The sequence below is a fragment of the Nycticebus coucang genome, chromosome 1 (genome assembly GCF_027406575.1).
Source record: "Nycticebus coucang isolate mNycCou1 chromosome 1, mNycCou1.pri, whole genome shotgun sequence".
Lineage (NCBI taxonomy): Eukaryota > Metazoa > Chordata > Mammalia > Primates > Lorisidae > Nycticebus > Nycticebus coucang.
The window spans coordinates 174453549-174525637 of NC_069780.1; the positions used below are offsets into that span (position 1 = coordinate 174453549).

The following is a 72089-nucleotide window of genomic DNA, read 5'->3' on the forward strand; positions in this document are numbered from 1 at the left end:
CTTAAAATGAAAATCTACCAGTCAGAATGAGAATATGTTTGTTACAGGCATGCCCTAATTCACTGAATAATGACTTTGCTTTTGCAGCAGAATTTTAAGTCAGAAGAGGGACTGAAAGAGTGCTCAGTAGGAAGTAAATGCACCTCCCTGGAGCTGATGAACTTCTGAACTGAAATAAGTTAGGGCAAAAATGGAAATCCGGCATCCTTCTGTATCTGTAGCAAGCAAGCACACACTGATAATGTAACAGGTATCGATGCCTGCCCACTGAGATGAATGGATGAAGAAAAAAAAGAAACGTTTTCCAACTCTTGATTCTTTCTTATTATTCTCATAACTGGGGCTTGAAAGCTCGTAAAAGGATTCGAGAGTACCATTACTTACGGAATGTATCTAATTGGATAAATGGTGGCAGGATATAGTTCCCACTGATGGAGAGTTACTTCATATTTTTGTTTAAGGGAGTTTTATGCTCAATGAATTTTGTTATTTTGGAAAAACTATGATAATAATGCTTTTATCCTTATTTCTTTAGACACGTATTGGTACTTCTAACAGTGCATCCAGCCTTATCATATTCCATTATCAGTGACAAACAACAGGATGATACTAGCATAACACCTACCTTCCAATAAAAAGGAAAACAAAGGCTTTATTCTGCTATAACATTTATTTAGTACTAAATTATTCTTCAGTAAACAAAATTTAACTTTAATAAAAAAAAACTCATTTTAGTCATGGGTCCATGACACCACATTTCTACATATTTAATGGTTTTCTTTATGTGAAATGACTTGTCAAAAAAGTTGGAGATAAGAAGTGAACAATGGAACAAACTGAAGAATAAACTACTCTTCTTTTATCAGGATAACCCACGACCTCCAAAGTAGTAGAGACAAGTCGGATACAGAGAATCATAACTTACCCACGGAGAAATTCATGAGCAGAAATTTTGATTAATAAAACGATTGAAAAACCTGAAATGTAATTAATAAATTGCTGGCAGCTCAGTGTGGACAAGTCAATGAGATATTTAAGTGTTTCTAAGGGGACCCAGAGATAGGAGCATTTTCACACTGTGTAAGATTTATCTTGAGTAGCTTCCTTAGATCCTCCTAGTGAATATACGACCAAAATTATTTCATGTTTCCCATACAGGAAGTAGACAGGCAACTATTTCAAAATATACCGGCTGTGCTTAACATTTGCAGCCCTCAGGAGAAACTATTGTATTTATTTTATTTATATATTTCATTTGTTATATATTTCAGTTTTAATTATTATGGGTACATAATAGTTGTATATCTTTATAGGGTATGCATGGTATTTTGATACAGGATTTAATGTGAATTAATCAAATCAGGGAATTACATCACCTCAGACATTTAGCATTTCTTTATGTTAGAAACATTATAATTTTTTTTTTTTGCAGATTTTGGCTAGGGTCGGGTTTGAACCTGCCACCTCCAGAATATGAGGCCGGCGCCCTACTCCTTTGAGCCACAGGTGTTGCCCTGAAACATCATAATTTTATTCTTTTAGTTCTTTTAAAGTATACCCTAATTTACTGTTGATTATAGATACTTTGTTGTGCTATCAAATATTTTCCATTCTATCTAAATAGCTAACTATATCTATATACCCGTGAACCATCGCCAATTTATATCCGACTCCCTGCTACCCCTCCCAGACTTTAGTAACAGTCATTCCACTTTCTTCATGAGATCAATTGTTTGTAATGTTTAACTCCCACTTATGAGAAAAAACGTGAGATTTTTCTTACTGTGCTTGGTTTGTTTCACTTTAAACATGTTCTCCAGTTTATCCATGTTGTTGCCAATGGCAGTATTTTATTTTTTTGTGAATATAGAATATTTCATTTTGGTTAAGTACCACAATTTCTTAATGCATTCAGCCACCGGTGGACCGTAGATTGATTCCATGTCTTGATTACTGTGAATAGTTGTGCAGTAAAATGATAGTGCGGCTATGTTTCGATATAAATATCCTTCCTTTGGATGTGCAGCCAGAAGTGGGCTTGCTAGGCCATAATGCTATTTCTATTTTTAGTTTCTTGAGGAACCCTCATGATGATCTGCATAGTGCTTGCACTAATTCACATCCCCACTAACAGTGTGCAAGTTTTCCCTTTTCTCCACATCCTCTCCGGTGTTAGTAATTGCCTTTTTTAAAAATAAAAGCCATTTTAACTGGTGTGAAATGATACCTCCTTGTAGTTTTTATTTGCATTTCTCTGATGACTAACGATGTGAGGTATTTTGTCATTAACCTGTTGGCCTTTTGTATGTCTTCTTTTGAGAAATGTCTACTTTTAGCATTTCCTCAATTTTAATCAGATTTGTTTTTTTTCTATTGAATTGCTGGAGCTCCTTATATCCTGGTAGTTAATCAATCCATTTTCAGTAGTTAAAATACTACTGGAAGTTAAACTGCTACTGGTAGTTTGCAGACATTTTCTCCCATTCTGTGGGTTGTCTTTTCACTTTTTGTTGTTTCCTTTGTTGTGCAGAAGCTTTTGAGCTTCATATGATTCCATATCCAATTTTGCTTTGCTTAGCTATGTTTTGGGGGGATATTACCCAAGAAGTTCTTGCCCAAACCAATGGCTTCAACAACTTCTCAAAAGTTTTCTATTAGTAGTTGTAAAATGTCAGGTCTTAGACTTAAATCTTTAATCTATTCTGCAATGATTTTTATATATGTTGAGAGATAAGGGTCTAATTTCATTCTTTTGTACAGGATTTCAGTTTTCCCAGCACCATTTATTGAGGAGATTATTTTTTTTCACTGTATGTTCTTGACAACTTTGCCAGAGATAAATTCACTTATATGTGTTTGAATTTTTTTCTTTATCAGCTAATCTGTTCCATTATTTTATGTGTCTGTTTTTATTCCAATACTATATTGTTTTGGTTAATATAGTTCTGAATTATAATTTGAAGTCAGGTAATGCAATTATTCCAGTTTTCATTTTTTCCTTAGGATAGCTTTGTCTATTCTGGGTCTTTTTTGACTCATATCAATTTTAGGACTTTTTTCAATTTATTTGAATAATATAATTGGTGTTTTCATGGGGACTGTGTGGAATCTATAAATTTCTTTGAGTAGTATGGACATTTTAATAATATTGAATCTTCCAACTCATGAGAATAAAATAACATATTTTTTAATGTGCTCCTCATTTTCTTTCATAAATGCTTTATAGATTTCTTTATAGAAGTATTTCCCATCTTTGATTAGGTGTATTCCTAGGTATTTCATTTTATTTTTAGCTACTGTAAATAAGATTACTTTCTTGATTTACTTTCCAGATTATTTACTGCTAGTACACAGAAATGCGACAAGGTTTTGTTGATTTTTTTATCATAACATTGTATTTAATTTGTTTTTCAGTTCTGATATTTGGATGATATCTTCAGTTTTCTCTAGATATAAGATAATATCATCTGCAAAAAAGGAATAATTTAACTTCCTCCCTTCCTATTTGTATGCTCGTTATTTCTTCTCTTGTCTGATTCCTGTAGATAGAATTTCCAGTATTATGCTGAGCAATAGTAATGAACATGAGTATCCTTGTCTTATTCCTGATCTTAGGGAAAAGGCTTTCAGCTTTCCTCCACTCAGTATGATACAAGCTGTGGATCTCTCATATATGGCTTTTAAATGTTGAGATTAAATAGATTAACCTTCTATAGCCAGTTTATTGACAGTCTTTATCATGAAGGGATGTTGAATTTTCTCAGTTGCATTTTCAGCATCAATGGAAATGATCATATGGTTTTGGTCCTTTGTTCTGTTGATATGATGTATCATACTGATGAATTCACCCATTTCTGGATGAATCCCATATGATCATAATGAATACATTTTAATGTGCTATTGAATTCATTTTGATGGTATTCTGTCAAAGCTATTTGCATCTGTGTTCATCAGATCACTGAATTACAGTTTTGTTGTTTTCTTGTATCTTCGGCTTTGGTATCAGGGTGATAGAGGCATTGTAGAACAACTTTTGGTGTATCCGCCTACCCCTCTTTTTTGACTAGAGTAAGTAGGATTGGTACTAGTCTTCAATAATTCAGGGGTCCTCAAACTTTTTAAACAGGGAGCCTGTTCACTATCCCTCAGACCGTTGGAGGGCCGGAGTATAGTTTAAAAAAAAAAAACTATGAACAAATTCCTATGCACACTGCACATATCTTATTTTGAAGTAAAAAAACAAAGTGGGAATAAATACAATCACACCGCCTCATGGGCTGTGGGCCACAGTTTGAGGACCCCTGCAGGCCAGTTGGTCATAGCATTTTCCAACAGTCCTTTGGATTTCTACAGGATCAGTTATGGTGTCTCTTTTTTCATTGCTGATTACATTTGAGTCTTCTATCTTTTCCTATTAATTTGGCTACTGGTGTGTCTATTTTATTTATATTTTTTTAAAATTACATATTTTTAATTGATTTTTTTATTTTTTGTTTCAATTTTAACCTTTTCTAACCCATCTTTATTGTTTCTTTTATTTCTGTTAATTTGGGGTTTCGTTTGCTTTAGTTTTTACACTTTTTAAAAGATGCTCCATTATATTGTTTATTTGAAGTTTTTCTACTTTTTTGATATAGGTGCTATATATGTTCCTTTTATTACTGCTTTTACTGTACCCCATAGGTTTTGATATGGTATGTTTTCATTCTTATTTGTTTTGAAAAAATTTCTGATTTCCTTCTTAATCTCTTCATTGTCCCACTGGTCATTCAAGAGGATATTGTATAAATCCATGTTCTTTTTTATTGTCCAATGTTCCTCTTCTTTTTGATTTTTAGTTTCAAACTATTTGGTTTTATTTCAAATAGTTGGATATTCTGAAATTTGTTTTGTAGGCTAACTTATGATCTATTATTTGGAATAATCCATAAGCTAAGAAGAAAAACATGTATTCTGCAATTATTGTATGAAATCACTTTCTGTTGTAAGCCCATTTGGCCCATCATAAAAATTAAGTCTAATAGCTCATGGCTGATTTTATATCTGGACAATCTGTCCAATGCTGAAGTGAAGGGTGCGGTCTCCATTGATTATGAATGTCTATATTTCTCTCTTTAGCGCTAACAATATTGGCTTTATTCATGTATCTCTGGGGGCTTCAGTGTTGATATGTATATTTTTAGAATTATTGTACCTTCTTTTTGAGTTAACCCTTTTGTCACTGTACCATAATCTTATGTGGGTCTTTTTCCAGATGTATCCCTAAATCTATTTTACCTGACAGATGTATAACTACTTTTGCTTTTCTTTCTCTTTCCTTCTTTTGGTTCCATTTACATGAAGTATCTTTTTTTTTAATCCCTTTCTTTTCAGTCTATGTGTCTATGGTGAAGTGGGGTTCTTGCAGAAAACATAGAGTTGGCCTTTGATTTTTAATCCATCAGCCACTCTATGTCCTTTGAATAGAGAGTTCAGTCCACTCACATTCCATGTTATTATTGATAGGAAAGGACTTTCCACTGCCATATTGTGTTTTGGGGTCCTCTTCTTCATTCTCAATTCCTTCCTTTCTTACTGTTTTAAAAATTATTTTTTTTCTAATAGTATATTTGAGTTTCTTGCTTATTTTCTGTGCATATGCTGCAGGTTCTTTGATTTGAGGTTACCATGGGATTGCAAAAACCATTTTATAACCAATTTTCTTAAACTAACGAAAATCGTGTTTATAAGCAAACAACAAAATAAAAAATCAAAGAGAAATCTAACACATTATATAATTTAACTCCATCAATCTTGCTTTTTAATTATTATTGTTTCCATCCAAATCTTTGATACTGTCTATCTTGCACAAAGATGTCTTTTATTTTCTGTTTGTCTTTTAGTCTTCCAATTCAACATATAATCATTTATACACAGTCTCCACAGTAATAGAGCATGCTGTGTTTGTGTTCATACTGTTACAGTGAGTTGTAAACCTTCAGATGATTTGTTTATTATAAACTAATTTCCTTTTCTATCAGATAGAAATTTTTTCAGCAATTCTTTTGGGACAGGTCTCATTTCAATGAAGTCACCCAGTTTTTTGTTTTGAAAATCTTCATTTCTACAACATGTCTGAAGAATAGTTTCACATAATATAATATTTTAAGGTTTTTTTTTTTTTCAGCACTTTGAATATGTCATGCCACTCTTTCCTGGCCTGTGACATTTCTACTAAGAAGCTTCCTGTCAGACTTATTTGAGCTCCTTTATATGTTATTTTTCCTTTTTCTTTCTTCCTTTATGACCTTTATGGGACTGCATATTATTCATTTTAAACAGCACAACTTACAGACTAGAATTTTGCATCCTGCAAAAATAACTTGCACAAATAAAAAAGAAATAAAATCTTTTCCAGGAAACAAAACATTGAGAAAATTTGTCAATACCAGACTTGTCTTATGAGTGAAAGAAAATCATTTCAATCTTAATTATGAGGTATTGTTCTTACAAGGATCACTATAACAGGTGATTCTTTAACACTCCCCTGGAGAAGCTATGTATCTATGACAGTGCCTAGTCAACTCCTCAGAGCACTCTTTCTTTTTTTTTGCAGTTTTTGGCCGAGGCTGGGTTTGAACCCACCACCTCCAGCATATGGGGCTGGTGCCCTACTCCTTTGAACCACAGGCGCCACCCAGAGCACTGTTTCTTTTGATGGGATGTATTTGTGAACTTAATTGTCAGACCTCATACCACAAAAGGTCTTATGACCTTTCCAGAAAAAGAGCTCCAAAATTGCTTTGAAAAGTGGACCAAGACAGGCATTGGTGTTCAGCTTCCCAAAGAGAATAATTGGAAGCCAACCATAGTGATACTCCACAATGACACATGTAGCAATTTTTCTAGGAAGAGTTTGTACACTTAACTGTCCAATCTTGTATGTTCACATGAAAATCTCTAAAACAGTCTTTACAATTGTGTTGTTGATAATTCCTCACTGAAAAAGAAAATGCAAAGCTGTACATATACAGATTGAGCACTCATCATTCAACATCCGAAATCCAGCATTCTCCAAAACCCCAAACCTGATGACATAAGTGGAAAATTCCAACTCTGACCATGTGAGATGAGTCACAGTCAAAATGCAGGTTGCACAGCACATTGGATGAACCAATATCCAAGGAATAAGGATATTCCTTATCCCAGAGGGCAAAAATACTCTCCAAGTACTTTCAACAGCAATATGTCTTTTCCACACACACACCAAGATTCCTAAACATGAGTATATCCACAAGAGTATTAAAATGGCATAGTGCAATGAAATGTACAACAGTAGTTTCCCATATGACGCTAAGGCCTATGTGGATTAGTCACTCTTTTTTGAGGGGGGTGATTATTCTCCACCTTGTGGTAGAAAGATGTTTTTGTAATGTTAAAAGTGCCTGCAGCTACTCCTGTTATTAACAGTGATAAGAAAGGAAGAAGTATTTATGTTTATCTATAGTGCAGAAAGTCAAGGTGTTAAAAAATCTATACAGCAATGTAAGTGTGACACATCTTACAGAATAGTATGATGTTTGAATGACCATCGTATATGACCTGAAGAAGCAGAATGATACACTGCTCAAGTTCTTTGCGATAAATGGTAAAAAGTATACACCTAGAAGATTGCAGGCTCAAATGACAGGTCTACATTTAGATCCCTGAGTGGACCAAAAATCATTTGGCAATAAAGATATTTGCACCAGATTGTTCATTGCAGCTCAATTCATAATTGCCAAGTCATGGAAGAAGCCAAAGTGCCCGTCGACCCATGAATGGATTAATAAATTGTGGTATATGTATACAATGGAATATCATGCAGCAGTAAAAAAAAAAATGGAGACTTTACCTCCTTTATGTTTATATGGATGGAGCTGGAAAATAGTCTTCTTAGCAAAGTATCTCAGGAATGGAAAAAAAAGTATCCAATGTACTCAGTACTACTGTGAAACCAATTTATAATAACTCACACTTGCATATGAAAAATGAAACACAACTTTAGGCTATGGTGAAGGAGGGAAAGGGAGGGGGGATGGGTGGGGAGGGGGTGGGAGGGATAGTAGGGGATAGTAGGGGGACCACAACTATGGAGCACATTGCAAGTACAAGTTGGTTCTATCATGTGTAGAACACAAATGTCCTATTGCTATAATTGGGTAAATGAGATGAAAGCTATGCTGATTAGTATGATGAAAGCACTCCAATTTGTACAAATATTCAACTCACTGAAATGGGCATAAATGTATTTATGATCTATGTACAAAAGACTTAATAAAAAAATAATAAATAAATAAATAAAGTTAATAAGAATTTTTACAAAACCGCATAGGCTAACAATGACTATCTTAAGCATGTATTGGAAGAGCAGATCTGCCAGCATCACAGTGAGCACATGCCACTTAATGGTATGTTGCTCAAGAAATAAGCAGTCATAATTCGACAAACTGTAAATTGAAGGGATCTATAAATATTTAACAGACTGGTTGAATTTAAGAAAAGACACAACTTTAAATTTTTAAAGGTTTGTAGTGATAAAGCAGCTGCAGCTTGTGAATCAGCGAAAAAATTCATTGATGACTGCCAAGGTCATCACTAATAAAAATCTGATATCAGAATAAGTCTATAATACTGACGAAACATAGCTATGTCAGTGTCCCAGAAAGACAAGGACTACAGTGGATGAGAAGCCACTACAGGAATTAAGGACACCAGTGGCCGAATAACTGTTACCAGGCTGTGCTAAAGCAGCAGGCACACTTAAGTATAAATTTGCTATGATAGGAAAAAGTCTGCATCCTTGCTCCTTTCAAACATCCTTGCTACTGTTACTCTAACAAAAAGTCATGGATCACAAGAAGCATCTTTTCTGATTGTTTTCACAAACATTTTGTACCAGTAGCTCCTGCTTACTGTAAGGAAGTTGGAATAGGTGAGAACTGTGAGATTTTCTTATTCTTTTTCAGCTGCTCTGCTCATTCACCAGCTGAAATTTTAATCAAAACGTTGTTTATTCGAAGTACTTTCTCCCAAATGTGACTTCATTGTTTCAGTTATATAACTAGGATATTCTTAGAATTATGAAGAATAAAATAAAAATACTTTCTTGAACAGCGTGGTAGCAGAAGTGAACAGAAACATGAATGTGGAAGGTTTTTAAAGGGGATTTAGTATGAAAAATATCATATTTGCAGTTATCACTGCTTGGAACACAGTGAATAAGGACCTAATTGTGTGTGCCTAGTACAACTTCTGACCCATGTCTGTGTTCAGTGATTATGATGTTCAAGGTAATGACGTTAAAGGAGTCTATATATCAAGTGAGAAGAAAAATTATGTCTGACCTCATTACAAATGCAAAAAGTATACCTGTAGAGTCCATCAGTAAGTTGGACAAAGTAGATATAGAAACATTTTTAACATCAATAATAAGCATCCAGATATTCATTCATCACCTTGATAGTGAAATAACTAAAATTGTTCTGAACCAAAGTGACTGTGAGAATAGTGAATATGAAGATGATATTAATACTGTGAAAAGGTGTCTACAGACCACGTGATCAAAATGGTGATGGGTTTATTTTAGTACTAGTCCAGAGTGTACTCATTATGAAACAAGAAATCATGTTAGTTTATAAAATTAAAGAGATCTAAGGGCAAATCCATTGTAAATAAAGTAGATCATTATTAAGGAAAAATTTTAAAAAGCCATCCAGCAGAATGCTAGAGGACCCACCTCCTACTCCCTCAACAACATTTGATATTTTTTCACCTAAAAACATAAAATACAGTGTACAAGTAACTTTAATCAAAACAAAGCATCATAGCTGGAGACTGAAAACCTGCTGTTGTTTATTGTTGCTGTTGTTTAACAGTTGATAGAGCTACTCTGGGGATGCTACTGTAATGCTTAGTTACCTGAATACAGTATTTTTTCACTATAGTAATACTATATCATATTTTTTTTACCATTAAATATTTATATAAGTTGCAGGAAATGAGTAACCACAGATTATCCACATGGGTGGCCAAGATAGTGACACTTGCTTTCTGTTGGTTCAATGTACACAAACTTTGTTTCAAGCACAAAAGTTATTAAAAGTATTTTATACAATTGTTTTCAGGCTATGTATAAAATATGTATATAAACTAAAACAATTGCATATTTAGACTTAGGTCTTATCTTCAAGACATCTCATTATAGGTATACATTCTAGAAGTCCAAAAATTCCAAAATCTGAAACATTTCCTGTTCCAAGTGTTTAAGATAAGGGTTATTCAACCTGTACTATATCCTCTGTCCCTTACGATTAAAATGTAAAGTAAAAAATATAAAGCAGAAAAAAAGATCTGTTCTATTTCTGACAATGGAAACATAAATATTTGAGGTATTTGGTTGTCCATTAAAATATTGCCTATCATAAATTTCTAAACTATGCATTCCAGTAATGTCAGTAGATTTCTGATGTATGTAGAAAAGTGTACAAAGGTGTCCATTCTTCCATTGTTTTTATATCAGATAAACATAAAAAGAAATGATAAAATAAAAAATGGAGCATCTATCAAGTAGAAATATCACATTGCTGTTAAAAATCTTTATATGCAGTTACCTGATATGGCAAAAGTACTACTCTTTAAGGTATATTGTTAAACCAAAGAAGTATATAACAATGGTATTATCACAGCTAATAGTTATTGCTATTTTCTTCATGTGAAATATTGTTCTAACCATCAGATAGTCCCCAAGTTATAAACATTCAACTTACATACAACTTGCACTGGCAAATGGATAATATAGTAACTTCCTGAATTAAAACATCTAACTCTCTGGGGGGTGGGGCCTTGGTGTGTGCCACACCTTCTGGGGGCAAGACATGATTGCAAGAGAGACTTTACCTAACAAATGCAATCAGTGTAACCTGGCTTATTGTACCCTCAATGAATCCCCAACAATAAAAAAAAAATAATAAAAAAAAAAACATCTAACTGACATACGACTCACACTTACAAATGGAAACTTTTATAGGGAATTAGTAAATGTGCCTGTAAATTCCACTTAAGAACAAACTCATGGAACCTATTTTGTTTGTAAACTAGGGATTAGTTCTATATATAAATTCAAATTATAACTCCATGATGTAGGTATAGACATTTATTACAGATGAGAAAACTGAATCATGGAGAAATTTATGGGATTTTCTCAATATTGCAGAGCTAATAAGTGGGGAAATATGGAAACAAATCTAGGCAGTTTTTTCTTGAGCCTCTGTTATTTATACTGAGCTACATAGGACATATTAAATATATATACGTATATACACACACATAGAGAAATTGCCAATAAATGTATAAATATAAAATGATTGTAAAAAGAATGAAAGAGGAAATATCATAATTTTACCTGTCAAACCAGAACTTGGACTTCATAAAATCTGTTATTGTATCTGCTTTATGTAATAATTTCTGTCTGGTAACAGTGCCTTGTTGATATTAAACAATAAATATTTGCTACTGATTTACTAATTCATTTATTACCTGAATGTTCAGTATTTACTTTTATATACAGAAATGTATTTAGGAGAAGCACAGTGTAATTATTTTAAACTTTGGTATGAGTTGATTTCTTGAAGATGAGACTATGTTAAACATAATATAATTTATGCTGCAATAATAAAGTGTAAAAACTATCCGTAAAAACAAATAAGTTAAAATTTTCTATAAATTTTAAGTTTGTGTCATTGTAGCGTATCAACATGTTAGTAAGATTTTAGATCACACCCAAAATGCAAATTACTTACTATATTAGTTTATATTAAGAACAGTAGATGTTTCCATTTCCTTTGAAAATTTAAAATACTCTGGGTCACATTTTATTCTCACTGAGGCTTTTATTGACATCACAACATAGAGGGACGGAGGGAGGGGGGTGGGGCCTTGGTGTGTGTCACACTTTATGGGGGCAAGACAAGATTGCAAGAGGGACTTTACCTAACAATTGCAATCAATGTAACCTGGCTTATTGTACCCTCAATAAATCCCCAACAATAAAAAACAAACAAATAAATAAATAAATTTTATAATATTTAAATTTGGAAAACAATGTAATTTTTAATTCTTGATGCAAGTTGTTTTAATTTCAAATTATTTGTTAAATGACACTTTCATTGTTAGTAATGTGAATATGCCATTGACTGATATATATTTCAAGTTTTAATTATTAAAATTTTTTTAGTGGTATGAAGATCTGTTTCTTGTGTCTATGATAAGTGGCTATTTTATATATTTTTCTGCTTTTAAGGAAACAAGTTAAAAAATATATAGTTATTTGAAATGCTATTTATTGTTTTCATGATCTATTCATTTTTACATTGATACTCTAAGGTTAACATGTCAAAATGAAGTATGAGCTTGATAGAATCTCTAATGACTACTTGAATACTTACAGCTATAATAATAAAGACACAGCTGCTGAAGGATATTTCACATTTCATCATTTTAAAAGTATGTTTTGTTTTCCTTATAATGTGTTTTTATTTTTTTTAAGATTTTGCAAAGCTGAAACTCTGCCACCATACAAGAATATCCCAGAAACTAAATGCTGGCTATATTTATCAATGACATTGACATAAAATGACATTCTTGAAAACTATGTGTATAAATATGTGAGCTTTTTAATTTCAATTATTTAAGTTGAGAATTGAAAAACAACTACAGTACAATAGTGATATTAAGTTAACTAATTCAAAACGAAATGGAAATATGTTTCTAAATATGTTAACTACTCTCTAGCTGCTTCCTGATGTATAAAGATGACAGTACCTTCCTCATAGGTCATTTCCAACTGAACTAAATGATATTACTAATACCTGGCACACTTTAATTACTAAACTAATGGTACATAATTTTTTAAAGCTAAAGTAACAAAATGTTTATAAAGTTGGTCTTGTTTCTTGGAAATTTAGTTGTTTATCCTTTATTTTGGTTACATAGTTGACCATTCACCAATACTTACTTAGGAAAATATTTATCATGATTTCTCTATATTGTGTTGATCATTGTAGTAAGCCCTGAGGAAGCATTATTGAACAAGACATACAAGTTATTGACCTCTATGAAGCTTCCTTTTTAAGTATGTATGTGGGAAGCTGGGGAGGCAGAAAATGAAATATATAAAACATGACTCAATATGAAATTTCAGAGTAAGTGATATTATGATCAATTAACTTAAAAACTAGTGACTGGGAAGTTACTTTTCATAGAATGACCAGAAAAAATGAGGCAACAGGTAAGCTAAGGATTAAATGATAGAAGAAGCACTCATGTAAATGTCCCAAGGATATAATTTTCCATGCAGAGGAAACAGTAAAAAGAAAGCAGAAGAAATGGAAATATAACAGACTTAATTGATGGGTAAGAAGACGACTGATATAGCTGTAACATAGTGAGGAAAGCTCCTTAGGTCTCAAGGAGGCAGAGATCAGATTTTTAAACAAAATGGGAAGAGATTAAAGAAAATTATTTCAGAACATTATAGGGGTACAAATGTTTTGGTTACATAAATTGCTTTTATAGCAGTTTGGTCAAAGTTATAAGTGTGGCCATCACCGAGTTAGTGTGCACTGTAGCCATTAGGTGTGACTATATGCATCCCCCTTTCCCCACCCATTTGATTTTTGATGTTATTTCCATATGAGCACATAAATGTTAATGGATTTGTTCCAATTTAATAGTAAGTACATGTGGTATTTATCTTTCCATTCCTGTGATATTTCGCAAAGAATTAGTGATTTCCAGTTCCATACAAGTTAATACAAAAGGCATTAGTTCCCCATTTTTTTTAATGACTAAGTAAGACTTTGTGGCACATATATACCACATGTTATTATTTCTTTCATTTACTGATGGGCACATGGGTTGCTTCTGCATGTTTGTATTTGTGAATTGTTATGCTAAAAACATTCAAGGGCAGGTGTCTTTTTTCATAAAATGCTTTTCACGCCCCTTTGGATAAATACAGATTCAATATAATCCCTATTAATACAAACATTGGTTTTTGCAGATCTATAAAAAGTAATTCTACCTTTCTTACAGAACAAAGGAACATATAGCCAAAGGAACATTAAGCAAAAAGAACACATAGGAGGCATCAGTTTACATACATACATGTACTTTACTTTTCTGTATGGCTTGTATTAGAGAATATTGTATGAAATCATACATAATCTAAACACAGGAAAATTGTACATACAGTATCATACAAACTCAAAGCATTTATGTTTTCTCGTGGTTTAATCATTTTTCTGAAAAAAAAAAAAAGAGTCAATCTTTGTCTCTTTCTTATTCTTACTACAAATGCCAAATGGAGAAAGCATTCTTATTGCTATCTACACCAATCAGCATACCTAGGCATTTTTCTCCAGAAAATACTTTATCAGATGCATGCCATCCCCCTCTTGTGCAGTCTCTGCAATTTCTGTTTCATCCTCACTTGTTTCTTCTACTTCATCAGCTCCTTCATTCATTTTTACACCTATGCTAGTCTTTACTTTGGTTAATAACATTTGGAAAATTGTTCATGAGTCAGATTCATTACAGGTTGCCACTTAATCAACCATTGCAACTAACCTTCAAAATCTACTGCTTTAAATTATGCCATGGAAGATGGACTATCTGGTGCAGCCAAAAGATAACGTTTGTGACCAGTTCAACTCTCTCAAAGCCCTTTTGTATCGTTTCTGGCTGAACTTTATTCCAAGCAGAACTAATGCAGAAGACAGCTGCAGAGCATTAACTGATACAGTGGATGAAGTTGCTTACACCGACAAAGCACAGGTTTGGGTGTTAGTAAGGACCTAGTGCAGAAGTTGGGCTCACTAGTGCATTTTAAATGTTTGTCGATACCTTGGTCAAGAGATTACACTAATTCGAGGTCATGAGTGGAGGCAGATATTCAGTATCACGTTTGTCACATTTGTCACGTTTGCGACTGGCCGTGACAGTTGTGTATTGTAAGTAAATTGACTGTTTCTTCTTCTTCATTTATTGTGCTGTACCCCTTACCCACCTCTCAAGCAGGACACCAGTCATCCCTGACAGTCATCACTTGATCTCCAAGTGATGGGAAAGCCTTTGAGCTTCAGCTTCTTGAATGTGTGTAGCTTTGGTGATTTACCAGTAACAAAGGTCTTTAGTTTCTCTCTGGTGGAGCTAGAACACAGCAGAACTCTGAAAGGTTCTTTGAAACATTTTCTGTTCTTACATTTGTCTCTGTTCATGACATGTGGATATTCTGCATGGGACCAATAAATCATTAAAAGTGAAAGAAGAGGGCAGGAAAATAACAGTCAGAAATATTTGAAGATGCCATAATATTAACAATTCCTTTGAAGATGAAAGAAGGGGAAAAAAGCCAAGGAGTGCAGGTAGTGGAGAGAAGCTGGAAAGGAAAGAAAACAAATTACTTCCTTTGAGGCTCTGGAAGGAATGTGGCCCTGCTGACATACTGATTTAGTGAGGTACATTTCAGAATTATGATCTCCAGAGGTATAAGTGAAAAAAATTGTATTGTTTAAAACAAAAATCAATAAACCCAAATATACTGATTTAAAAAATAGGTTAAAACACCTCAAAAGGCATTTATTAAAAGAAAACATACAAATAGTAATAACCAACAGTTATATGAAAAATGCTCAACTTTGTTGATCATCAAGTAATGCAAATCAGAACCACACTGAAATATCATGTCATTCCAGTGAGAATGGCTGTTATCATTTTTTTTTTTTTTTTTTTTTTGCTGGAGAACAAGTGGAGAAAAGAGAACTCTGATCCATTGGTGGGAATGAAAATTTGTACAGCCATTGTGGGAAACAGTTTGAAGTTTCCATAAAAATTTAAAAATAGAACCATCGTATTAGCCAATAATTCCACTACAAGGTATACTACCAAAGGAAACAAAATCAGTACCTCAAAGACTTAATCTCCATTCCCATGTTCATCTCTGTGATATTCACAATAGGAAGATATGAGATGAGTCTACATGTTTGTTAACAGAGGAAAGGCTAAAAAATGTGGTGTATGTGCACAGTGGAATAAAGAAAATAATAAAATTCATCCATTTGTGACAACATGGATGAACCTAGAGAACCATATGATAAGTGAAATAATACAAGCATTGAGGGACAAATACCACATGATCACACTCATGTGTGAACTTTATAAAAGTTGATCCCATAAGAGAAAAATATGGAATAGTGGTCACCAGTGGCTGGGATGGTAAGGAGCAGGGAAGGATGGGAAAGGATGATGAAGGGACAGAGTTAGGTAAGAGGCATAATTTCTGGTGTTCTATATGCACAGTAGAATAACTAGAGTTAATGATAATGTATCACATATATGAAAATAGCTAAAAGGTAGAACTTTGAATCTTCTCACCAGAAAGAAATTACAAATGTATGAGGTGATAGATATGCTAATTATCCTGATTTTATCATTATACAATGTAGAAATATATCAAAACATCACATTTTACCAAATTAATATGTACCATATTCTGTCTCAATTAAGAAAATACTAAAAAGAGAAAAAAATGAAAATTTTGGTATGTTAATTGAGTTGTTGATCAAGAATTTGTATTCATAATTCAACTGCATTATATTAACATAAATCCTTTTTGTAATAGAAACCATTAGATGAGTTTGTCTGTGTCGTTAGGTGTGGATAGAGAGAAGGGACAAGGCACAAAGAGACACAAGGAAAAAGAGAGAGAGAGAGAGAACATGAACTTGGGGACCTAACTTTTTAAAGAAAGTGATTATACATATTGGCTATCTTAAACTATTCAAATGATTAAATTTTTTTGAAACAAGGAGATATATCTTTACATTTCTCTATCTACCAAATGAAAGCCAATTTTAAAGTTAATATAATTATTAACGTGTTGTTAAACTGCTTCATGAGAGTACAGAGGGTATATTTTAGTAGGCATGCTGTATTGAGTCATATGCTGATAAATTCTAGAACATTGTAGGCAATTTTATATACCACAATTTAAAGGTTGTAAGCTTAAGTTATAAATTGAATAGCAAAAGTATTAAAATATTTCTTAAAATATTAAAATAGAAATAAAAATGAAGGTTATTTTGTGCCTCTTTGTGAAGACACATGGGTTTAAAAACAAATGATTTCCTACCTTGAAATACTTAGATTTTTCATAGATAATGAAATTTGCTTTGTGTTACTCCAAATAGTGGAATTCATACTCAAAAAGGGTCTTTTACTTCTTGTGGTTTCCTAAGTAAAATTCTATGTCTGTCTTTCAGACATTCTTTTTTTTTTTTTTTTTTTTGTAGAGACAGAGTTTCACTTTATGGCCCTCGGTAGAGTGCCGTGGCCTCACACAGCTCACAGCAACCTCCAACTCCTGGGCTTAAGCGATGCTCTTGCCTCAGCCTTCCGAGTAGCTGGGACTACAGGCACCCACCACAACACCCGGCTATTTTTTGGTTGCAGTTCAGCCAGGGCCGCGTTTGAACCTGCCACCCTCAGTATATGGGGCCAGCACCTTTCCAACTGAGCCACAGGAAGTCTTTTGAGTAGGAAATTCAAGTATACTGTATTTTGGTTCCCTTACTGTTTTAGTGATATTAATCAAATATTTTCTCCTGTCCTATCTTCCTTGAGCTGGAATATACTTTTGCCTTCTTGAATGCAGCTAGAATCCTAGCTACTCAGGGAGGCTGAGCCAAGAGGATCCCTTAGGCCCAAGAGACTGAGGTTGCTGTGATATATGATACCACAGGAGTCTAGCCAAGGGCAACAGAGTGAGATTCTGTCTTCAAAAATTATAAATAAATAAATAAATTAGTTACTTGTACTTTAGTGGTCAAGTATGAGAAGAAGGTGCTGTGAATGACTCCTACTTCTTTAGCTAATGCCCAGGAAAAAGGCACACGGGGAAATTATGAAGCTGCTATGTTCCTGAAAACAAAACCTAAACAATGACAGTTTAATATATTGCTACCTAATAAAATCTTGTCGTAATTGTAAACTAGAGTGTTTATAAGGAGTGGAGAACGTGGAGTAGACTTTTGGCACGTTGAGTTGACTGGACAGACCAAAAAAATCTACAATTATTTTAACAGACATATATTGGCAAAACAGACTATGAATGAACTTAATGTAAAACAAATTGTGAGCCCACTGTCTAAACACATTTTGAAAGAACTACTCAGGTGTCAGTAATCATATATTCTTCAGTATTATCTTCAAATATGGCAAAGATAATAAAAAGGGAAGGCCATTTTAACCAGGAAAGTCAGAAGTTGCAAAGAGAAATTCTTTAGGATGTAACTTAACACAAGCACAACATAGTCAAGAAATTTTCCTCACCTTCAGAATTAGAAAACTAAAATAATTACCCACTCTAATTTTAAAATAGATATTAAAATAGTGTTATTTTGTGTCCCTTTTATTACTCTATGTTTTGAATTAGAATATATATTGTAATTATTCTGACACTCTTTCTCCTTGGCTATGTGAAGGACATATAAATTGTCTTTCCTAGACTTCAGTTTTCACTTTAAAAGAAGCCAATTCTAGAAAAAAAAAAAAAGTAGTCAAGAGGAAAAAAATATAACATTTAATACTTCAACATGTGATGACACCTTCTATAAATAAAACAGAAAGGATAAACATTTCAGATCAAAGTCCATGTTAATAGCCCAGGACTGAGGAAGATTAGAGGGTGAGAAGATTAGAGGGTAAGGTCCTTGCCTTACCTACAAAGGAGAGATGAATGGAGCAGACAAGGGTAAGGAAAGCTCAGAATGACGGCGGCCACTGTTATCCAGATAACCATTACATACAGGGCACTGCTAAGCAGGCCCTGGAGAGGCTGGCTGAATCCATGTGCTGCCATTTGGAGTTGCTTATTCGCCTACAAGGCCTTCTGTTATAAAGTTAGGAACTGAATGCTCTGAGGGCCGTGGTACCAGACAAGGACCCACTGCACAACGTACCCTTAGTAATGCACTTAGTAAAGTAATCACTAATTATAAATTTATCTAAAATGAAAATTATTTGAAGATATAACCACTTTAAGATAGATACTTTGTAACTTTGTAACCTATGAAGAGAAATCTATTTAATGTATACTAGGATGATTAATAACATTACTGAGGCTTACTTTTACTGTGAAAGCATAAAACAAATAAAGGGAAACAAAAACAGAACAGCTCTTTGAGGAAATATGCTTGCTATTCTCTAGAATTTCTGACTTTCCTTTTTTTTTTTTTTTTTTGTAGAGACAGAGTCTCACTGTACCACCCTCGGTAGAGTGCCGTGGCTTCACACGGCTCACAGCAACCTCTAACTCTTGGGCTTACGCCATTCTCTTGCCTCAGCCTCCCGAGCAGCTGGGACTACAGGCGCCCGCCACAGCACCCAGCTATTTTTTTGTTGCAGTTTGGCCGGGGCTGGGTTTGAACCCGCCACCCTCGGCATATGGAGACAGCGCCCTACTCACTGAGCCACAGGCGCCGCCCGAATTTCTGACTTTTCTATAAATAAAAGTGAAACTGTTCATCTCTCAAAAAAATAAATAAATAAAAATAGAAGAAGCCAATTCTAGTACAGAAAATGTAAATCAACATATCAAATGCCATTAGTGAGTAAGATGTTTAGCATGTCTTGATAAGGTTGTGACTGCATAATACAGGCCTACAAGCTTGAGAGAAGATAATTATTTAACAAGACAAAGAATGTGAAAGATTGATATTGATGTAATATCAGCAATATTTATTTACCTTCCACCCCCATACTCTCACTTTTTTTCAAATATAAGACTTTTATAAAAGTTTTTGACCCATGGAATTTGAGTTACTTGTATGTGAACAGTAGATTTAAACTGTTGTTTTATAGTGTGTTGATTATTCTCTGGAGATTTGTCATGGGCAGGGCATCTCTATATTAGCAACTTCTGTTTATAGCTGCGTTAGCATGTGCACTAAAGTTTGTACACTCTGAGAAGATCTGACATCAATAAATTGCCTAAATAGGCCTACCTGAATTACTTTAAAAGTAGTATCTTTGACTGGATTCTTGACTGGTCTCTAGCTGAGACCAAGCACAAATAAATTGCAGAACAAATATGCTTAAGAAAATGCTTGCTGTTGTACCCAATAAATTTTGGTACAATATTTTACACAGAATTATAGTGGCTAACTAGTACATATTTTAGTTTGGTAAGAGCAGATTCATTATAACACAAAAATAAGGAAAAGATTGACATTCAATTAATTTTTATTAATATCTTCAATTTTTGAATAAAACATTTTACTAATGCAGACTTTTCTAGGTAATAAATACTAAACTAAATTTTAATTTTTACATTATGTAATACATTTAGTTATGTGATGATATATGGTTAAATTAGAATTCATATACTGATCCAGTGTTAAGGAAGAGAATGAAGGGAGATGTACATAAAACTGCTAAATATGAATTAAGTTTATAATTTAGTCCTCCACAAAATACTTTTTAAGCTGAAGCATTTATAAGGAATTTAAACTCTCAGTGAAAAGAAGAAGTCACAATTCTTAACCCCTAAATTTCTCAACACAGAAATTTCCACAAAGAAATATACAGAAAAAGAAAAGTCAGAGCAAAGCTTTGTAAGTAAAAAGGGTGAGTCTTTTATTGGAAAATAAAAGACTTTGATAAGAAGTAAAATAGGTAGTCAGTATTTTACAATGCGTACTAAAACTGTACTGCATAGTAAAACCAATGGTAAAATTGTTTCCTGGATATAAAACAAATTAACATCAAACACTAAAGATATTTTAGGAAATAATATTCAAAGTCTTCATACACAATATCTTGATGCAGCAGTGTATGGAAAGGAGTAGATTAAATCAAGACATTAAAATTGGGATTTTACTTTATTATCCTAATTTTAACTGTCATTTGTATAGCTTTTAATTAATTCCATTATATCTATATATATATATATAAGTTAAACTATAAAGCATTTTTGCTAGCTTTTGAAGCAAGCATTATTGTTCCAAATTTTAAAAGGAAACAAGATTCAAAGTTGTTTTACAGAATTTTGAAAGACACACAGCCAAAATAAATTCATTCCCATTTTATTCTGTGCTATTTACCTCATCATGCCACTAAAATGTGTCCTTTCCTTTAGGAAAGTGGACAATTTTTTTTTTACATATATATTTTGATTAGTATTTACTTGTTGCCAACTTTATATTGAAAGTCAATAACATGTGACTGCACTCTGTAGTAGAGGGATGCTTTTCTTTTGTCACCAGAGCATATTGAGGAATTGATAATTAATTAGTTTATTGTCCTTTGAAAGTGAACACATTAATATTAAGTCCATATTAATTTTAATATTAATTTTATGTACACATTAATTTTGTTTTATTTTGTTTTGTGTTGAACTTTGGAAAACAGACTTGCAAATGCCATTCAAGTATTGAAGGCAAGAATCACCTCTGGATGTGACAAGTAGAATACTCTCAGAGGTTTGGGAATAAAGATACCCTCATTGTCAGGTTTAGTTTCCTGTATGCTACAGTTGGCATTTTGAAAGGTCAAGATAAGGGCTTTTTATTATAAAAAGTATGCATACATTAGCTTTTCATTTTTTTCTATTTTTTTTTTAATAAATGGAGCTTAGTTTTTGGATCATTTCTTGGACTACAAAAAAAACTGCAGAAATTACATAACATTACTAGTTTGCCTCCTTAATAACAACTTGTAGGTATATCACTTCTCCCAGGGAGCAAGATGGCCTACTAGAAACATCTCCTTAGTAGTAACTCACTTTGTACTTTGAAAAACAGACTTATGAATGCCAAGTGAGGCAGAGGAAAGAAAACTCCAAACACCTCTGCTCGGGGGATACCACATAGGGATATCACTCCAGGGACATAGTGAAGCAGTGCTGGAGTATAGGAGCCAGCAAGGGGTCTGGAACTGAGGAGACCCAACATTGAAGGTAGTTGCTTAGAATAGGTAGGCTTACAACCTCTCCCCCCTTTTTTTCTTTTTCTTTCTTTTTTCCCAGCTTCTTGCTCTTTATCAATCTTTTCTTTTTAGACTTATATCAAAAGAACACTTCAACACTTAAACTCTGAGACAAGGTAATTTAAAAAGAAGGAAGTGAGAAGAAAAAAGCAAGGGAAGAAAATAAACAAGAAGAAAATACATATGAGGAGTAACCAACAAAGAAATTCCAGTAATATGAAAAACCAAAACAAAACAACAACCCCAAGCAAAACCTCCTACCCCAAGGTGGCTACGAGGCACATAGTGCAAATAATTCCACCTATAAAGAATTAGTGGAAATGACACAAGGGAATTTCAAATATTGATGGAAAAGGCAATATTGAAAATTGGTGAGAAAATGAAAACAGAACCAAAACAATGGATAAAAGGTAAAGATAAAAATATATAAAGAATATAGAAAAAACAGCAGAGCTTAAGGAAATGAAGGAGTCAATCTCTGAAGTTAAAGATGCAGCTGAAAGAATGAATAACAGATTAGAACATGGACAAGAATCTCAGAGCTAGAGGATATAGCTCATAAGCTAACACAGGTAGGTAAAAAGGCAGAAAAGAAGAGAAGGAAAGCAGGACATTCACTCAGAGAATTATGAGACTTCAGGAAGCCTTCAACATATGAATTAAAGGGATTTCTAAAGTGGAAGAAGAATGTCCCAAAGGAATGGAAGTCCTACTGGAGGAGAGCATAAATGAAAATTTCCCAAGTTTCACTAAATATTCCAAAACATTCCCTATAGAGGAATGTCAAATCACAGGTTATCTCAACTCAAACAGAGAATCTCCAAGACACATTCTTATGGACCTGCCCAAAGTCAAGACAAAAGAGAAAATTCTGCAAATAGCCAGGAGTAGTGACAACTCACCTACAGGGGCAGATGCATCAGGGTGACAGCAAACTTATCAGCTCAAACTTTCCAACCCAGAAGAGAATGGTCATCTACTTTTAGCCTTCTTAAACAAAATAATTATCAGCACAGAATTATGTGTGTTGCTAAACTAAGATTTAGAATTGGTGGAGAAATCAAATCTTTATTAACATGCAAACATTCAGGAAATTCACCACAAGACCAGCTCTACAGGAAATACTTAGACATATTCTCCACACTGACCATCGCAACAGACCATCAGGAAAGTAAACCTTCCAAAACTGAAGGACAAAACCTAACTTCCACAATAATGCAAAAGATGAAACTAAACAATGAATTTTCACAAAAGATGAATAGAACTCCACCACACTTAACGATTCTCTCAATAAACGTTAATGGCTTTATTAATTCCTCACTGAAGAGGCACAGGTTGGCTGATTGTATAAAAACACACAAGCCATCCATATGTCATCTCCAGGAAACACTCCTAAACTTGAAGTACAAATCAAGACTCAGGGTAAAGGAATGGAAAAAAGTATTTTAGGTAAAAGTCAGAAGGAAAGAGGAATTTCTATCTTATTTTCAGATACAAATGTATTAAAACAACTAACATGAAGAAAGATGAAGATAGACGGTTCATTTTGGTGAATGGAATAGACAACAAGAGGACATTTTAATTCTAAGTATTTATTGGTCAACTTAATGCTCCCAGATTTGTGAAACAGACCTTGATTGGTCTGAGCTATATGATACCCCATAACATCATAATATCTAGGGGCTTTACCTCTCTGCAAGAACCGTACAAATCCTCTAAAAGGAAACTAAACAAAGCTACAAGGGACTTGAATGGGCCTAATAGACATACAGAACACTCCATCCCAAAGTTAAGGAATATATGTTGTTCTTGATACACGATGAAACATTCTCCAATATAGATCATATCCTAGGATACAAATCAAACCTCAACAAAATTAAAAGAATTAAAATTATACCTTGTATTATGTCAGTCCATAGACAATAAAGGTAAAACTCAACTCCAACAAAAATTTTTATACCTACAAAGGCAAGGGAATTAAACAACATAATGCTAAATGACAGGTCAAGAAACATATAAAGGGGGAAATTATTAAATTTCTCATACATAGCAATAATGAAGCTACAAGATACCATAACCCATGCGATACTGCTAAAGCTGTCCTAAGAGGGGAAAATCATCACATTAGATGCTACATCTGAGAAACAGAAAGACACCACATGAACAACTTAATGAGTCATCTTAAGTAAATGGAAAGGGAAGAATAATCTAATCCTAAACCTAGCAGAAGAAAAGAAATGGCATAATTAAATCAGAAATAAATTATATTAAAAACAAAGGAATCATTCAGAAAATTAATGAAACGAAAAGATAGTTCATTGGAAAAATGAATAAAATTGATAAACCATTAACCAGATTAACTAGAAATAGAAAGCAAAATCTCTAATAACCTCAATCAGAAATCAAAGGGGGAAATAAAAACAGATATCATAGAGATAAAAGATATTATCTCTGACTACTATAAGAAACTCTATGCCTAGAAATTTGACAATGTGGAGGAAATGGGACAATACCCAGAATCACACCATCTACCTGGACTTGCCCAAGAAGAAATATATCTCTTGAACAGAGCAGTATCAAGCACTGAGATCTAAGAAAATGTAAGGAATCTTCCAACAACAACCACAAAAAAGCCCTGGTCTAGACAACTGCACACCAGAGTTCTATCAAACCTTCAAGGAAGAGCTTGTACTATTACTACAAAAACTATTCCAAAACATTGAAAAGGAAGGAGGAGTCACCAAAATATTCCATGAAACAAACATCACCTTGATACCAAAAAAGGAAAAGACCAAACTAAAAAGGAGAACTAAAGACCAATTTTACTAATGTATACAGAGGCAAAAATATTCAACAAAATCTTAACCAATATATTATAGCTACACATTAGAAAACTTATACATCAGGATCAAGTAGGCTTCATCCTTGGGATGCAAGGCTGGTTTAACATATGCAAATCCATAAATGTAATTCACCATTTCAACAGAAGCAAAAACAAGGACCACATGATCTTCTCAATGGATGCAGAAAAGTATTTGTTAAAAATTCAGCATCCTTTTCCAACAGGAACACTTAAGAATATAGGCATATGTGGCACATTTCTTAAACTTATTGAAGCCATCTACAACAAACTTACAGCTAATATCATTCTGAACAGAGTAAAACTTGAAAGACTTTTCACTTAGAAATTTAACCAGACAAGGACGTCCTTTATTGCCACCATTATTCAACACAGGGCTGGAAGTTTGAGCCAAAGCAATCAGACAAGTGAAGGATTTAAAGGGCATCCAAATGGGGGCAGGGGAGGTCATTTTTTTTTAGAGCTGAATAATATTCCATTTTCTGGATGTAGTGCAGCCTATTTACACATTCACTTACTAATGGATGTTTTGATTGCTTCTAAGTATTGACAATTATGAATAAAGCTACTATCTTCAGTCATGTGTAAGTTTTTCTGGGCATAAGTTTTCACCTCCTTTGACTTTATTTCAAAGAGCACAATTTGTGGATAATATAAAAGACTATATGAAGTCAGACTGTTCAATTTGTGAACTCATCATACAATTTAGATTGTGAACTCATCCTAGAAAAAGTACTACATACCTCATTACTGAAGATGACTACAGTCACCAGATGGCCAAGGAGAGTACTTCAAGGGTGACCCTTGTGATATTCAGCAATACGATATGTAGCACTTTTTCTAGAATGAGTTTATAAACTTAATTGTCAGATCCTGTACGATGACAGCTCTGATGGCCATTCCAGAAGAAGAGTTCTAAAATTTCTCGGACAGGTTGTTTGGGTGCTGGCATCTGTGCATAACTTCCCAAGGGGGGTACTTTGAAGTTTCCCCTAATGATATCCAGTAATCAGATAGTTAACACTTTTTCTAGGGTGAGTTTGCAAACTTAACACTCAGACCCCCCACAATGACAGCTATTAAGGCCATTCCAGAGAGTTCCAAATTTGCTCTGAGGAGTGGACTAGGAACTGGCATCATCAGTGCATAGCTTACTAAGGGAAGTACTTTGAAGGTGACCATAGTGATATTTAGCAGTGAGGTACATATGTTGCACTTTTCCTGGGATGAGTTCACAAATTTAATTGTCCTACCTTGTGTTTAGTTTGTAAGAAACCACCAAACTTTCTTTGGAACTGGCTGTGCCATTTTGCATCCCATCTAGCAATGAATGAAAGCTCATTTTGCCCCACATCCTTGTCAACATTTACTGTTATCACAGTTCTGAATTTTGGCCATTCTAATAGGTGTATAGTAGTATGGGATCTCATTTTTGCAAAGGCAGAGTTTTAAAAATCTAGATGATTTTTCTAAGCCCTTTAACTCTTCCCTTGGATCTTACCTTGCCTCTCAGCTAGCTTTCTTCCTGCCCAGTATGATCTTAAAACCATCAGCAAAACTAAAGTATACATTAGTTAAGTATACATTAGCTTTCTGCCATGGTTAGTTGCGTAAGTCCTGCCCTCTGTTCTTGGTAGCTAACTCCCAGTACCTAAACTCACCTCCAACCTCACAGTTCTTTAGGGGTCTGGTAGAAAGGAAGGCAGGTCATTTACCCATTCATTAAAATATGAGATGGATGGATAACCTTAAATTATCTAGCTATTTGCAATTCTGAAAATAACCAGTCACTAATTGGTTCAGTCTGAATTTTGCTGCTAAAGATCTAAATAAATTCATAATCAAACTTCTACATTTCTTTTTTTTTTTGCTGTTTTTGGCCAGGGCTGGATTTGAACCCACCACCTCTAGCATATGGGGCCAGCGCCCTACTCCTTTGAGCCACAAACACCACCCCACTTCTACATTTCTTAATCTGTTTTCTTGGCTACAAAATGATTGAATTGTACACTGAGGACCACTTTTCTAATTTTCTTCTAGATTTACCTTTAATTATAATTTTAATTTTTATTGATACATAATAGTTGAATATATTTAGGGAATACAGTTGATATTTTGATCGAAGCATACAATGCATAATGATCAAATCTAGATAACTGAAATATTCATCACCTCAAATATTTATTTGTGTTAGGATAATCCAGTCCCACTCCTATAGTGATTTTGAAATCTACAATAAATTGTTGTTGACTTTCGTTCCCCTAACGTGCCGCTAAACACTGGATCTCATTGCTAGTGTCTATTTCAATAATCGATGAGACAATGCATTTCTCAAAGCCTGGAAAGCAAGAATTACAATGAGTACAAAATAAAAATCACTTAAAAACAAAATTTTCTCATTGATGTGTGTGTGTGTGTGTGTGTGTAACTTTGAATTTCCTTTTTAAAATATTATCACAGGTTAACTAAAGTTTCAACTTTGGCATCTCAGTACCATGCAGAGAAAGCAGCATAGAAAAGCATCAGTAAATAATCTTCTCTGTCAATTTCCTTAATGATACAATTTATCAGGCTTACTCTAATGTTATCCTGTAGGAAAAAGTGGAGTTGACATAGTAATATTTCATTGACATTACAGTAATTAGACAATTGCCTAATTTAAAACTGAGATATTTTGGTTTTGGTTGATTAAGCTATTTAAATAATCTCTGTGGTATTCTATGCTCCTTGTCTTTATATAATGTAAAATAAAGCAAGCACATAAAACAAACAAAATATTTACATTTTAAGGTAAATACATATTCCTCTCTAACAGATTATTGTGTGTATTTTAATTGTTTTAAATGCAAATTATTATTGAGGTTTTCAAGCAAACTCTCTTCTGCTTGAAAAGTGGGCATTTTGCATAGAAGTTGTTCAGTCATTTTCCAATTCTTGCAAAAGATTGATTTGCATGATTTCCATATGCAAAGGAGAAGTTAGCTCTTTGGCCTTCTTATTGTTTCAATTGTATTTTAGTATATAATTATTTATCATGCATTTTAATGCAAATTTATTTGACCTATACAGTTGATTCTAAAACTTATTAAGGGTTTACATGTGACCATTTATACCCTCCTCAGTGCCAGCCTTATGCTGAATAATGCAATGTTAAAGATTACTACTTTAATTACTTGATGAAAATTACATTTCTATGCTAATAGTTCAAATAAATAAGTTTGATAATACCCAGAATAGCTAATTCCAAACATTCTACTTTCTTCATTCCAGTAATTTTATTAACAGGAAGAAAATCTCTTAGACCTTTTACTAAAAGCTGCTGATTTGCACTTCAACTCCTGTGACTCATCAAAAGGAAGAACAAAAAGAGGCTTAAGCTTTTATGCTTGAAATCCTTAGCATGGTGTCATGTTTTTAAATTCCAACTTCTGTATTTGCTTGTCATAGTTCAAATCTTAGACCTTCCTTTTTAAGTGCATCATTTTAAGCAAGTTTTTTCACTTTTGTGGATTCAGTTTTTTCATCTGTAAACTGAAGATCATATGACCTGGTCACCTGTAGTATGCTTAGAACCGCGAATAACATGTAGGAAGCAATGTGTAAGAGTTGTCATTTTTCTACACACTTTTAATTGGTGTTTGGGTTTTCATGTGCTCTAATCACATGGTGGTTCCTGATCTTCTAATTAGTATTAACTAGTCCCTAGACATATCTTATGATTTTTCTAACTTAAATAAATACAAATTTAGGCACTAAATGCAGAGATTAAAAAATGTCTAATGTTAATGTAGCTTTCTTTTGTTCATTGCATTTTATTATTAAATTCTACCCCATGCTCCTAAAGATTTTATTTGTTAGTATTTTTGGAGGCAAGCAATGCAGAATAGCTTTGTGTGGGGTCACTGGAGGAGTGTGACTAGAGACAGCATATTAGTATTGCTTGACAAAGTGACTTATTATTCAAGTGCTGAAAAGGAAAAGGAATTGTATTTGGGTGAATGGGAAAGGAGAGGCAGAAGAGGAAAACATCACTGTGAACTATAACAGCCAGAAAATTGGATGAAAAGAATGAAGTCAAAGTTCTACATGGAATACCAAATAGGAGTGTAGCCCGCCGCACTACTTATCAGCTGCACACAGGCCAAGCTCCACAAGGAAATCCAATTTGTTTATAGGAAGTGACCAAAGAGATAGAGCCAGGCAAATGATCCAATGTGCCCTGTAACAAAATGGACCAGAGAAGCAGCTTTCCACAATTTGAAATGTTTTCCCCTAGGTTTTGTCATTTATAAGAAACCACCCACTTTAAAATGGCACAAAGAAGCCTTAATTCGGTCAGAGTTACTATTATACATCACAGCTTTCTGAATTATGTGACAGGAAAAGGTACTGACCAGTGAATTCACATTTTTAAAGTACCAAACCCTTTAAAACCTGCACATGTTTATTCTAAAATATTTGAGAATATACCACTGATCATTTAAAGAAATACAAACTCAGTGAAGGAAAGTACAAATAAAGCACTATGACAAAAGATATTCATATGAAGATTCAATAGTTTTGAACCAGAAGGTAGTAATTACCCTAAAAAACAAAAGCCACAATAATAGAAATGTGGGTAATATGGCAATAATCAATAAATACTGCTAAGAAATCACCAAAGTTGAAGGAGATAGAAGAAATATTTCTCTAAATAAAACAAATATAAGAAAAATAATGTACAACTAAAACAAAGAAAACTGCAGACTTAAAGACATCATTTTTAAAAAAAGAGGTAATTTTTATAGTATAGTAAGCTCCAAGGTTAGTCATTAATTTTTTAAAGGAAAAAAGACCCAAATCCTGTAAAACAATTTAAAGAGACTTGTTCTGAGACAAATGTGTATGACTGACCTGGAGAACATGGCTTCAAGAGATCCTAAGAAAAATGTGCCTGTGGTAGCTTTGGTTACAGCTTGATTTTGTACATTCGTAACAGCAGGAACCACTTGTCAGATCTTAAGGCAATACGTGGAGAACATACATTGGTAAGGGCCCAAAATAAGGGATATCTCAAAGCAAGGGTGGGGGTGGGGCTTACCCATGTTAGGTGGGTTTAACACATTAACTCCCATGTAAATCACATTTAACTCATGCTAGGTTTGAGCCCAGGGCCTCATGAAGCATACGGAACTGGGGGATATGCAGGAAGGTCCATAGCATGCCTGTCCACCGTGAAACCTCTGTTCATTGTTTTTGCTGTCATTCTTTCCTCTTCCCTACCTCCTGTCACCCTGTTCCAGCTTCCCACCCAAGCATGCCACACATGCTGGACTGTGTTCTCTGATTACCCTACTTTCTGGTTGTGCAGTTCCCCTTGAATAGTTCTCTGGTGGCTCCTTGAACAAAATCAATTACATAGAATGTGGTCATATGACATTGTTGCACATACTTAGGGGGTATAATTCAGAGGTCCTTATCAAGGTCCAGGTAAGGTCCAAATCAGACACATCCAAATACTTACAGAAGGAAAAAAGGACTCAATTTTCAGAAACAATTTTAATAAATGCATTGTGAGTTACATACAACTCATATGGCACGCAGTGTAAAAATTGATTTTGCCATCATGTGAGTTGCACATAAATCATACACAGAAAACTGTAAAAAATAAAACTGCTTTCAAAGTTTTTATTATGTTTTCATATAAAACACTGCATCCCCAAGGAAAACTTTTTTTCCTAGTGTGGCAGTCAGTGCTTTAAAGGATCTTTCATAATTGGTTAAAGAATTATGAATGTTTAAAGCTTGAGATATTTTTAAATGGTTAATTGGTTAGAGACTTACGAATGTTTAAAGCTTGAGATATTTTAAAAGATAAGGATGTTTGTTAATCAATGATAAGCCACTGGATGGTTATATAAATTTAAGTGATCTATTAAGTAAATTGATGACCTAGAGGGGTGGTTTAAGTTTTGTCTTGTATAATGTTAGGCCTGCTAATGATTTAGCATCTCATTGTTGCAAAGGGAATCCCCAAAATTTGAGGGAGAAGCATGACTAACCCCCATTCTCAAGGCCAGTAACCCAGTTTCAGGATTTTTCTGGGGTCTCCTTGGTAAAAACAAGATTCATTCAGTTCAGAGAGGGGGCTTTCAGATCCTGAAGACCCCTAATGTTAAGTCAAATATATTTAGAGATATGTTTCCTGGTTAGTTGAAACCTTATAATAGATGGATATATATGTGTCTTATAATTCCATACATGTGGGAAAATAATCAAGGGAATTGTGGTGAATTTATAGTTTAGTCTTTATATATTCACATGCAAACCAGAATGACTTTCTCTTACTCAAAGTTTCTTGCAATTCTAATTACTTTCTTCTTCCTTTTAATTTTTGCTAGGTAACTGAATGGTGCCTCTATAGTTATTAGCCGCCTATGTGCATAGTACAAATTAATTGCATCACAGTTGTTTAAAAGTACTGCAGCATCAAAAATTCTTAAAAGCATTTGCCAGTTTAACGCTGTGCAAAATGATCTAGTAGCTATAACTATATTTAAGCCTATGTTATTTTTATGCTGAAATGGAATAATTTTTCATCTTGATGGAAAAATGCATTAAGTATCTTCAGAGTACCTTTTCTGATGTGTATGAATTAATATTTTAACAATAAAATTCTCTTTACAGTAATTACATAATTTTTCATAGTTTCTTTCATTTATATTATGTTTCTATTTATAGTCTCATTTTGCACGTGGGAGTATGCAGAAACATGGAATTTCTCCTCATATAGCATAATGGAATATATTTATTTGCTGTTTTGTTGTAATGTATTCCACAAATACTTGATGTGATTAGATCAGCAAAATACGTAGGTGTTAGTTTACATGGAATTTTATTCTAAGTTATAAAGATACGAAGACACAATTGCCTTTATGTACACGCATTCAATCCATTAATGTTTATTTGGTGCCTATTTTAAGCAAAGCACTGTTTGGAGAGCTGAAAATACATCTCTGAACAAGACAGATAAGTTCTCGGTTCCTGGAAGTTTACAATCTTTTGAGAAAGAACAAATAAATAAACAAGATGAATAAATTATCAAATACTCAAATGAAAAACATCAGACTAATTCAAACTCTAAAAATAATTTAAAAAGGACAAATGGTAAGACGTAGATGGCATATGAAGATTGGTTTAATATGGCAAAGTTCTCTGACCATTTCATACATATGCTAAAAAATGGATAATAAAGGAACAGCTATAAGAACTACCAGATGGAAGGGGCATTTTAAAAATAGGAAAAATATAATTTCACATTTGGTGATAGACATGACAAATTGTCACCCAATAATGATCCTACCCTTTCTCCATAGAAGTACTGACAGAATATATTCCTTAACATGTTTAGCCAATAATGAATCACCCCCTCTGGTTTAAGGACAAAGGCTAGTGTGCTCTGTGACCTAGTTTGAGCCCCCTTCACTTGTTAGGCCAAATTCCACCTCCAAGAGCCCTTTCTCATCCATACACCATGTAGGAAAACAGAAATGATAGAGATGATATTAAGATAATTGAGAACTTGAACAAAGGACCTTGTCCTGTTAGGGGAGAGAGTCCACCTCTGAGATGTTCAATAGACCTACTTCAAGACCCCCAGCAGATCTAACAAACTCAGCTGAGTCAAAGAGAAAGCAAGAAACTAGTGGAAAATGGGTCAGCTGAGACGACAATAGATTAGAATAGAAGCAAAGTTTACTCAAAGTAAAGAAAGGGAGTATATTTTCTTTAAAAGTAAAGCATAGCTAAAATGAACTTTTCCAGAAGAGCAGAAAAGAGTCCCCCTTATGAGTGAGAGGAGATACCACATAAGGGCAACACACTGATGTATTTTCATTCCAATTCTTCCCACGTTTATCTATAAGAATTCCCACTGGTTCCACTGAGGCCTTCAGGCAGACTGTGCTGGTTTCATTGGTTGTGGATTAGCTCAGTTGTCGCATAAATCCAATTTTCTTTACTCTGTATTGATAACTACTAACTGTTATTTTACTAGTGAGGGTATGGCAGTACCTGTTAGCCTTGTGATATTTGTGTGAATTACGGTGTGCATTGTTCTATAAGGGGGATCCTTATTTTATTTTTGGGGGGGTCATTATCTCTGTTTTATGAGAGTCATTCTTAGTCCACAGGTCATGCGTCACAGATTAGAAGACCTATGTTACAGGCACAGCACATACTTTGTTAACTAGTTCACATCCACCTTTTCCAGCTTTCTTGTCCAGAAAGCCATAATTCTCTCCCACATCCCTGCAGCCCCTTTAACCTCTTCTCATCCCTGATCAGTCCCTGAAGGCAACAGTTTACTAGTCACTTGGGAAAAGGCAAACAAAATATGTGAAGTTTAAAAATAACAACATAGGGTAGAAATCAAAAGGTCATAAATTCTACATTTTTTCCTGCCTTAATTTAATGAAAGTTGCCACTTCTTATTTGGATTGCCAGAAGAGCTTATGCCTTAGAAAAACTAACCAGGCCTCTCCAAAAATCTATGTGCCTTTCTTAACAATGAATATTATTCCTTAAAATATGTATATGTGTATGTATACATGTATGTATGTATATATGTGTTTTGAGACAGAATCTCACTCCATCACCCTAGGTAGAGTGCCCTGGCATCACAGCTCAGAGCAATCTCAAACTCCTGGGCTCAAGAGATTCTTTTGCCTCAGCCTCCCAATTAGCTGAGGCAATAGGTGGCAGACATAATGCCCAGCTGTTTTTTCTACTTTTAGTAGAGATGGAGTTCTCACTCTTGACTCAGGCTGGTCTTGAACTCCTGAGCTCAGATGATCCACCCACCTTGGCCTCCCAGATTTCTAGGACTGCTCCTGGACAATTTTTATTTTTTATCCTCTGCTCTCTTTGACTATTCAACTTCAAATTAGGAAAAGGTAGTAGAATTTCAAAGACTATTATCAAATCTTAGCAGTATCTACTCAATTTAGAAAGAATCTGCAGAAAGGTAAGAACACAAAGAAGAAAGAAACATGTCCATTTTGTTAGCTGTTGAGTTAGAACTGTCTATTTAATAAAACACTTTCTCTGAACATCTGAAGAAATGTATAGCCGGAATTTCTTTATTTTCCAGGTCTTTGGTCATATTTGAAGAATGAACCCATGGGCCATGCCAGTAAGCAAAAGGACAGAATTTGTTGATAGATAAAGAAACATAGATAAGGGAAAGAGAGGCACAGAACCTTCTGGTGCAGAGGACAGGAACCAAGTGGGCAGCCCACAAGAGCCTTCTGTCATAGGGGTGTATATGCTACTTTTTCTATCCTGAAGGCTAGGAATCTTAGGAAGATGGATTGTATGTCTGGAACATGTCACAGTCAGTTGGGGCCTGTGGGCAGAAATTAATTTCAAAACTGCCCCTATTTAGTAATATGAATATGGTCCTGCATGAAGTATGTCCCCCTGCTTTGGGAGAGGCAGCCCAGGGAGAGGCAGCCCAGATGAGATACCTGTCAGGCTACTTTTTATGAGCATATTTGTCGAGAGGATATAGCCTGCAGAGAACCTGCTTGTGCCTAGAGATGGAGTCTATGATGAAACTGATTTCTAAGCTCCCCCAAGCCTAGCAAATGGGGGTGGGGGATCCCTGCCCATCCCTGAGCAGAAGAATCCTGTATTAAATGAGGTAAAGGAAGGAAGGAAAACCATATGCAATTGTTGAAAAGGATACTGGAGTAAGGATTGTAGAAAGAGACCCTGAAAAAGAAAAAATAATAATAATAATTCAGGAAGGCTCAGAAAGACAAAACTCTTAGCTATGAAAGAATTTGGCAGATGGATTAAAAATTATGGATTTGGGGACTCTCAGAGGTGGGCACTGGGAAAACATGTTTCAGTTATGTTCTTTTATCCTGACCTACTCTAAACTATTTTCTGGTAGATCCTAGCACTGTCTGTTGCTCAAATATTTCTTGCTTTCAATCTGATAATACATCAGTTTGGCTTTTGGTATTTTGACTCAGCTTTTCTCTTTTCCTTTTTTCTTTCTTTGTTATTTTTCCTCTGTGGTTTTCATAGGCATAGTTTCCTCTCACTGAGGGACATGCGCTCTTTCTTTCTCCATATTCTTTTGTAAACCAATTTGAGAGATACCTGCTGTGAAAATTAAAGGCTAACATACTTTCCACTCCAGACTTAATGTATATAGAGCTCCCTTAGTAAAAATGTATCTGATTTGGTTTTTGCCTCTTCTGAAAGGAATGGAAGGGTAGAAAATGTCTTTCTCACACAGTTGGAAAAATTTCATGAATGGAAGGAAATTGATGAATCATATTGGGCCCTGGGGAATAGCCTATTGTTGTATAAATTTCTTTCTGCAGTAGGTCCTTGGTCTCGGAGATTTAAGAATGAAACCATAGATAATAGAGATCAGTGATAAGATAGGATTTATTAGATGGGAAATAGACGGGAAGGAAGGAAAGGACCAGAGTCTCTGGGGGTGGGGTTGGAGACCCAAGTGGGAAAACCTCCTGTGAGTCTTATCTAAGAGCTTTATACTGTTAGGGGAAGTACATTTGGCCAGGACTTGACAGACTTCAATGTTGATTAGTGACTGAATGACAGTATTAACAAATGAATGAAGTTCTTCCCATTCTTAGGAAAACCCCCTGAGGAGTCCACTGGGTGGTCAGAAAGGGGCCTCACTTCCATGTAAAAACTGCCCAACTGGCTTGACGCCTGTGGCTCAAGCGGCTAAGGTGCCAGCCACATATACCTGAGCTGGCGGGTTCGAATCCAGCCTGGGCCCCCAAACAACAATGATGGCTGCAACCAAAAAACAGCCAGGTATTGTGGCGGGTGCCTGTAGCCACAGCTACATGGGAGGTGGAGACAGGAGACTTGCTTGAGCTTAGGAGTTGGAGGTTGCTGTGAGCTGTGATGCCATAACACACTACCCAGGGCAATAGCTTGAGGCTCTGTCTAAAAAAAAAAAAAAAAACTGCCCGACTGTCCTCTCCTTTCTTACTTGTTTTCAGAGAGTGCAGTTTGAAGAAGAAAGTCTGCCGGCTTAGGCCTAGAAAATGGGAGGGTCCTTGTCCATCCCTGAATGGGGGACAACCTGTACCACTATGTATAAAATAATATACTTCCTCAGGAGCTCAACTGGAAAAAAGTAAAGCAATTATAAGAGAATTAGAAAACAAAGGATAAGTAAAAAGGCCACTCACCTGTAATACTCTGTTACTTCCAGTAAGAAAGTACATAAGTTTGATCTAGACGGTCACCACTCAATGACTATATAAATTTTTACATGGTAATAATAAATAAATAAATGTGTCATTTTACTAAGTGCTGTGTTGTTTCATTCCCAGCCCCGCAACTATTCTAATTTTGATATCGTCATCTGCAAAGATTTTCTTTGTAGTTAGTCAATGTTTTGTTTTCTTTTTCCCCTTATTCCGCCCATGGATGACTCTAAAATTTTGTTGGTATTTATTTATAAAAGAATCCAATATTTCTGGTAAAGAATACATCAAGAATTTCAGGACTCTTTTATTTTGTTCAGTTATTTACAAAAATCTTAAATTTGTCCCTCAAAAAGGATCCATAATTGTTCAATATGTAAATTCTTTACAGGTGGCCTAAGAAACTAAAGAGCAAATTAAACTGATATGTCAGTGCAATTTATTGCTTCACAGTGCAATAAGTCCTCACTAGACAAATTGTAACATTGCAAAAGTAGAGTGAAATATTTAGGGCCCTTGTTGTCAGCCACATAAAGTTCTATGTTACAATCTAGACATTTTTTTTTTTTTTTGTAGAGACAGAGTCTCACTTTATGGCCCTGCGTAGAGTGCCGTGGCCTCACACAGCTCACAGCAACCTCCAACGCCTGGGCTTAAGCAATTCTCTTGCCTCAGCCTCCCGAGTAGCTGGGACTACAGGCGCCCACCACAATGCCCGGCTATTTTTTGGTTGCAGTTTGGCCGGGTCTGGGTTTGAACCCGCCACCCTCGGTATATGGGGCTGGCGCCTTACCGACTGAGCCACAGGCGCCGCCCATCTGCTAATTCTATTGTTGTAATTATTTGCCACCTAGATAAAGACTTGGACCCCACTTTAGGTATAAATCAGATGGTGATTTATTACACCTGCACAGGTGGGCTGCTACCCCAAAGGAAAAATGGCCCTGAAGAGAAAAGCAGGCTATCTTTTATACCCTTTTTGTGCTATGTGACAAGCCAAGCAAAAACAGAAGCAGAACATGGCCAGTTAGCTCAGGGGTGGGGTTACAGTCAGGGGGGCTATAACGTGGCAGGGTTACAAAGAGTTGGTTACATCGTGGCAATCGTGTGGTGTACTACGTGATGGTTGGCATGGAGAGTTGGCATGGGGGCAACTAGGGGGATGCAGTACCTTGGGAACTTTGCTTTTTGTAGGTAATTTCTTTTACCATTGTTTTGCCATAGCTAGGGAGTAGGGGGAACTTGGAGAACTTCCCTGTTCTATGGGGGTAAGCTTTCCCATTATTTTACCTATTGCTAGGAGTTCTTGGGAATGCAGGGAACTTCCTTGTTCTATTCTGAAACCTGTTTGAGGAATTAACCCAAGGGGGGGGGTTGAGATGTGTGGGGACTCAGGCTGAGACAGTTGGGGGTTTTTAGGAGTCCTTTGGCTGGGTACTACACTATAAATCAGGTTATCTAAAAAAAAAAGGTTAGACAATTTTTTTGGACAAGTATGATATTGTAGACAGTTGATAGTTGAAACTTTCTGTTGTTTTCTTGTTTGCCTTTTTAAACAGATTAATGAAACTGGATTTTTTTGCTTTATTGAGGTATATTTGATAAACAAATTATATATATTAAAGTGTACAGTGACTGTTTTGATATTCATGCATTATGAAATGACTACCACAATCGAGCTAACTGTTATCGATCACCTCATTACTCATTAATTATATAAATTTTGTGTATAATTAACTTATTATTAAGTATTATTAACTTTCATCACCATGCTGAATATTAGATCTCTAGGACTTACTCATCTTCCAACACTGAAACTTTGTATCCTCTGACCAACAACTCCCTCTTCTTCCCAACCTGGAGACCCTGGTAACCGCCATGCCATTCTTTGCTTCTATGAGGTTGAGAAACTCAGGAAATTTCACACTTCAAAATATGACTCACTGGTATAAAGAATATTTTGAATTAAAGGCCATTCAGGGCAATAAACTGTACTTACCTAATGGGTAAATCAAAGGGGACAATTGATTATACTTCCTACTTCCTTTTATCTCAATATATTGCAGGAATGAAGGTCAAGAATATAAACAGATCTGGCCCAAATCATTAGGTCATAAATACCCATCTCTCAGGTTAATTTAGAAGTCAATCTACTTCCTCTCATCATTTGCCCTCTCTAGAATAGAAATGCCTCCAGCAATGGTTTATCACTCTCTATCTTTAATACTCCCCCTCCCAAAAGGAAATATTAGCACTCCATTGAAAAAATGGGTTATCACTCTGTGATTTCTCCCCATTTGTAGGGTAAATAAATCCTTCCTTTTATTAATCTGCTAAAATTGTGACTTGAATTTTCATCCTACTTTCAGGGAAAGGGTAAATTTCCTTTCACACCTATAAGGTCAAGTATTTAGATTCCACAATGTGAGTGAGATTATTCAGTATTTTGTCATTTTGTGCCTGGTTTATTCCCTCGGCATAATGTCCTCCTGATCAATTCAAATTTTTAAAAAAATAACAAGATTTCCTTCTTTTTAACGTTGAAGTCTATTTCATTGTGTGTATGTGTATCACTTTTTTTATCCCATTATCTGACAGCCAGTTTGATTACATGTCACTAATACAATGAACTTGGGACTATAGATATTACTAAGATACTTATTTCATTGCATTGTTCCATTGCTTTTGTATACATACATACAGAAGTTGAATTGCTGGATTATGTAGTAGTTCTATTTTGACTGTTTTGAGGAACTTCTATATTGCTTTGCCAAAAGACTGCCCCACCTTTTGTAAAGGGGGAAAACCAGTAAGACAGCAATTGATTCCTACCTTTTGAAAGACTTTGAGCAACTGAAGTTGGCTATAGTCTATCCCTCATGTTAGAGGATTCTAAAATTTGAAAAAAAAAAAGAAAAAAAAAACTTAAGCAATATTTGTATTGAAAATAAAAGTGCTGCTATCATAATTTTAACTCAGAAGTTGTGAGTAAACTAGAAACTAGTAGCATATTTCTTATTTACAAATGTGCTGGCGCTAGATGGCAAACAGCAGCCACACTTGTTGAAATATTTCAAACCTTACCTTAGATCTCTTGACAGCTTCCTTAAAAGTTCAGAAGACCCAGTATTTGTCAGCACTGCTGTCAAACTACGTAGAAATGGGCATTACTATCCAAACCTAATAGTATGTAGGAGATGCACTCTCCTAATTTGGCAGATCCTACTCAAATATTACTAGATGACCATAGCTATACAGTGGTTATAGAAGACACTAGTTCTCAAATAGATGGAATTTGTCTGATATTCCTGTTATAAATATGATATAATAATATTTGGTGATGGGCCAAAGACCAATTTAAGTTTTTCCATGATATGGTGATTTCTTTTGAAAGTTTGGTAGTTTATATTTTGTCTTATAGTAAGTGTTTGGTATCGTTCATATAAACAACAGGGAAAAATGGAGGAAAATAGGGGATTCCTGGTTTTGATAGAACTAAAGTTTCTCATGGAGAATTTACAGCCTATTTTTGAGAGGCTTCATAACTGTCTCTTCAATATCAATAATCCATTGTAGAACCCACATAAGGCAGAATGACATTTCTCAAGACAATGTTTTTTGACAAGACTGCAAAACATGGCAATGTAAAAACATGGCTGACTCCACCCTGAAAAATTCATTTTAAATGCAAAAATAAATTTTCAAAAAAAGAAAATCTTCACAAATTGAAATCAACAAAGGGATTTAGAAAAGTGAATAAAAGAAAGCCAGCCACTTTACGGGAATTATTACACAATAATTTCTATATTACAGTCTTTATTTTCTTCATTAAAACTTTTGTGTCACAAATCAAATAACCTGAGTAGACTCTTATAATATGGATCAAAAATAAAATTATTCAAAACATATAAACAGATTTGCTATCTATTAGCAGAACTTATTACAAGTGATTCTCACGGAATTTGCAGAAACTTTTTCCACCAACTTTATGAGAAATCTGGCATAGTCAGACTTCACAGAATTAATGCCTGTGCAAGGTAAGAGATTTGATTTAATTGTAGTGAATATGATGTTTGCATGCCCTGATAGCTTTCCTTTTTCAAAAACTAGTTGCAAGACAGTGGTAAACCCTCTTCCAAAACACAGAATTTCTATATTTGAAATATCAATGCATAATGAATCAAACAGAAGGATGAATTTTTATTTTTACTGTCATAAAAATTCTGTAAATATTTGTGTGTTCACAATAGTTATCACATTCTCTTAACTTAATTTCCTTAAACAAATAGAATGGATGAATCAAACTCAACCAAACCAAACAACAAAAAATCCTCATTGGCTAAGATTCAACAATCTAGTGTATAAAAATGCCCTAGAGCTTTATTATTGGTCTTGTAAAAGATACAGTAGTCCGGAAAGCAAGAATGCTATCTCTCCCTTTTAATGTATGTTTGACAGCAGCTGAGGAGTACGGGACTGTGGCTTTCATAAAGCGTTTCAAACTTGAGTTCTCAGAGTACCTGGAACTGACACTAAACCCAATTAAAAGCAAGTATTTTATAAAATTTACTACTATTCTTATATTTTACTATTACCTATTTCTTATCTACAGCAACCAGTATTTCAATTACTTTGAGAATACTCTTTGATTAGAAAACAAACATGGCGTTCATTACACTACTTTTTCTTCTTGTGCTCCTAGTAATGGTTCTCATGCATCTTTAAGGAACAACTAGGTACTAAGATTATGATTGCACCAGAAAAGACAGAAAGTATTGTAGAAAAGATAAACTTCTAATTAGAGGACAAACAGAAATCTAGCCTTTGCCAATAAAGGTTGCAATAGACATGCCCAATGTCATTCAATTAACTTTAAGATGCAAGTTCTCTACAGGAAAAGCATGGATAGATAAAGAAAGATAGGTTCCAATTTTTCATGGAGACATAATTGACTATTATAATCATGTAGCTATTGATTGTGCCAATGTGAAAAATGGGCTGTGGGTTGTGTTTGTCCTAAAGACTTAAAACAATTAGAGCCATGTACATTAAACACTAGAAGTTCAATCTGTACATTTCAACAGGCGCCCCATTGTAAGACTTTGATACTTGATAATGGGCATGGATATCTGTGTTTCACATCTTGGAAAAAATATGGGAGAAGATAGAATAACTAACAAAGAATTTAAATTGTTCTATACATGTCATTTTATATATGAGACTGATGAAAATTCATCAAAAAATTTGTTAGGCTTCACAAGAAAGTTTCTTTATGAGGCCTTCCATTTGAAATGTAGTCATGATTGAGAATGTAAAGTGACCTATAATTTGCTCTCTGATGGAGGTTATCGCAGCAGTGGGCTCCAAGTTATAACTTCTGCTAGTGAAACAGATACAAGAAATGAACATATGTGCAAAAATAAACTCATTTTCGAAACCTGAAAACTAAAAATGGTGAAAGTGCTTTTGAGACTGTTGGCCATGTTAAAAAGAATAGAATCAATAGTACAATATATTTCTTTCTACTGTACCTACTCATAATCAGACTCACTTCTACTACTTGGTTTTCCACAGTAAAGTCTATGTAGCATCTTATTTGTGATCTTGGTAACACACGCCATTATACTGTCTTTGTGAGAATTTTCTTATATTGTACACTTGGAGAATTCCTTTAAAAATATCTAATATCCAAATGAGTGATATAATTTGTATATTTATAAACTCTTATTCCTGGTAAGTATTCTAGTTAAGTACATAGCTAGAAATTTAGCTCTCTTGGGGAAGAATGACAAGGGCTGTTCCCCCAGGTCCCTGTCTTAGGGCCATCCAACACCCGGGGAGGAGGCGAACATTCTACCAATCTACCAATCAGAAATTAGTATGCCAACTACAAAAAGATGTGGAGGACTCTTTAGACCACTGATCCCACGGAGTCTGAAAGGTTACTTAAAATAGCCCTAAGGCTAATTATCATGTCATTAGCTTAAATGTATACAGTGGTTCACAACCCACTCAGTGTGTTTTCAGAGAGGCTCATGAGATGTCTGTATGTGCAGTATGACTCTAGTTCCAAAGTGACCTCTGAACCTTAAGGTAAGGTCAATCCAGGCAGTGTGAAAATGGAACCCCTGTCCCCAAGGCTTTGCTTGTCACAGCAATGGAGGCCTGTTCATTGCCTATCTTATGCTGCAAAAATATCTTTCTCTTTCTCTTTGCTTTATGCTTGCCTTACTTTCAGGCGTCTCATCATTCTTTGGTCACTCCAAAAACAGAGGACAGAAACAGCTGCCTGGACCCTGACATTCTCATATATTTTGTCAAGAAAAAACTAGTTTTAGTAAGGTCCTCATAATTAGATAATTTAACAAGCTCAAAATCTTTAAAATATTGCTTCAAATGTTTTAAGATAACTTCAGTAGTAGTATTTCTTTGCTCATATATTAGTGAATGCCTAACATAGTATATAATAAAATATTGTATTGCATTCATATGTAAAATAATGTAGCATAATTATCAGAATAACCAAGTGAATATTTTGTTTATTTAATTTAGTTCCTGAACAAATTTTTCCACTGTCACTTATTTAAGAGTAAATTTTCTGCATCTAGTTCTAAATGTCCCCTAAAGAAAATCAGTTTACAACCGCTGCCTGGAAGACTTATTATTTCTCAAATTATTGAATCCATAAAATCTAGTGTATAACTTCAAACTTTACATATTCCTTCATTTTTCATAAATTATTACTTAATAGATATTGTCTAAGATATCGTCTATATTGTCTAAGATAATAGATAAGTAACCTTTCAGACTCCGTGGGATCAGTGGTCTAAAGAGTCCTCCACATCTTTTTGTAGTTGGGATACTAATTTCTGAGTATGAAGAATATCAGAAATCCAATAAAGTAGGAGGAGATAGCTTGCAACAACTGGGTTAGGGAAGAATGACTAGTTCATTGTAACATCTGCTCTCTGTTTCCCATCATCTGCATCTTTCAGAATTTATATGGGAGTCTGTGTGTTGCCATTTCTGAATAGCGGTACAGACAGATAGCATAAGCTTCTTAAGATCATGTACTTAAGAGTAGTTATTTGGCATATTCAGGGAAACAATTTTACATATATTTTATACAAATAAGATCTTTGTATGCTAGTCCCATTTGCTAAATTTTTATTAGCTAATGGGACTAACTTCCTTTGGAAATTCAATAAAACAGTAATTCTTTGAGTTACTAGACCAAAATTTGCAAGAATAAGTTGTAGTTTTGATTATATTAATTGATACTTTTCCTTTCTTGTTGAGTTAAACTAGCTAAGAAATAAAAGGCTTGTATTTGCATTTAGCTAGTAATAAGGGAAGAAAAATACTGTACATTTTTCAGAACAGGTAACCCAGTTATGGTTTATAATGTCCGTTAAAAAAACATTAATGTTGTAGCATTAGCCACACATCAGTTAGTGAGATTTTACTTTAAGGGCATAAATCTAAATAATTTCATTCAGTTTCTTCTAACCCCATTATAACCTGAACAATAAAGATAGGCATAACTTTCAAAGATATATTGTCCAGTTCTGAAGGAAAAATAAATTGTAAATTTTTAGAAAAGGTAAAATTTAGAAAGGTACATATTCTGATAGTAGAGGTAGATGTCTGGTATAAATTCAAATAATGCTTTAACCATAAATCTTCATAACACTATGACACCACACTATATGACTAGATTTCTTATTATGAATTTTCTTATCTAGCTGCCAAACTAAATTTTGAGCACCTTTATAATGGAAACAATGTGTGTTTTAATTAAGCTTCCAACCTTAGATCTGCTCAGCATCAAGCTGATTCATAGTGCTCACTAATTATTTAATGAATGAATTAACAATGAGGCTTATAACTCTAAATTTCTATGGAACAGTAACACAAAGGTGATGTGAGCTACCTGAATATTTGTCATCTAACTTGCTCAAGTGGCAAAAAGTGCCCACTTCACTTTTGCATTCATCATCATGATGATTAAGCATATACAGAAACGCTACATATTTCCATGTAAAATGTAGAGTGAAAACGCTGTATGGTGGCAAGAAAAGGTTTTTTGTGGCAAGTAGGTCTATTATGGAGCTTGAATCTGTTGATCCCGCTGAGTTCATAGTTCTAAAAGGGCCTCTTTCCTGCTGAGAGCACAGTGGTGACTGGGCTTTCTGAATAAGTGTAGCATCCTGCAGTCGAGAGTCACAGAAGGGCTGTGAGGACTCGATCTTCACCGACTCACGTGGCACATATGAGAAAATTGCTCCAGGTTATTACTTTACTTATTGCTATTTATTCGGTCCCAGTTTGTCTTATGAATGCATGCCTCAAAGAACAAATTAATAAAATTTATTATTTTGGCTTTAAAAGTAAATAGCTGTTTTGTATCTTCTCTCATTCTATAGCTTTATTGATATTTCTTATAGGAAAAAAATTAAAAAAACCCTTTTCCATATTTTTATTGTCTTCTGTTATTTTAAGAATCAAAGAAATTTTCACTTACTTTATTTCATTATTTTTAAATTGACATATAAAGTTGTACATGTTTATTGTGTACAACCTATTATTTTATTTTGAAGTGTATAAACATTGTGGAGTGGTTAAATCTGGCCGATTAGCATACACCTTACATCATACAGCTTTTTGTGAGAACACTTAATATCTACTATCTTAGCATTTTTCAAGAATATAATATAGTATTCACTACAGTCCATGTATTGTACAGTAGATCCTTTAAACTTACTTCATCTAACTTTAATTACGTGTCCTCTGACCAATATCTCCTCAAGTTTCCCAGTCCCCTAACCATTCCCGCCTTCACTAACCATCTTTCTACTCTCTACTTCTATAATCAACTTTTTTCAATTCCACACAAGTGAGATTATACAGTATTAGTTTTCCTGTGCCTGGCTTATATTACTTAGATTATGTCTTCCAGGTTCATCTATGTATTCGCAAATAGCAGAATTTTTCTTTCTTATGGATGAACAATATTTGAATGTGTACATGCATATCATATTTTATATATCATTTCATCCACTGATGGACATACAGGTTGATACCACATGTTGGCTATTATAACTGATGCTGCAGTAAGCATCGAGTGCAAATACTCCTTCAGTATGCTGATTTCCTTTCTTTTGGATCAATACTCATCAATGAGATTGCTGAGTCATATGATAGTTTAATTTTTGAATTTTAGAGGAAACTTCAAATGTTTTCCATTATGTCTTCACTAATTTTCATTCCCACAGTGTGCAGGGTTTCCTTTCCACACTCTCCCCAATACTTGTTATCTGTATACTTGGTAATAGTCCTTCTAACAGGGGTGAGTTGATATCTCATTGTGGTCTTAATTTTCATTTGCACGATGACTATTCGGGTGACACATTTTTTCATATGTCTGTTGGCCATTTGTTGATCTTCTTTTGAGAAATGTTTATTGGGATATTTCATTTATTTTAAAATCAGGCTTCTTTTTTTACTATTGAGTTGTTTTAGTTCTTTATATAGTTTGTATATTAGCTCTTCATCAGACATGTAGCTTACTAGTATTTTTTCCTGTTCTGTGAGTTGTCTCTTCTCTCTTGATTATAAATTTTGTTGTGCAGAAGCTTTTTAGTTTGATTTATCCCAATTGGTTTATTTTTGCCATTGTGACTATATGTTGAGGTCAATCTGGGGGGAAAAAAAAGTCATTTTCCAGACAAATGTCACAAAAAATTTCTACTGTTTCTTGAGTAGGTTTAGATATGGGGGTGGATCTTACAAGTCTTTAACTCATTTTAATTTATATACATATGGATTTTCAGTTTTCCCAGTATGATTTATTGAAGAGATCATCCTTTCCTCATTATGTGTTCTATACCCCTTTGTTGTAATTCAGTTGTTTATAAATGTCTGGATTTGTTTCCAGGCTTTCTATTCTATTCCATTTTTCTGTGTTTCTGTTTTTATGCTAGTCCTTTGCTGGTCTAATTATTATGACTGTGCAGTATATTTTGAAGTGAAGTAATGTGGTGGCTTCTGTTTTGTTCATTTTGATTAGATTGCTTTCGATGGTTGGGGTCTTTTGTGATTCCATTAGAATTTTAGAGTTATTTACTATTTTCTTTTTATTTCTGTGAAGAAAGTCATGTTTTTCTGTTAGAGATTGCATTAAATATGTGAGTTGCTTTGAGTGGTATAGAGATTTTAACAATAATACCATGTTCTATAATGTCTAATGCACTCCTATATATGATGTACACCCACACTTTTGGCCTAAACCTTCAGGAAAAAATATATTGTTTGAATTTTTTTAATTCAAAATTTAATTTGTTTATATTTAGTATAAATATATTTGTATATTTGTATGTATATTTGTATAATACAAATACAAATACTTGTTTTTGTATTATAAATGAATTTTAGCTTTTGTTTTTTAACATATTAAGGTACAAGAAATTTTACATACTAGTAACAGAATTATGATATTCGTGCAACATAGAAGGCCAAGAGCTCTTCGTCATTGTCACTTGCAGAGAATCATCTTCTTTAATTTTCATGTTGCCAGTGTCATTTTTCTCTTCCAGGTAAATTTCATCATCCTCAGTTCCATTCATATTATTGTTCATGCCACATTTTTTAAATGATTTCACAGCCACTAACTTCTTGACATCATTCCATGTTCTTATGATCAAATCATCAAACTGGGCAATGGATACTTTCTTGATTCCTCCTGCAGTTGCTAAATCATTACTACCGGTAGCTGACTGAATCCATGGCATCCATTTTTGTTTCATTAGGGCATGAAAGGGCTTGTTTATACTCTTGCATTAAGAGGTTAAACTTGGCTGGCTACTCTACAAGTATCACAGCAAGCAGCATTTTCAAGTTTGCTGTGAATGCTTTTTCACTTTGTATAATACGAACTTTAAAATTATCAAACACAAACAAAGCTGTTAGTTCTTTTTTTTTTTTTTTAAGTAATCCTCCAGGGCTTCATGACCAGATTTTGTTAAACCAGATTTTCATGCTTTATTCATCATCCTTTCTTATGCCCAAAAACAACGAATCTAATTGGAATCTTTTCTTTTAGAAATTAATTTCTTTTAAAGATGATCGTAAGTGGTAGCTTTGTCCCATCTGCACAACGGGCTATAATAACAGTGAAAAAAATTTTTTTTTCTTATGTATACTAGTTTTAACAGGCACATCTTTGCTCCTTTGGCATCCACAGTTCTATTGAGTGGGACATCACATGTGAGTGAGACATCATTTTACTGGCAATTTGAGACAATTTGTAAGTCTTTTGAACATGGATTACACAAGAATGGAAATCCAAAACTTCATTCTTATAGGCTGCTGCAAGTGTGCGGACCAGTTTTATATCCTTGTGTTCAAAACTTCTCTCTTCATAAAGTCAAAAGCACCATGATCTGTCCCTAAGAAATCATCAATATTCTTTTCTTTTGCCATCCTTTTACCCTCTTCTCGTATCACTGTGGTAAAATAGATCCCAGTTCGATGTTGCTCCAGAATCCAGCGCTTTATCTTCCCCTTCACCTCTGGCCACTCTGAAGGTTTCCCTTGTCGCTTTCTGTCTTGGCATCTGAAGATTTTCTTTATGTTGCTTCCACATGAAGCAATGTCATCCTCTGATGATGATCTCTGTGGGAGGGGCTCCAAAGTGTCTCACCAACTCTGTTGCCATGCTTATTAGCATATTTTATACCCATTAACCTTAAAGCTTTCAGTGTATGAAAACCATTTCAAAATTTTCCAAGGAATTTTCTAATAATTTTTGTAAAAATATCAGCTAAATTGCTGGCTCCTACCAAACGTGTATGAAGAGAAATATGTCATTCTCCCTTGGCCAAAAACACTTTTGTTGCAAATTTGTCCTAAGTTCCACAAAACCAATGACTGCATTCCAGGGCATTATTTTTCATATGGCTATTATTATTGCATTCTGTAGTTTCACTTTTAACACATACATGTGAATAAAAGAATAAAAATATTTGTATAGACTTGGAATTAGTACTACCCATGCATAATGCACATCCTCATTTTTCACTTAAAATTTGCACAAAAAGTGTGCATTATACACAGCAAAATACAGTGATATTTCCAACCCCTGAGCATGTGATACCTTCCCATTTGTGTCTTATTTAATTTTTTAATCAATAGTTTAGATGTCAATTTAAAGATCTTTCACCTCTTTGTTTAAATTTATTCCTAGATATTTTGCATAGCTATAATAAAAGGTATTATTTCTTACTTTGGTTTTCCAGGGTGGTTCACTGTTAGTGTAGAAACACTACTGGTTTTAGTATGTTTATTTTGTATCCAGCAACTTTAGTTAATTTTCTTGTTAGCTAGTTCTAACATCATATTCGTGGGAACTATAGGATTTCCTATATATAAGAGCATGTTGTTTGCAAACAGAGGCAATTAAACTTCTTCTTTTTCTTCCAATTTAGATGTCTTTTATTTATTCCTCTGCCTAAATTCTGTGGCTAAGACTTACAGTACTATGCAGAATGGAAGTGGTGACAGTGGGCATTTTTGTTTTGTTTCAGATTGTAGAAGGAAAGCTTTCAACTTTCCCCCCGGTAGGTGTAACGTTAGCAGTGAGTTTGTTATATGTGGCTTTTGTTGTGCTGTGGTACACTATTTCATATCCAATTTGATATTGAATGTTGTTAAATGATTTATCTATGTCTATTGAAATGACTATATGATTTTTTTTCTTTTTTTTTAAAATTAAATCCAATTTATGTAAGAATTAGTTACTATTTTCTTTTCTTTTTTTTCTTTTCCTTTCCCTCACCCCCTCCCACCTTCTCTCTCTGTCTATTCTCCCCGTCCCCCACCCCTCATAGTGTCATTAATAGTCATCAATTGTCCTCATATCAAAGTTGAATAGATAGGATTCATTCTTCTTCATTCCTGTGATGCTTCACTAAGAATAATGTGTTCCATCTCCATCCAGGTTAATACAAATGCTGTAAAGTCTCCATTTTCTATAATGGCTGAATAGTATTCCATGGTATACATATACCATGGCTTGCCAATCCATTCCTGCATTGAGGGGCATTTAGGCTGTTTCCACATTTTAGTGATTGTAAATTCAACTGCAATGAACAGTCTAGTACAAGTGTCTTTATAATAAATTTTTTTTTTTTTTCATTCTGGATAGATGCCCAGTTAATGGGATTGCAGATTCAAATGGAGGTCTAGGTTAAGTTCTTTGAAGCTTCTCCATACTTCCTTCCAAAAAGGTTGTACTAGTTTGCAGTTCCACCAGCAGTGTAAAAGTGTTCCTTTCTCTCCACAACCGTGCCAGCATCTGCAGTTTTGAGATTTTGTGATACGGGCCATTCTCACTGGGGTTAGATGATATCTCAGGCTGGTTTTAATTTGCATTTCCACCATACGATTTTTTCATTCTGTTGACATGATGTACTGAAGGGTTTGGGGGTCACAGATTTGGGTCTTGGTACGAGGAAAGAAGAGGCTTGACACAGAGTCTGTGTTGGGGGACTGAGGAACTCTGGGAGGAACCCTACCCAGTAAACTTTGGGTCCACATTTATTATCATAAAACAAGAAGAAGTAGAGAAAAGCTGCCTATCGGACATTAGCACTGATTAAAGAGGACATGGATGCCAGATAGAATATCTCCACCTTCAATTTTGTGAAACCGCAGACCTGGAGCACAACTTCTTCCTCCAGCATCAAAAAACCTTTGGAATCTATAGGATCTTTACTACCCTTATTATTGCCACACCAAACATACACATTTTCTCTTGGAGGCCAGTTTTCTGATCTCCTGCACACGCACAACTTACATGGCATTCTGGTGATTCTCCACGTCTCTCAAGCAGGAAGTGAGTCTTACACTAAAGATAAGGGTTCAATTTCCCCCACAATGTGTCACATTTATTACAATAATTTAGATATGTTGAACCATTCATGCATGACTAGGGTGAACCCCACTTGATCTTGATGAGTGATCTTTAATGGACAGTTGAATGTGTTTTTTTAGTATTTTTTTGAAAATTTTCCTATCTTCATTTATCACAGATATTGTCCTTTCAGTTCCTTTTTTTATTCTGTACTTTTATGTCTTTGGTATCATGGTAATGCTGCACTTGTAAAATGAGTTTGGAAGGGGTACCTCCTCTTCAATTTTTAGGAAGAGTTGGAGAAGAATTGTATTAGGTCTTCTTTAAATATTGTAGAATTGAGTAATAAAGTCATTCAGTCTTTTCATTGATGGAGACTTATTACTATTAGTTCAATGTCCGTTAGAGCAATGTTGGCGTGTTCATATGTTTTATTTCTTTATAACTTAATTGCATGGGTTATATGTTTGCAAAAATGTATCATGATCATATCAATGTATACAGTTATGATTTAATAAAAAATAAAATTAAAAAAAGTATCAGTTTTCCTCTAATTCATTCACTTTTTGGTACATAATTATTTATAATAGTCTCTTATGTTCCTTTGTACTTATATCACTTTTGACCTTTTCTCTTTCATTTTTTTACATGAACCTTCTCTCCCTCATTTTTGTCTGTCTAAATAACAGCAAAACATTTTTGTCAATTTTGTTTATATTATCAGAAATCAACTCTTCTTTTAGTCGATCTTTTCTATTGTTTTTCTAGACTTTATTATCTTTATCTGTACTCTGATCTTTATTTTGCTTCCTGCTACTAATTTTGGGCTTTTGAAGGGTTTTTTGGATAACTTCAGGTAAAACATTTGTGTGTTTTACAATGTTTTTAAATTTAGACCTGTATTGCTATAAACTTTTTTCTTTTTTTTTTTAGAGACAGAGTTTCACTTTGTTGCCCTCAGTAGAGTTCTGTAGTGTCACAGCTCACAGCAACCTCCACATTTTGGGCTTAGGCGATTCTTTTGCCTCAGCCTCCTGAGTAGCTAGGACCACAGGCGCCTGCCACAACACCCAGGCTATTTTTTTGTTGCAGTTTGGCCGCGGCCAGGTTTGAACCCACCACCCTCGGTATATGGGGCCAGCGGCCTACTCACTGAGCCTCAGCAGCCACCTAAGCTTTTCTTTTAGTACTGCTTTGTCTGTATCTCATAAGTTTTGGCATATAAAACTTCCAATTTTATGAATACCTTTTAAATTTTTTTCTTTTAATTCCTTAATTGACCCATTGGTTTTTCAGGAATATATTGTTTAATTTACATATTTGTATAAATTTTCTGAATTTCTTCCTTTTCCTGATTTCTAGTTTTATATATTTGTGGTCAGAAAAAATGTATGACATGATTAAATAATTCTTAACTTCATTAAATCTTGTTTTATTTCCTAATATGTGATCTAACCATTGAAAATTTAGAAGCATGTGTATGCTAAAGTTGTTGGATAGAATATATATATATATTTTTTTTTTTTATTGTATCTTTTTAAATGAAAAGGTAAATAAAAACAAGCCAGTATTTTATTTTGTTTTTGATGGGAGAAGCAAGAAAAACAAAAAGTGAGACTATGATAGATTTATAGTGGACTACAAACATAATATATTTAGTGTAATTCCTTTTCTCTAAATTCATTGATATGAGTTTAATATGAATTTGTTGCTTATTGAAAGAACTTGGAATTTTTCTTTTTTCTAAAATTATGACCTTCATCTTCAGTAATTTTTAAGCCAGTGATTTATAACTATAATGTTTTCCAATTTAGGCATTTATAAGTTTTATTTATAAATATCATCAATTTCTATTGAACAATAAGTTTATCGCAAAGGGATAGATGATGTCATTATTTGCCAAATATCATTGCATGCCTATTTTATTCTAGTTGTTGTACAAGAATTATTGATGAATATGATCTCACAAATCTATCTGAATGATTAAGTGGGCATTTGGGATTTACTTAGTACCTCCATGGTGAATAATGTCAAAGCCACAGTCCTCTCTTTCCTTGATTTTCAGTAACCTATTTTTTGTTTTTAACTAATTCTATTGTTTCATATGCACAATGTTCTTTAAGTCAAACATAATTTCTTAGCTCAGCTCTCATTTCTTTAACTTTTCTTCTACCTTTCATCAGTCATCCCACCTAGTCCTTTGTCACCTTCTATGTTTGCTCCTGTACAGTCTTTAATTTCTCTATTTTTCATCTCAGTTTCACTTTCTTTTGTTTCCCTTAGTTGTAGCTCTTCATTTTCTATTATTTGAATACATAGGCCATTTCTCTCTTGCTGTAAAATGCTTTTATTTTTGTAAATAATATTTCACATTTATAACTAATGTAATTCTTATTTACTTGAATGCCATACAACTACTTCAAATGCAAGATATATAATATAAAATTTATGTTGTACAAGCCAACATCCACCATCAGGATAATTCTTTTTTTGTATTTTATCTCTTCTGAGAATCTATAGAGAAATCTTCACCTTGTTTCTCCAGGGCAAAAAAATAAAGTTTTGGATGTTATCAGTTTTGCATCTGCCTTATAAGATGAATATTAATTCACACGATATCTTTCTCAACTGATCTTTCTGTCAAAAACAATCTGTATTTTGTACATGGTAAAATAACTTTCCTTGATAGTTAATACATTTATATGAATCTTATTATCCACACATTTACATATTTACCTTCTGAAAAAAGTACAATTGCCTTGCATTATAGTGAATAATAGAGCTGACAGAATTATAAAACTTCACTCATTTATAGGAAAGATAGATTACACACAGAGAAAGTTGAGATAAGTTTAAAAACTAAAAAAGTGTTAGGATTATTTAATTGAGAGAGAAACCAGTAAACTAAAAGGCAAAGTCAGGGGTGATAGAAAAGACAGATTGGCCTCCCGGCCGCTAGCGTGACAGGGGAGACGGAGCCTCACACTCCTGGGCCGCTAGCAAGACTTAACCAATGGTTCATATGATGATATCCTAAATACTGAACAGCTTCAGAAACTCCTTTACCTGCTTGAGTCAAATCAAGATCCTGAAATTATTGAAAAAGCTTTGGTCACTGTGGGTAACAATACAGCCATTTCAGTTAACCAAGCTATTCTTCGTGAATTGGGGGGTATCCCAATTGTTGGTAACAAAAACAATAGTCCTAACCCCAGTATTAAAGAGAAAGCTTTAAATGCATTAAATGATCTGAGTGCGAATGTTGAAAACAAAATCAAAATAAAGATATACATCAATCAAGTCTGTGAGGATGTCTTCTGTGGTCCCCTGCATTCTGCTGTGCAGCTGGCAGGACTAAGATTGTTAAGAAACATGACTGTTAACCAACGACCACCAACACATGCTTCACAGTTACGTCACAGATCTGTTTCAGGTGTGCTTACTGGAAATGGAAGCACCAAGCTTTAAGTTTTGAAACTGCTTTTGAATTTGTCTGAAAATCCAGCCATGACAGAAGGACTACTCAGTGCCCAAGTGGATTCGTCATTCCTTTCCCTTTATGATGGCCACATAGCAAAGGAGATTCTTCCTTGAGTACTTACATTATTTCAGAACATAAATAACTGCCTCAAAATGGAAGGAAGGCTGTTCAGCTACACAGACTTTCACTAAAGGTTCATTGTTTTTCCTGTTATATGGAGAAGGGTGTGCCCAGAAAATAGGATCTTAGTTCATCACCATGACGCAGAGGTGAAGGAAAAGGTTGTAACAATAATATCAAAAATCTGATGAGTCAGTCATATTTTCCCAAAGAGAAATACAGTCTAGAAATAGCACACATAAGCTTCTTATTTCCAATCTTCCTGATAAGGGGATTCTTCCAGTTGCTGAATTTAAACAGTAAATATCACATCATTATTAACACAGCTGCAACTTGCCATGGTCTTCAGGTTTATTTTGATACCAAGTGAATATAAAAGCTTGTAATGAAATCATTTATTTTGCTGTTTACTCAGATACTTTAGATATTTTCTCTACATGAAGTGGCTGACATTTTTTACACATAAGCTACCCTTCTGTTTGAAGTGATTTATAGTTACTCATCTGACACAGCATTAGGGTTTGATGAAATCATTGTTTTTGAACTACCATAGAAGTGACCTTGTTCTTTTAGTAGCAGTGAGATTCTGAGCTCTATGTTCACCTCCCAGCCTGGCCAGACAGCTTTCAAAAGTCTATTCTAATCATGTCTAGTCAATGAAAAATGTAAACTTTTAGGAGAGGATGTTTCCTAAGACTCACTCACTCCCATTCAGTGTTCCAGTATATAAAGATGTTGTTACATATAAAATACTGGGATCAATCAAAATGTCTATCTTTAGGCAGCTGGTTAAGTCACTTTCGCAGTCTTTAAAAAGAACAAAGCATGCTCAGCACCCGTAACACAGTGGTTATGGCACCAGACACGTACACTGAGGCTGGCGGGTTCAAACCCGGCCTGGGCCAGCTAAACAACAGTGACAACCAAAACAAAAAATACCTGGGCATTGTGGCGGGTGCCTGTAGTCCCAGTTACTGGGAGGCTGAGGCAAGAGAACCGCTTAAACCCAGGAGTTTGAAGTTGTTGTGAGCTGTGATGTAACAGCACTTTACTGAGGGTGACATAGTAAGACTGTCTCAAAAAAAAAAAAAGAATAAAGCAGGTATGAATGTGATGTCAAAGGATATCTATGAAATTTGTTTTTTAATGGGTGGCGCCTGTGGCTCAGTGAGTAGGGCGCCGGCCCCATATACTGAGGGTGGCGGGTTCAAATCTAGCCCAGGCTGAACTGCAACCAAAAAATAGCCAGGCATGTCGATCGCCTGTAGTCCCAGCTGCTCGGGAGGCTGAGGCAAGAGAATCGTGTGAGCCCAAGAGCTGGAAGTTGCTGTGAGCCGTGTGACATCATGTCACTCTACCAAGGGCGGTAAAGTGAGACTCTGTCTCTACAAAAAAAACTGATTCCATGTTTGTTTGTTTTTTAAATGAAAAATATTTATGCTTATCAATAGAACACTTAGAAAGATATCCAAACTCCTAGGATAGGACTGGGGAATGAGGAAATGACTTCTATGTACACCTTCTACTGTTTGAATTTTTTACTATAAGCCTAAATTATATAATTTTTTAAATAAAGAGAAAAAAATCACAAAGTTAAAAAAAAGACAGATTGCCTATATACTTCAGGAGAGGCAAATTAAAAGAAAAAAAAAGGATTTTAGGAGCTATTCATCCTTATGCTTCTTAATCTTGGTCATAGATATAGAGGGAAACTACTATTCTTTCTTAATTCGGGAATGGTGTAAAAGTCTAAAATATTATAAAACTTATGTTTTCTCTGAATCACAAATTTTAAGAAAAACTTATTGGGAATATTATAAAATATAATTTTACTGTGAGGAAGATGTTACTAGTTAAAATGAATCTACTGATATTCGGTCAATAGTAAGATCAGGACACCTTGATGCACAGTGAAAGGTTGAGTTCAACATTTTTGAGATATAGGACAGGCCAGAAAATGGCCATGATCTAACCAGCAAGTCCTACTTAGAGTTGATGGCATATTTTAAGTATGTATCTGTAGCCCCATCTTCTGTGAAATAAGAGCTATTTTTCAAATCAATATATTAATAAATTCATAAATATAGGGTGCTTTGCATGAATTAGTGGTGTTTCAGAGAATAACAAGTTTTGAAACAAATTATGCTCTGCCTTTGGCAGTTTTCAGAAAATTTGCAAATTAATTCACTTAAATACCACTTGATGAGATCTGCTGGCATTTTCCAGTACATTAATATTCAATATGGGCTGCAGTGTATTGCAAGTACCACTAAACTTAATATTTCTTGTGTTTTAAACAATATTTAGTATCTATCATAATTTAAAAAGTAGAAAAATATTATATGTATTAAGAATAAATTTTAATTCTAGAAATTCATAGAATTCTCAAGAATTCTCCTTGATTTAGGAATTCCAAAGATTGCTATTTGTCAGTAGATAGGAACTTTTGTGAGTAGATGGCAATAGGCATAGTTCTAGATTGTTAGATTGACTCTATCATTGTACACTTATCTATGTAGTTTAGATGATTCCAAAAAAATCTGAGATCAAGCACAGAGAGTCATTACATGCAATGTAACAATATTCTACCCTTTCTTCCTTTAGCATATTTTCAATTTTTCTCTTATGCATCTGATGAAGACCTCATCACTGCTAGCGTATCATCATTTGCTTTCTTTTCTCTAATTTCTACCTTCACCTTTATTAACTCTACATTCTTCTTTTAGCCTATTTTCCGTAATTTGCTACTTTTTCCCTTATCTTTCTCCATTTTTAATGCTAGTTCTCTGGTGATAAAAAGGGCACATAACTTTAAGAGCTGTTTGGTTCTCTTTTGATTTTTAAATCTCATGAAAATATATCTCTTACAAGCCCAATACAAAGAAAAAATTATGGGAATTAAAATTATAAATTAATTAGGTTGACACTATACAAAATTCATCACTATCAAATACTGTAAATGTTGTATGGATATATGTTTCCTTGTAACAATTTATTTTGTGAATAAATATATTCTGCAGATCATACTTCTTACTAATAAGAATTATCTATTTCTCTGACAGCTGAGATCACAGTCACCCTTTATATAGGTTGAAGAGTCATTTTTGTCATCGTGGGTATGATTATTTCTTTTTTTAGCTAAATGAGATTCCTCTTTTGATGTCATGTATTTTAATACCAAGATATATTGTTGACTAATCTTAAAATATTTCATATGTGAAAGGAGAAACAAATGAAGAGAATAAAAATTAACCTGGAACCTGTGATCATGTTTTTTTACATGGCATAAAAGACTTAGCATACATGATTGATTCAAGGACTTTGGGGATAAAAAACTGTTATGGATCATCTAGATTAGTGCATTACATGGGTGTATGCTTGATAGATTTATAGACCAATTATGTTGGAAGGCAGGTGGATTAGTCAGATGTTATGTGTGATGTCACAAAACCTGTGATTCCCTCAGGAAGAAGTCCCGAAGTCCTTTAGGTAGAAAAAGCATACCAATATCTGGATTCTGCATCAATCACAATCAAGATCAATTACTGGGTGAAGCAATCCAACTGGCTAATAGCATGGTACTAGTACAAAGATACAGATATAGACCAATGGAACAGAGTAGAGAACCTAGAAATAAAACCATATAGTTACAACTAACTGATTCTCAACAAAGCAGACAAAAACATACTCTGGGTAAAGGACACCCTATTCAATAAATGGTGCTGGGAAAATTGGATATCTACATGTAGAATAATCAAACAAGACAACCGTTTCTCACCAAATAGAAATATAAACTCAGGTGGCACCTGTGGTTCAATGGGTAGGGCGCCGGCCCCACATACCGAGGGTGGTGGGTTCAAACCCAGCCCTGGCCAAAACTGCAACAGAAAATAGCCAGGTGTTGTGTCAGGTGCCTGTAGTCCCAGCTACTTGGGAGGCTGAGGCAAGAGAATAGCTTAAGCTCAGGAGTGGAGGATGCTGTGAGCTGTGACGCCACAGCATTCTACCGAGGGTGATAAAGTGAGACTCTGTCTCTAAAAAATAATTTTAAAAAAATGAAAAAAAAAGAAATATAAACTCAAGATAGATTAAAGACTCAAATGTAGGACCTAAAAACTTAAAAATTCTAGATGAAGAATTAGGACAAACTTTTCTAGATGTTAGCGTATGCAATTTTTACTTCCAGCCCAACACTGTCTTCTGGGCTTTAAACTCACTTTAAACTCTATCTCCTTGTACGACATCGTCACTTGGAAGTTTTATTTCATCTTGGCACTAACAAGTTTGAAATAAAATTCACGTATTCCCCTTCCCCACTCATCCTATAGTAGTCCTCTATTTTACAATTTGACACATCATAATTATTTAATCCTGAGAAGCCAGAAACCTCCATTTATTTTTATTCAAGACATCAACATTTCTTGGTCATTTTCTTCCTTAAAGATCTCTTGAATCTGTTTTGTGCTATTCAGCGGTTCTCAACCTGTGGGTCGCAACCCCTGCGTAACAATGAAAATACATCCTGCATATCAGATATTTACATTATGATTCATAACAGTAGCAAAATTACAGTTATGAAGTAGCAATGAAAATAATTTTATGGCTGGGGGTCGCCACAACATGAGGAACTGTATTAAGGGTCGCGGCATTAGGAAGGCTGAGAACCGCTGATCTAGTTACTTCTAGCTGTTGTAATCCTTGGTTTGAAAGATTCTATCAACCCCATAGGATAATTCAGTCTATCTCAGTATATACAAAGCTGACCATAATGAACTTGGTTTCTTCCTATCGGGTAGAATCACCTTATCAAAATTCAGATTTGGTTACACTGACTTCTGTTTAAGATACCTTAATTATACCTTTTGTCCTTAGATAAAAAACAGAATTAAAACAGAGACCATGATGGGTAATTCTGAGCTACCTGACTCTTCCAAACACATTCTCATTGATTTTTGTGTTCTAGACACACAATCTTAATTTTCTGTATGTTTCATGTTCTCTTCTAGCAAAGAGCCTTTGCACGCAGTCTCTTCTCTCAGTCTGGAATTCTACTCATTCTTTGATTAACATACTTCCTATTTTCAACTTCAGTTCTATGATAATTTCATTAGGTACCCTTCCCTGATCTGGTTCCCTATAACTTTTTTTTGGTTTTTTTTTTTTTTTTTTTGACCAGGGCTAGGTTTGAACCTGCCACCTCTGGCATATGGGACCAGCGCCCTACTCCTTGAGCCACAGGCGCTGCCCAGCCTATAACTTTATTTTATAATGTTTTTTCATAACACCACTTTCTTCTTGTACTTCATAAATAATTTTTAATTTTATGTTTTGTTTGACTCTTTGATTAATAGCAGCCTCTTAGTAGATACTATGCTGCATTAAGTCAGAAAATATGATTTTTATTTTTTGCTTTTCTATTGATTTTAAAAAATTATTATAATTCAGGGCGGTGCCTGTGGCTCAGTGATTAGGGTTATTATAATTCAGGGCGGTGCCTGTGGCTCAGTGATTAGGATGCTGGCCCCATATACTGGGTTCAAACCCAGCCCTGGCCAAACTGCAACAACAACAACAACAAACATAGCCAGGCATTGTGGCGGGCTCGTGTAGTCCCAGCTACTCAGGATGTTGAGGCAAGAGAATCGCCTAAGCCCAAATCCTGGAGGTTGCTGTGAGCTGTGATGTCTACCGAGGGTGATAGAGTAAGACTCTGTCTCCACAAAAAAAAAAAAAAAAAAAAACATTATAATTCTGTCATCTAGAGAAAAATTAAAAGGAGGATTTCACTTAAATATGAAAAAAGTGTTAATAACAGAATAAGTGAATGAATAAGTACCATGATACTTACTAAATTTCCTCTTATCTCCTATATGTTATTATTTTATACACACTTTCAGGATTTTTCATGTCATACAGTGTGAAGAACCTTTGTGTTCTAGGAAAAAAAAAACTGTCAGACTTTTAGATTCTTTAATAATGATTTGTTAATTTCAGGCACTACTCATATCAACGCTATTGAAAATTTCTGATGTAGTTATATACCCAGTTGAATAGAATAACTATTTTAGATTTTTACCGAAATATATCTCCTCTGTAAAACAATAAACTTGCTACTGATTTAATAGGAGAAACTGTTATTTTTGCATTAACTTATTCCTAGTGGTTCAGTCAGCTAACAGACTTTCTGCATGAAAGATGACTTTCAAATACTAATAATCAACACCAGTTAGAAAATAGAAATGTCCAAAGGTGACAAGAAGCTCCATTATTGACTGTATGCCTACTAAGTTAAAAAAAAATTAAAAAAATATATATCTGGAGACATCAGTCAGTAAGACCAGCCCCAGAATAAATTAATGAATTAACAAGGGATGTGGTTATACAGGGAATTGTATGAGATGATAATGAAATACTTGGGAACTTCTAATGATTAAATTTTGTCCAAAGAATACTTCTGCTGAACATTCATTAAAAGTATTCTCTAACATAGCTAACACTTTTTACTTTTCCTCCCAGTGATTCAAATGTGAACAATCATGTTTCTAAAAATGTGTATAATGATACCTATAAGAGAGGTTGTAGGAATAGTTATACCTGAAAAGAAATAGGTGGCATTTCAGGGTATCTTCAAAGAACAATCCGTTTTTTAAATTAATGGACATATCACCTCATATTCTAGCATTGGTCAAATCTAACATTTAATGAGAAGAGAGTATATTACACCCTAGACATGTTCTTAGATGCTATATTCTTTATTTTTTATAATAAACCTCTTTTATTGAATTCAGAATTCACAAAAACGAAATTGAAGCTCTGCTGTGTTGAATGCATATGTGAGTGTGAGTAGCTAATGTGGGGCTGAGCCAAGGTTTAATTAATTGACTCCCAGCTGTAGATATGTTTCATTGTGGTGTATGATCTCTAGTATGCCACGGCATTTTTTCACTTAGGGAAAAGATAAAATGTTAATACCCAGAAGATTGTATCTCTGTTCTACACTATGCATAATGACTAATAAAACTGCTTACATTTTAAATTATTCTCTGTCACAATGTCGCCATTTAACCTAAGAACACATTCATTTCCATTCCAAGGACAGTTTGAGATTTGAATTAAACTTAAGTGTACACAAGAAAGGCATCCCATGATGTTTTCCAGGAAGTCGGTTTCTAAGCACTTACTAAGTAGTATATTTTCGTGGTGGATAAGTCGTAAACTAGAATGCATGGTGCAGCCAGTGGAAAGCAGCTGAACCGACAGACACCTGCGCACCAGTCTTAGCTATAGCAGTAACTTATTGTAGGCTTAGATGAGCTGTCACTTCATATTTCTGAGTGGTATTTTTAAGTCTTCTACAAAAAATAGGTTGACTAGGTCATTTATATGTTTTCAGCCTTGAAATAATGTTAGAAGTGTAAAATCATGATAGAACTCTCATCACAAATCCTCGCTTGCCCATCTCAGTTAATCAGCCCGCTTGGTCAGTCATCAGACCAGTGGACATTTTCATGTCATGCCTCTCCCGTATGTCCTGTGGCATATTGTGACATAAGGCACACAGAAGGTTTCACTGGGCAAATGGATCTCAGTGAACACCGAGTCACATTTACTCTTATTCTAACATAGAAATGCTGGGGATTGTTTTTCTGTAAAAGCTTCCTATTCCCCTCCTACTCTGCATCTCCCAACACAGATGTATGAAGATGGTAGATTCTGTAGTGTTTGAGTGACTTTTCAGGTAGGAAAGGTGGCTTTTTGAGCTCAGGGTGCTGCATATAATACTGGGGAAACAGCTATCATTTGAATTGTGCATCTGTGTCTATTTCTTCTTGGCAATCTATGGCACGAGGAGGAGGTGCCATTGTGTGTGGACTTCTTGGGTCCATACTTCCTAACTTCACATGTGTAATACTGAACCTAGTTCTTCCTTTTTCACTTCCAAAAGTGGATCCTAAAATTGATCACTTCTCACCATATCCACTACAACCACTTTACACAAAGCCTACCTAATTGTGAATAACTCTGTCAACTGTCCCCGATACCAACTTTGTACTAATATGATCCATTTGTTCACAAGGCAAAAGGATCCATACCAATTCACCCTCTCAGACTCAGAGAAGCCAAACATCCTATTGTAACCTTAAGTCCAGCTTTTTACACTGTGACAAGTCCTCTCTCCCCACTCTGTCAGCCACAATAGTTGCTTTTGCATTGCTAACTAAGGTAAACCAATTTCCACCTGTCTGCTGTCTCTGACTATTCTTTTACCCTGCATTATCATGGTTGCCTTGTGTTATCATTCATGTCTCAGCTCTCAGAAAATCCTTCCCCACACCCTTGTCTAAAATTCCCAACTGTCTGGCCCTCCCTAAAATGACAAAGTCCGGCTTCATTCGTTTTACCAATCATGTTTGTGCTTACTTTTAGTATTACTATCTTTTTTTTCTTTCTGCTAGGCTGTGAAGGAATATTTCACCTTGTTATTAAGCCAATAATAATTAAAAATGAACAAGATAAACACTGTTCGTTTTATACTTTCTTATTTTAACACTGATGAGAATATGTTCTTCTAAAGGTAGCGTTTTGACTACTCGTGGAAACATGAAGATATACAATTAAAAAAAAGAGAGACCACGGAGCTTACAACATACATAAGAGTGCTTCTTGTTCAATTATAAATTCCTAATTAATGTGTTTTAATATAAATGGACCTTATAATAGAGAGGATGAGAAATACAGAGTTTAAAGGGTAAATGAGAAGAGTAGAGGGGTGACAGAGTCCATGCCGAGATGCCAGTGAACTGGGGAGAACCGTTTTCTTGTTTAATGTATGTGCTTATAGTAACGTGTAATGCATGTATATTATGTATCTTATAAACCCTCTGTGGTTTCCTCTCTTTTTAATAACACATCTTCATATATATCCACATATAGCTAAAATGCTATCTTCAAAAGAAATAATATCACCAATGTTAAAATTATAAGAAAGTATAAAATATAGAATGCTGACCTGGTTTTAATTATTATTGTCTTAATAAAGAAGTGGAATATTTTTATTCCCCAAGTTGTACAACTTGTTCTATTCACAGGCAAAAAAATTCCACCACTTAGGGTAGATTTTGCTTTGTCATCAGACGAAAAAAAAAAAAAAATTAATGGGCAGCGCCTGTGGCTCAAGGAGTAGGGCGCCGGTCCCATATGCCGGAGGTGGCGGGTTCAAACCCAGCCCCAGCCAAAAACCAAAAAAAAAAAATTGATAAGAAACAGTCTGGTTTTCTCTGTTTTACACATTATAGTAGTTTCTTTGCTGATCCAAGTTGATATGGACTTTCTGTAACCTTATTTTTTGCTGTAAAATAATATATTGGAACTTGGCTTATGAGTAGTAGAAATTCTTTAGAATTACTCCCTTAAGAGAGTGAGTTCTCAATAGAATGTTGTTTTGAAAAGACAAATAGTATTGCTGGAAAAAAAGAAATCTTTATTGAGATATATTTTTGTTTTGTTTTATTACAGTGCTATGTTATTTTTTATCCAAGCATTATTTGGAATATTAGCTCAAAACTATTCTAAAACAGAGTTGAAATAAAGACAGAAAGAAGAATAGCTACACAATGATGATAAAGTTCCAATGACAGATACTAAAATAGTCAAAAGGGAGATATTAACTAAAATTGATAAAATAAAATAAAATAAATTGATAAAATAATGTCACTTTAAGACATCCAAATGAAATTAAAGACAGATAAATTTCAACTTAATGACTGTTTGGTGGCCGATAAGAAATGGATTGATTTTCCAAGTCTAACTTTTAATAGAAAATCATCTATATTCTAAGGGTAAAATTTAAGTTAAAGAAAACTTCATACAATAAAGATTCCATGTGATATTTTCCACAGAACCAGATAAAAAATCATCTTAGAAAATAGTTTGTAAGACTAGAATAAAATTAAAAATTATATTTGGTATTTTATTTTTAGCTCTACATTAAAATTTAAACTTTGTAAGTCAAACCTATTTATGAAAATAATTGTGTTCACACACAACATATTTAAATATTTTTGACTCATGGCCATATTTAAAGACATTTACTAGTAAAGCTATCACCATTAAATAAAGAGAAAAATAAAGTTTATTTACTTTTACATAAAAACATCCAGGTTGAGAATATAGTTGTATAGTTCCTGGTTTTAGAAAAGTGGATAACATTTAAAGGATTGATTATGGGGGAGGGTGGAGCAAGATAGTGGACTAGAAAAATCGCCTTACTACCCACTCGTGACAAGGCAGGGGAAAGAAAACTCCAAACACCTCCGGCCTGGGACATCCACCCAGGGTTATCACTCTGGGGGCAGCGTGAAGCACTGGTGGACGACAGGAGCCAGCAAGGAGGTCTGGAGCTGGGGAAAACCAGACGTGAAGGCTAGTGCTTGGGAATGGTCAGGGGCAGGCCAGCCAGCCTGCCTAAGAACTGGGGACAAGAGTGGGCTGTCCTGCAGTTTTTTAAATTTTGGCATAACTGACTCACTGGCACAGCTTTCGGGGGTGAGAGGTTCAGTGTCTAGCAGCTGGGATCAGTTGTCGGATGGGGTGGATATCCCATTGGCTTGGCTGCTAGCTGGGGGCCGTAACTGTGGGAAGCCATGTGGGAGAAATGATCTGCGGCTCACATGCATGACCAGTTCTTGTCACCTGCTGAGCTCCCACATCCACTCCTGGAGCAAGCTAAACATCCCTGGGAATTGTCAGAGGGCACTGTGTGATGTTCCTCCTAAGAAAGCCGGCGAATGATTTGGGGCCTCAATCGAGTAGGGACTGAATGCTGATGGAGCAGCCAGGCCCTGATTGAGGGCAACCAAGTCAGGAAGACAAGACCTGATCAACTCCCCTGCAACCGGATAGGGCCTTTGGGCCTTAATTTTTCACAGCAAAACAAGGTATGTTCTGTATCTACTGACACCACAGCGACACCTAGTGTTGAGGCGATATATTGCCTGTATATGTACATGTATTTATAAATGTATATATGAATATACATATATATAGTTATATACAAATATAGATGTAGTTGTTTATTTTTCATTCTTTTGATTGGTCAAGTTTTATTTTTTATTTTTATTTTCTTCAATAAGAAGGGCTCCCCAATTTTTGTTATGGTTTTGAGCCCCTTTTATTTTCTCTTTCAATTTTATTTCTATCCTTTTTTCTCTATTTGGTAGAGATTTTTCTCATGTTGCTGACATGAATTTCTCATACAACAAATAAGATAATCCTTTTTTATCGATCTTATATAATTATATTCTTAATTTTGTAGCAATTATTTCTAGTAGTGAAATTGAATTGTTGTAATTGAAGTAATTAACCATATGTAATTATTTGTTCAATTTTGCCTGCCTATTTTATAACAGATTATGTTTCCATCGTTCTCCTGTTTCAAATAAATACAAAATTTCAAAATATTGAATGTCTGCTCATTATTAAATACACATTCTAATAGCTTTATTGAGGAATGATTGATATGCAATAGGCTGCATACAATTAAAGTATATAACTTGATAAATTTTGTTATATGTTTATGTCTGAAACCATCATGACAATTAAGACAATACATATACTCTTTGCCATCTACAATCTCTTTGTCTCTCCTCCTCACTGGAATCCCTCCTTCTGAAGCAACACACCCTCTCTGGCAGTCAGAGAGTGATCTGACAATCAGTGACATGATTTCTTATAAGAATAAAATTATATAGAATAAATTATTTTGTTTAGTTTATTTCACTCACTATTTAGAGATACATTTATGGCATTCTATTTATGATTAGTGCATTTATGTTTATTCAGAAGTAGTATACAATTATATGAATATACCATAATTAATTTATTTATTTACTTGGTTTTTGTTGTTTCCCCTTTGGGGCTATTACAAAACTGCTATGAACATCATTGTGGAAATCTTTTTATGGCTACATGCCTTTATTTCTTTTTCATAAATAATTAGCAGTAAAATGGCTAGATTCTATGGGAGGTGACTGTTTAACATTTTAAGAAACTATAAAACAAATTTTCAAAGTAATCCTATCATTTTTCATTCCTACCAGGAAAGTATGAAAATTGTGAACCCCTACATCTTCATCAGTACAGTCAGTAATTATAATTTTAGACATTGTAAAAGGCATAAATTATAAGTCATTGTGGTATTAATTTGCTTTTTTCCTACTGACTAAAATGTGAACATCTTTTTGTGTATTTTTCTGTCACCCTTATATATTTTGTTGAGAAATATCTTTTTAAATATATTACCACTTTTTAACTGGTGAATTATTTAAGGTATTTGTGTATGTATATTTTGAATACAAGCCTTTTATCAACTATGTAAATATTTTCTGATAGCCTGTATCTATTTTTAATATTACTGTTTTTCTTATACTATTTTTGAGACATAGTCTCACTTCGTCATCCTGTTGGTAGAGTGTTGTTGCATCATAGCTCACAGCAACCTTAAACTCCTGGGTTTAAGCTATTCACTTGCCTCAGCCTTCCATATAGCTAGAACTATAGGCACCCACCACAACGCTTGGCTATTTTTCAAGACAAGGTCTCACTTTGGCTCAGGTTGGTCTCAAACCTGTGAGCTCAGGCAATCCACCTGCCTAGCCTCTCAAGTACTGGGATTACAGGCATAAGCCACCATGCCCAGCCCCCTGTTATACTTTTTATGTAGAATTTTGTTGCAATGAACAAAATTTTCAATGCGGTAAAGTCCTATATATATGTATATAGGATTTTACCGCGTTGAAAATTTCATATAAAATATTATATATTTTAAACATATATATATATTCAACATAAAATATATATATGTTTAAATTTAAAGGATCATGATTTTGGTGTCATACATAAGAAATCTTTGCCAAAGCCTTAGTTATGAAACAATGCTAGCTACATTTTCTTCTATAATTTTTTTAAAATTCAGATTAATATAAGGACACAGATGACTAAGTTACATTGTTTGTGTTTGTTAGGTAAAGTCCAAGTTGTAGTTGAGCCCTTCACCTGGGAAGGGTGCCATATACCCTTACATGTGCCCCTTAGGTGAGAGCTTACCAATCCCCTCCCACTTTCCCCATCATTTGAATTTAATTGTGTTTTTTCTCATGTGGGCTTGTAGTTTTTACCTTCCATTTGATCCTGCAATCCCATCATCAGATATCTACCCAGAAGAAAAAAATATATTTTACCATAAGGACATTTGTACTAGAATGTTTATCACAGCTCAATTCACAATCTTCGAGAATTTTTTATTCACTGGTTTGACGTTTGTATCTATGATCCACTGTCAGTAAGATTTTTGCACATGGTATGAAGCGTGGATTAAAGTTTTCTTTTTTTTTTTTTGATATACAATAAGGTTCACTTAATTTATTGAAAAAATAACTTTTCTCCTGTGCATTACATTTGTAGCTTTCTCAAAAATTAAAAATATAGTACATATGTCTGTTTGCATGCATTATGAATTCAAATATCAATTTAAAAACTGAAGTATCTTTGAAATGTAAATTCCATCAGTGACATATTAATTAGTATATACATAAAACATTTTTAAATATAATTATATAAAAATTACATATATAAGTGTGCTGGGTTGGAGAAGTCATATACAATTCTATTAGCACTCATTCCATTTAGCATAACAGATATCAGAAAACAGAAATTACATATGTTAGTTTGTATTTGGTTTGTTAAGAATATAATCATGTTTTTATTGTAAGTTTTTTTAAATGACTGTGGAAATAGAGTTGATTTACAATGAAACTAGAAAAGCATTATTAGGGTCACTAGTGACGGCTACACGGCTGGGTGTTTAACTCTTGATCGTGCAGGGGTGACGTAATGTTTCATGCCTGGTTCAGCGTCTGAAGGTCTTCTGACAACCTCTCTCCACCTATTGCACACGTCTTGGTTCCTCAAACAGAGACTCAGGCTGGTCTTCTGTAGACAATGGATGCTGGGATGTCATTAGGACTCTTAAATTATACCCAGATTCTCGTTTTCTCAGGGCTCCATGTGCTTCACCTTTAAATAAAAACCTTAGGTGAGAAGAGTTTGCAGAGTCCTTTTGATTATCTTAAGTGAGAGAAAATAACACAAATATATTCATATACGTTCTTCTGCAACACTTCACATTTACAACTTTCAGTTCCAAAACATTTGTCTTCTGATACCCATTTGCTGATTTACAATATGAAGACTCTTTCAACTACCCGTACAGATTTTTCTTGCCACCGGCAAGTACAAATATTTATTTTCCTTTTTCTTTCTCTTTCTCTCTTTCTCTCTCTCCCTCTCTCTCTCTTTTCTGGCCAAGCATATCTAAGCACATTGCAAAGTGCAAATAAATAAATAAAACTAGAAAATTACACAGCAATCTAGAGGGGAAACAATATTTTGAATGACTGCAAAGTTACATCAGAAATTGTAGAGGCAATTCCCTTTTTTCAGGATCTTTAATTCTCTGAAAGACTAAAATAGGTCTACCTAGAATTCTCTATGCAGTGTAAATATCCTATGCCATTCCATTGTAAACATGCACTTTTCAAAGAATTCTAAAGGTCTGTGTAGATACAGAGGAACTACGATTCTGTCAATGTGGTTGCCAAGTATGTGGCATCCACTGCTAATTTCTTGCCTAATGACATCCTCCTTTCCTTTCTCACTAACAATATCTCAATTTAGTTGAAGGCAGAAAAAAAGTCGATCTTGTCACCTCACTGTCACTAGAGGCGCTTTTATGTATACCGTTTTATAATAACTTAGTTCTATAAATATTGGATTTTCTAAATTTCATTTATGAAGATAGTCCAAGGAAAGGTATTATAGATTTCAGAGTAAAATATATCACTCAAGTGAGCAGTTTCATATAAAATAAATAAAGGTTATAGTAGAAAGTTAGATGTTGCATCAGTGTACGTATGTTTCCTAAGGTTAATCCTACAACAAAAATACATATAAATTTATGTTTGTCTCAATATTCACATATTCACAGATCGAATATTATCAAATTTGCAATAATTTGCTATTAAATTTTCAGTAAGAGCAATATTTTTAAAAATTTAATATTAATTGTCTTGAATGCATTGTGTAGCATAAAAGATACTGTCCCTAGTTATCAAAACATCTGTGTATATACTTTACTCACCTGAGAACACCAGAGAGCCCAGAATTGGTTTTTAAAGCATTTTTCTGTTATAATCAAAAATACCTCCAGAGTCTTCAGAAATTTTCTTGTATAAAAGAGGTTTTACCATAATCTGTTTACACCAGGATGGAGAATAAGAGCATTCCAATTTTTTAGAAAAAATAGTTGTACCTTATTTTATAAACCAAGGCCAAACATCCTGTTTGCATAAATTAAACAAAGGCATGATGAAAATATAGATTTTCCTAGTTGAGCTCCATTCTTCCCTACATTCTGTTACCTGACTAGATCTCTAGGCACTTATCAGCAACCTGTGAAGTTCACTACCGTGTTCATTGTGTGTTTGCCTCAGAACTCCCATTCTTATCATTACTCATGATCTTCAAACTATAATCTAATTACTTTTAAGTTGTTACCCTAAGTCCATGCACTTACAATGTATGTTATAAAAAATCTGCACTATTAAATAAGTGTTGAGTAAAAGATTAACTTGATAGATAATGCACATTTTCAGCCTGAGATTTTTCATCACCATTTTTACGAGTCTAAGGAAAAGTAGATGAGACAGAAAGTTCCTATCAAATTGACTTTTAAAATTTTATCAAAACTATTACAAAGTTATAGAAAATATATTAAAAGGAAAATAAGCCTAGAACTTTCATTCAAAAAAGTTTTGTCTGCCCAAGAAAACAATTTTGTGATTAAAGTTCATTTGGCTCATTTCTTATTAGGCTATTGGCTACCCAACAGTTAAAGAAAACATAATATTGAACCTCTTGGTAAAAGAATGCAGCTAAGTCAATTTACAGGGAAATCCACCTATCAAAACTCATTTTTTTCTGTCTCATAAATTTTTCTTTGTGAATATAACTGTATATGGTTTAGTATAATTACAACTGAGAATATTTGGAAAGTATTTTACCTTTTAAACAAAAAGTTGGTGATAATCCCTCAATACTATACATATTAGTAATACACATTAGTAATATGTATCATGTTAAGTGTTATCAAAAAATAAAGAAGGAGAAAAAAAAAAGATGGACTAGAAACAGCCTGCCAGCATGCCACTCTCAAGGACAAAAGTGAAAAATTTAGACAATTGCCTATGTAAACATCACTTTTCTTTGAAGCAATGTTGGGAAATCACAAAGAAGCAATGTGGGGCACCCCAAGTAGTGGGGAAAGTTGACAAGGCAAATATATATATAATAACATCAGAGGATGGATGTTGGGGTGCGGCATTCACCCTGCTGGTGCAGTATGAATTGTAAGACAGCCTTATATGCCACAGACCACTACAAGGTCAGACTGAGCACCTGCCTGAAGTTTGTGCAGAGTCACTGCACCAGACAACAGGCGTGCTGGGGACTGGACAGTAGCTAAAGCCATCCTCACCTGTCAGGTGCCCAGTCCCAGGTTTGCTCCAGGCCAAGGGATCAGACCAATTGGACTTCCTGTGGCACACTGTGTGACTGGAGCACAATGTCATCTAGGCATGGAGTTGACTGGGATGCCCTTGCTCTGAAATGACAGGCATTGAGTGATCAATTCAGTAGGCCCTGTGTGGGGTGGGAAGAATTCTGCAGTCACTGAGCTGCCAGAAATGACCTCTACTCGCCTGAGTTGGCATCAGCATAGTCCCTGAAGTTGTGGAACAGCCTGCCACTTGCTTAGCCTCAAGCCTAGAGACTCTCCAGAGTTCAACTGTATCTGCATGGTCAGCCATGAACCCCACATGAGCCCTACTGCCTGCACAGCCCAGAGACTGGCTCAGAGGCCCTACTCGGAAGATCTACTTTGGGATCCTTCCGAGTTCTGGCTCTGAGGCTCTCATACCAGAGTCTGAGGCTCTGCCTTTGCACTTCCAGAAAAACTTACCTGGCCCATGACATCATACTCAAGACTCCAGAGCTGCCCCTGGAAAACCAGGCATGGCACACTCAGGAGCACAGGCTGACCAGGAGCCCTTCCCTCATGCCTTGCAACTGGGAGAGAAGTTTGACTCCAGAATTTGGTGAGCAGCCACATTTCTCCAGAGGGTGTCAATTTCAGGCTTAGGCCTTCAGAAGGTAGGGTTCCCGCTTATTCCCCTAATACTGGACCCAAGGTAGTCAATTTGGGAATTCTCTGCCTTCTAGTGCTTCTTAGAGAGGCAAGCTAGCAGAATAGGCATGAAAATGGTGGGGAGGGGGCTATGAGAGCTGGACAGAGACATGGGTAGACATTCTGGATGAGTGGGGGCACTTCAAACCCTCCCTGTGGCTTTCCCCAAAGCCTAAGAACAAACTACTTACCCCTGCTGAAAGAGCTAATGACCAGCTTTTGTAGAGCCCAAGGGCAAGCTCATTTCCCCACACATTTCCACTGTGGCAGGGAATAAGGGCTAACCTGGAAGTCTCAGAGCCCCAAGTACCACCTGGGGCATTCGAGTGCTTCCTGAGAGATTAGAGCTGAAATTGTTTTCTTCAGTAGGGCCTTGGTCTCAGGGATTAGAAGAATGAATCCATAGACCACAGATCAGTGGTCAGACAGGATTTATTCTACATAAAAGAATACAGAGAAAGCACCAGAGCTTCTGGCAGAGGGAAAAACTCAAGTCGCAAAAAATCTCCTCCTGAGTCTTTTCTCTTGGGTTGTATGTATAGCCCAACAAAGAAATGGATACAATCCCTTCATTCCCAGACCTAGGAAACCTATGTGAAATTGACCAAGCCCGGGAAATGGAAGGTCCCCTGTTCAGCCACAAGTGCTGAGCTGAGGGAGACAGAGGTCAGGTTGGACACACTACAGTGGGGTGTTCCCCGAGCAGTTGTCCGGCCCCTCTAGCCCCTGGAGCCTTCTATGCCCCACCCACCCCCTTGGTTCCTCTGCTGGCTGCTGTCTACCAAGACCCCCAGGCAGGAGATGGCAGGTCCTCCCCTCAGCTCTGGCCACGCTGTATCAGTAACATGTCCCCCAAAATAACACTGCATATTAAATGAGAGAATTGTCAGAAAGAGTCACATTATAGGCATATATGAGGCTATCCCACGAGGAAGCAAAATGGACTAAGTCCTTTTGATATATTCAGTATTCGGAAAGTTCCCACTCAAGAGCATGGGCCATGATGCTCACTCAAGTGGCAGGAAGTACCTGAGAATCACTCCTCCCAGAAAGGCTAAATGCCACAGTTGGAGCTCAAAGAAACAACAATTACGTTTAGGGGAGAGGAAAAT

General features: G+C 34.8%; 1 pseudogene; it reads left to right on the forward strand.

Annotated features, from left to right (window-relative positions):
- Positions 1-14682: 14682 nt before the first annotated feature.
- LOC128591478 (armadillo repeat-containing protein 10-like) lies at positions 14683-53866 on the forward strand (annotated as a pseudogene).
- The last annotated feature ends 18223 nt before the right edge of the window (positions 53867-72089 follow it).